This window comes from Armigeres subalbatus, chromosome 3, assembly GCF_024139115.2.
Source record: "Armigeres subalbatus isolate Guangzhou_Male chromosome 3, GZ_Asu_2, whole genome shotgun sequence".
Lineage (NCBI taxonomy): Eukaryota > Metazoa > Arthropoda > Insecta > Diptera > Culicidae > Armigeres > Armigeres subalbatus.
In genome coordinates, this window is record NC_085141.1 from 191,449,147 (window position 1) to 191,510,094 (window position 60,948).

Here is a 60,948-nt window from a genome sequence, read left to right on the forward strand (position 1 = left end):
TCAGATAAGTTAAAATACTAAGTTATTACGATATCTGAATGTCCCCATCAGTGTTTTCAGGCGTAAATGGGCCTCTTAGGGGAAACGTTATGTAGGGATTTTGAAAACTGTTCAACAGCATATAAGCATAACAGCATATGGAGACGCATGGTACATTTGTGCGTTGATTCATCTTGTGACTAAACTTCTTAGGCAAATTTCGTCTTATCCGTTTTATTAAATGAATGAACAAGTGCACAAGCATTCGCATGGAACTTGTGTTATGGAAAACCTGAACTTAATTGCATGTTGGTAAGCACATAACTTGGTTAACTGGCGAATACTGTTATCAAGGAATCTTTAAAATAATGATTACAAACAGCAGGTTTCCGGGCGTCTTCTAAGCGATTCTCACGATTCTTTCACGGTTGTCTTAACCAACTCATCTAGTTTCCTGTAGTTTGCTAGTTTGTTATGTTTCTAGGGATCACCATTTTTTTTTTTGCTAGATCGGCTGGAGTACGGATGCTGTCATTTAAAATGTAGAAAATTTCGATTTACCAAATTTCATGGTTAAAATTTACAGATTTAGAAGAGCTTCAAAACGGAAATCAATCCAGCTTATCTTTGAGAGCCCCTAAAGCTATTGCGTATTTTGTGCAGTCCAAATTAGTACGATGCAGATGTTCTAGGTTCTCCAAACTGTTCTGGATTTCGAATCAATTGGACTAGTAGGTCAACTACGCCTGGTGTTCAACCAAGCATAACCACACATGCTCCAAGATTCTTTGCATATAATGTGAAGTCCAAGTTCGTTTGATACAGATGTTTTAGGTTCTCCACGTTGTTCCGGAGCTCAGATAATTTGGCCTAGCAGATTAAGTACGCATGGTATCCAATCGGAATCAACCCAGCATATCCATACAAATCTTTGGAACTTTTGAGTATTTACGCCTGGTGTCCAGTCGGAAGCAACCCAGCATAACTGCACAAATCCCAAAAGCCCATGCGTATTATGTGCACTCCACATTAGTTTGGTGCAGATGTTCGACGCTCCCCAAGTTGTTCTGGAATTCAGATCAATTGTTCCAGCTGGTCAACTTCGCCTGATTTCCAATCGAAATCAATCCAGCATATCCATACGAGTCCCTAGCTTAAGTCTTTGCGTATTATGTGCAGTCCAAATTAGCTTGATGCAAATGTTATAGCTTCTCCAAATTGTTCTGGAGTTCCAATCATTTGGTCTAGCAGGACAGCTACGCCTGGCTTCAAACTGAAATCAATCCAGCATGTCCATACAAGACCCTAGAGCCCTTGCGTGTGCATCCACAAGAAATAACATTTGAATAATTTGTTTGAGAAACTGCAAACTGCCAGTACTCCATAATTGCTCTTCATAGTGCGTGCATATATGAAGTTTCTCAAGCAAACGAAAAAAAAAACATAATTTTCTGAATAGTTTTTCCTAGTTTTTCCAGAATACGTATTTTTGAACGAGGATTCAGAATAGGGAAACAGTTCTGATAGTCGTGGGTGTTCCTATAGTTGCGGTAGTACGGTTTGCAGGGAATTTAAAAATTAAACGCAGTAACCCACATCACCGATCAATAAGTCGACCTGTCATAACACGATGGAAGCAAAAATAACATTCAAATTTCATTCAAACTGGTAAAGTATCCTTAAAATACCTTTTTTTTTCTTTACCTAGCACCAATAGTTGTGGTAGTGTTCCAATAGTTGCGAATCCCCTATAAAACCCATGGGATTCGCAACTATAGGAACATGAATAACAAAATACCGCAACTATTGGAACACTGTACCAATAATTGAAGGTTTGATTTCAGGTAACAATAAAGGATTTTGATGAAATTATGGCACGCTTCGGATAAAGTAGAGAGAATGAGCTTTCGGTTGCACTTTCAAGGTAAGAGAAATGAAGTTTGGATTATGTGTTATAGAGAAATTAGTGTTGGAACGTGCTTAGTTCGTCCACTATTGGATCTTTTGCCCTATATAAAAATCTCATTTTGGCCATAAATGTCACATATGCAGTTTCTCAAACAAACGGTTCATTTACCTTATTCACCTGTTTATTAATCATGTTACAATTACTCTTTACATGTCGACGTTCTATATCTTAAAGGTTCGGCGTTAATCTACGTAAAATTTTGCTTTTTACATCTCGATAACCTCCCTATCTCGATATTTTTCTATACGAAGGTTTTTTGATCCATTTTTCAGCATTCAGCATCTTCTCATAGCCTATTCAGATTACAGGCTTAATTACATGATAAAGAGTTTCTTTATGTCATAGTTCACTCATCTTATTTCTATTTCATATTATATCATGTCAAATACCTCGTGAATGCTCGTAATCTGAATAGACTATTAAGTCAATGCACATAGTGACTGGTAATTGGTGTTATATTCGGAAGGAGGCAGAACGATAAAAGTATAGTAAACTTTATTTGTGATCGAAAATTGGAATAGGTAAAGGAAAAATCATTTTGTTTTGACCCAACATGTTTTTTTGCTCAAGTACTCAAAAGTAATGAAAAAATGTTCTACGCCCATAGACAACAATGCCACCAATCTATGCAAAACAAAGTTTGACATTAACTGCGAGCACGTGATTACCTCCACCAAGTACTAGAAGAACTGAAATGAGGTGCAACACTGTTGCTGCATGTGTGTTGAAATGTGTTACATTAATTCGCTTCAAAAGTCCTAACAACCTTGTCATTTTAACCAAAGTATATTATATAGAGTTGCACAAAGAGTATAGAGGGGCCCTTCTTAGCCTAGCGGAAAGACGCGCGGCTATAAAACAAGACCATGCTGAGAGTGGATTCCCGGTGCCGGTCTAGGCAATTTTTGGATTGGAAATTGTCTCGATCTCCCTGGACATAAAAGTATCAAACTTTACATGGGGATTGGCTCTTAGATCTCAAGATGAGAAAAATTGACTGCAGTAGAATCAATGATAGTATTGAATATTATTAATAATATTTCATACTATAATATTATTATAGTATGAAATATTATTATTTTGTTACCAATTTATTTTATTTGTTGATAACTAACTCTATTATTTCCGAAATGAATTAAAATGAATTAAATCTCCGAAATAAATTTTAACAAACGATAGTTCGGAAAAGATTTTAAAATATTGTAGGGTATTATGTTTTATTTTACATGCGAAAAAATATGGGTGTGGTTTTCTGGAAGATTCTTTTTTTATTCATGTACATAAAAATGAATTTCTGTCTGTCTGACCCTTATAGACTCGAAACTACTGAGCTGCTCGGCGTGAAAATTTATATGCTGCGAGTTTTGGGACCATGGAAGGTTCTTAAGATGGTCTGAAACCTCTCCCGCTCCAGAAGGGGGGTCTCCCGTACAAAGGAAACAATAATTTCTGTAAAACTCGAAAGGTTTTGGAAGGAGTGGAGGTTTTTGCAGACAAGAAATGTTTCTATAATGGTTTGAGATCCCTCCGCACTCTATGAATGAGGGCTCCCATACAAATGAAACACAGATTTTTGCATAACTCGGGAACTAATCAAGCAAGTGGAACCAATGTGAAATGAATGCATGGCAAGTGAAATCGAATCGCAGAGCAAACATTAAAACTTAAATTCTGAATACAAAATAAATGTCTGACTGATTCATTTTGGACGAGACGAAGTTCGACGGGTCAGCTAGTAAAAAATAGATTTTGTTTAACATGTTGTTCACAACCCTGCTATTGTATTGTACCTATTTCGGTTGGTTCCGGTTGTTTATTGAGAAAAAAAATGTCAATAATATTGAGCTTTGACGCCCATCAAGTCTTTGAAAGCAAAATTTTACATTCTGTGAAAATGGGTGGCGTACAGTGATAAACTAACCTAATTGTTGTAGGATTTTTCGACGGTAATTAACTACAGAAGATTCTTTACTTTCAAGTTGAAAACCGTGGGGCTCATGGAAAATTTGTTTTACATTATTCTAGAATCATATTTTAACACGTTGGTTAATTTTTTCGCCACGAGATGAGCCGGCCTAGGGCCGAAAATCTCGTTAATGAAGACAAATAATAACGTTGGTTAATGACATGAATATTTTACATTTGGTCAACGCTATTCGTTGTAGGTAGGGGAGGAAGAGCTTTTATCAGTAGGTATGAGCCATATCTATGGCATTGTGGTACTCTTCTAATTATGTTCTTCAATGTCACATGCTACTAGAAGCGGAAAGCCGCTATTTTTCTCATCTCAGTAATTTTTTTAGAGGACGCAATTTAATTCATTTATTTATGTATCTATGGTATATGTTAAATGACCACGAACAGTATGCTAATTAAATGACATTAAATGCATAATATGAGATTTCGGCAAAAAAGCACAAAACACGATTAATGCATTTAATCAAACGATTTTTCTAACCAGACGGTTTGAAGCCTTGAGTGTTTTAGATACAAAGTGCACAGTCTGGGTAGATCTAAAATTGCATCGCATAAATTTCGGTAACAGCACTCAATCAGTCCAGAAGGCGTCGCCGTTGTCCAGTCAGTATAGCAGTTTGTTAGTTTTTTTTTGTGCCCGTATCATTAATCATGAGACACGGAATATGTCGATTAGTTCGAGTTTTAAATCATTTACAGTCGAGTGCTATTCGTGGACAGATTAGCCGAGAATCTTGTTTTCGACGAGCGCTGATGCGGCTGCTGCGGTCCAATCCAGTCTTATTGGTGCAGAGCAGACGGTTAATGAGCGACGATTACACGAAAATAAAAGTGTTAAGTTAATAGTCTTTTTATAACTTTATTTCATTTTATATTTTATCTTTAATGATGTAGGAACAAGTGTGCTGACGAAACCAAAATTGCTGTTCGCAGCAGATTAGGTGATATGAATGCCACAGACAGAACCTGGCCAAGGGAATTTCGTCTGTGGGAATGAATGCAATATTAGTGACCTACTGCAGGTGGTTTTTTGATACATGAACAAAGACAAGTATTCTGGAGAACATTTTGATGACCTTTATTGTTTATTCTGTTATGGAGGAAAAATGCGCCGGTTGGGTAAAAGATAAATCAAATATTTCCTTCTTATTAATATCAGTCTATGAAACTGACTGATGTATAAAAACAGTACTTACACTTATCTTGTGCAGAAAACTGTGACAATTCTTCTTGACTTCTTATTTTTCTGGCATCCTAACGAGTTTTTGCAAGACTTTCACTAAGGTAATAGTCTAAATTTCGACGTAAAACACAGAAAAAATTCTTGGGGAAATCCAAGAATGTTGAGCAGTAAAACTTTTCTGAATTTTCTAAAAGTTCTTTATGAAATTTTGTTCCGTATTTCCACTTGAATCTTTGGAGATTCATTCGGAAAACCTTTGGAACATCCTCAGGTATTTTTGACATGCTGTGTTTTGTCAAATTAATGCAACTTACAGGTTTAGTTTTAGTCCTCAGTTCGATCAAAATTTCAAAAGAAGCAAAATCGGCAGCCTAGAGACCTTCCCTAGCCGTGCGGTAAAATGTGCGGCTTCAAAGCAAGACCATGCTGATGGTGGCTGGGCTGGAATTTTCGAGTTGGAAATTTTCTCGACTTCCCTGGGCATAAAAGTACCATCATGTACCAAAGTACATCGAATGCAAAAATGGTAAATTGGGTTTGAAACCTCGCAGTTAATAACTGTGAAAGTTTTTAATGAACACTAAGCTGCGAGGGCGGCAATGTCCCAGTGGGGATATAATGTCAATAAGAAGAAGAAGAATCGGCAGCACAGCGACGATTTCTGAAACTTTAGTCGTAATTATTCCGTCGGTAGTGGTTCCACCGACGATATCAGTGGCGTTTATCGGCGGTGGATGCTCTTATTGATGCTTGACGCTTGCGGCCCTTATTGATCGAAAGACGCAAATCCAATTGATTTCATTTCTGTCGAATTCGATTCCTCCTAAAGGTGTGCGCCACCGCCACCGATACTTTTGCTTTCGCTGCTTAAAATCTGTCACGCATCTGATCTATAATTCGCCATGCCGGTTCAAATATGAAGAAAATAGAAGAATTTTCAGAATTTCGAAAAATTTCGAGTTGAAATTCCAAGAATGTCAAGTCTACATTCCAATAAGTTTTTCGTGGAAATTTCGTAGAATCTCAAAGAACTCCTCGTGATAATTCCGATGCTTTTCTTGAAAATTGAAAAAACTTTCCGCTGAAATATCAATATCCGTTGCAATTCCAAGCATTTTCCTCTTAATTCCAAAAGTTTTCCCGTTTTTTTCGACAAATTTTCTGTGAAAATTTGGGATAATTTCCCTAGGTAATTTTAGATTTAAGCGGACATTCCGAAATATTTCCTGTGGACTTTTATAATGGTTTCCTACGATATTTTTAAATTTCTCTAGCAAATTCGAAACAATTTCCTGAGAATTTAAAAAAAAAAATTATGGGCATTCCCAAAGAACTTTCCGAATAATTTTCACTGGAAATTATGAAAAATTTCTCGTAAAAAGTTCGAATAAATTTTCATAAAAATTACAAAGGCTTTGATTGGAAATTCAATTCGGAAGATTTTCCATCGATTATTCTAAAAAATTAGCATTAGAACTCTCGAAGAAACTGCTGTGAAATTTACGAAGAATTTCACATGGACATTTCGAAGAGTTTTGCTTATATGTACAAAGAATTCCTCGCGAAAATTCCACAGGACTTCCCTAAAAATCTCCAGTGGAAATTCTGAAGGATTTCTGGCGGAATATTTGAAAAATTCCCCTTACAAGTTTTAAAGAATTTTTTTTGGAAAATCCAAAGACTTTTTTTTGATATTCCAAAATGCTTCCTTTGTAAATTCCAAAGAATTTCTTGTGAAAATTCTAAAGAATCACTTGTAGTTTCCAAAGAAGTTCCTGCCGAACATCAAAAGATATTCTAATAGAATCTAAAATAAAATCTAAGTGGAAATTAAGAGGTGATGGTCTTTCGTTTCTGCTATTCAACATCGCTTTGGAGGGAGTAATACGAAGGGCAGGGATTGACACGAATGGTACGATTTTTACGAAGTCCGTCCAGTTATTTGGTTTCGACGACGACATTGATATTATGGCACGTACATATTACGTACGTACATAAGCCAAGCGGATCGGACTAGTCATCAACACGCCGAAGACGAAGTACATGGTAGGAAGAGGTTCAAGAGAAGACAATGTGAGCCACCCACCGCGAGTTTGCATCGGTGGTGACGAAATCGAGGTGGCAGAAGAATTTGTGTACTTGGGCTTACTGGTGACATCCGATAACGATACCAGCAGAGAAATTCGGAGACGCATCGTACGTATATCGTACGTACTTTGGCCTCCGCTAAACTCTCCGATCGAATAGACCCTAGCAGCACACATGTTCTCCATAGGTTACTGCAACTCACATGTGACCAGATTCAGTCACAATCAAGTTGCTGTAACCATTTATGACTGACTTGTGTTGCTCGGGGAGTTCGTCGCCGTACCAAACTGACTATCTACAAAACGTTTATTACATCGGTAGGTCTCTACGGATACGAGACCTGGACGATGCTCATGGAGGACCAACACGCACTGGGAGTTTTCAAAAGGAAAGTGCTACGTACTATCTATGGTGGGATGCAGATGGCGGACGGTACGTGGAGGAGGCGAATGAATTGCATCAGCTGTTGGGAGAACCATTCATCGTTCACAAGGCGAAAATCGGAAGACTACTGTGGGCTGGGCACGTAGCCAGCATGTCGGACAGTAATCCGGTGAAAATGGTTCTCAACAACGATCCGACGGGAACAAGAAGGCGCAGACTGCGTGGTTGGAGATGTGCTGCCATGGATTGTGCTGAATGTAGATGACTTTTGTGTATTGCTCAGGTCACTCCGGCCTTAGTCTGATAATAAAAAATATGCGACCGTATTCCTTTCCACGCCAGATCTCATAATCGTGTCTCGAGTGCAATGTATAATTATAATTTCAATGTATAATAACAATAAATTCGAAAGCAGAGGTGCATTTTGGACACGAGAACGCGTGTTTCCGTACCAACTGAACAGTGTTCAGAATTCAAAACTAAGAATACCAAGGGACGCTCTTGGCTCATGTTCTGTTCAGAATGAATCTTCGAATTCTTCGGAAGTTCATCGCCTGCTTCAACCCATCTAAGGTTACAAACGTATACATCATCAATAGTATTAGAATTCAGTCATCTACGGCCATTAAACGGTAATAATTTGGAGATCATTCTAAATGTCGCTATTCAGCAAGTATTGCTATAGAAAGCTGTTCCCGTTCTCTGCAGTTTTGGAATTGAAAATTTAACAAAAGTTATTGCAAATATTTGAAGAGTATTGCAAAAAAAACAGATTTGTGACAAAGATCGTGTGAAGAAAGTAAATGCAGAAGACATGTAAATGCAGATTTTGTGCCGAATTCCGTTTAACAGGAATGATTGTAATGAATCAGAGAGGTGAGAAATTAAGTTCCACTGCTTTTAGAGAGGGAGCAATGATATTTTTTAATTTACCTTATTATGTATTTTTTTAAATTATGTATAAATTCATCACTTTTGAGCTTAATCTAAAAGATGGATAGGATTGAAAAAACTTCCTTCGCGACCAACCATGGGGTCGCGCCAACGTAATAATGATACAACAGGAGCTATGATAGTTAGGTGTATAAAAAATGATGATGCAATCTAATTTTTAGGATACACAAGGAATTTCAATTGTTTGATCCACAAAGCCGATATGTCATATTCGATCAAGCTTTTTTCTATGGTACGGTACAACAATTTCAACAAAATCTTACACTTTGTCACTGTTTTTTCAACATGTTGCCTAAGAATAAGCCTAATATCCAACATGTGATGTGTCATTTAGGGAAATTTTACAATACTCAACCGGAAAAAGCATGGAAGATTATATGTGAGAATAAGAGATTCGAACCCAGCCTTCTTCAGCATGTTCTACTTCAAAGTTGCACAGCTGAGCAACGGAAGGCACCGTATATATCGAAAGCGCTCCGGCCTAATGACATTATTCCGCTGAAGGCGATGTTATATGAAAAATAAATTAATGAAGCGTGAACTCTATTTTCATAAACTGAAAGGAGGTGGTTTACTTTAATTAGCGGTGCATGCTAAACTCTCAATTACACTATCCAACAAAATTGAACTTTTTTTCGCTCCCTTCAACCATTTTTAATGTACTCAATAGATTTTTTTACGCTGAATTCAGGTACGTATTCAGATTTTCTGTAACACGTCCAGTTTTTAGATAAACGCATTTTAATTCACGAAAGTACGTATTTTCATAGAAATTTGGTTTCTCTCCTCTGCAAAGCTGAATTTCGGCTCCTCACTTTTAGAATAAAGTTTGAATTTTGTAGAATGGGCCTTGTAGAATGCATGTGAGTTGTTGGATTTCATTTGGCACGTTCATTTGTTGTGAAAAACGGAATTTCATTCACAAAAGTACGTCTTTTCATAGAAATTTGGTTTCTCTCCTCTGCAAAGCTGAATTTCGGCTCCTAACTTTTAGAATAAAGTTTGAATTTTGTAGAATGGGCCTTGTAGAATGCATGTGAGTTGTTGGATTTCATTTGGCACGTTCATTTGTTGTGAAAAACGGAATTTCATTCACAAAAGTACGTCTTTTCATAGAAATTTGGTTTCTCTCCCCTGCAAAGCTGAATTTCGGCTCCTCACTTTTAGAATAAAGTTTGAATTTTGTAGAATGGGCCTTGTAGAATGGATGTGGGTTGTTGGATTTCATTTGGCACGTTCATTTGTTGTGAAAAACGGAATTTCATTCACAAAACTACGTCTTTTCATAGAAATTTGGTTTCTCTTCCCTGCAAAGCTGAATTTCGGCTCCTAACTTTTAGAATAAAGTTTGAATTTTGTAGAATGGGCCTTGTAGAATGCATGTGAGCTGTTGGATTTCATTTGGCACGTTCATTTGTTGTGAAAAACGGAATTTCATTCACAAAAGTTCGTCTTTTCATAGAAATTTGGTTTCTCTCCCCTGCAAAGCTGAATTTCGACTCCTCACTTTTAGAATAAAGTTTGAATTTTGTAGAATGGGCCTTGTAGAATGGATGTGGGTTGTTGGATTTCATTTGGCACGTTCATTTGTTGTGAAAAACGGAATTTCATTCACAAAAGTACGTCTTTTCATAGAAATTTGGTTTCTCTCCCCTGCAAAGCTGAATTTCAGCTCCTCACTTTTTAGAATAAAGTTTGAATTTTGTAGAATGGGCCTTGTAGAATGGATGTGGGTTGTTGGATTTCATTTGGCACGTTCATTTGTTGTGAAAACGGAATTTCATTCACAAAAGTACGTATTTTAATATAAATTTGGTTTCTTTTTTCTGCAAAGCTGAATTTCGACTCCTCACTTTTAGAATAAAGTTTGAATTTTGTAGAATGGGCCTTGTAGAATGGATGTGGGTTGTTGGATTTCATTTGGCACGTTCATTTGTTGTGAAAAACGGAATTTCATTCACAAAAGTACGTCTTTTCATAGAAATTTGGTTTCTCTCCCCTGCAAAGCTGAATTTCGGCTCCTCACTTTTAGAATAAAGTTTGAATTTTGTAGAATGGGCCTTGTAGAATGGATGTGGGTTGTTGGATTTCATTTGGCACGTTCATTTGTTGTGAAAAACGGAATTTCATTCACAAAAGTACGTCTTTTCATAGAAATTTGGTTTCTCTCCCCTGCAAAGCTGAATTTCGGCTCCTCACTTTTAGAATAAAGTTTGAATTTTGTAGAATGGGCCTTGTAGAATGCATGTGGGTTGTTGGATTTCATTTGGCACGTTCAATTGTTGTGAAAACGGAATTTCATTCACAAAAGTACTTCTTCTTATAGTCATTTGGTTTCTCTCCTGCAAAGCTGAATTTCGGCTCCTCACTTTTAGAATAAAGTTTGAATTTTGTAGAATGGGCCTTGTAGAATGCATGTGGGTTGTTGGATTTCATTTGGCACGTACATTTGTTGTGAAAACGGAATTTCATTCACAGAAGTACGTCTTTTCATAGACATTTGGTTTCTCTCCTCTGCAAAGCTGAATTTCTTCTCATCACTTTTAGAATAAAGTTTGAATTTGGTGGAATGGGCCTTGTAGAATGCATGTGACTTGTTGGATTTCATTTGGCACGTTCATTTGTTGTGAAAAACGGAATTTCATTCACAAAAGTACGTCTTTTCATAGAAATTCGGTTTCTCTCCTCTGCAAAGCTGAATTTTGGCTCCTCACTTTCAGAATAAAGTTTGACTTTTGTAGAATGGGCCTTGTAGAATGCATGTGGGTTGTTGGATTTCATTTGGCACGTTCATTTGTTGTGAAAAACGGAATTTCATTCACAAAAGTACGTCTTTTCATAGAAATTTGGTTTCTCTCCTCTACAAAGCTGAATTTCGGCTCCTCACTTTTAGAATAAAGTTTGAATTTTGTAGAATGGGCCTTGTAGAATGCATGTGGGTTGTTGGATTTCATTTGGCACGTTCATTTGTTGTGAAAACGGAATTTCATTCACAAAAGTACGTCTTTTCATAGAAATTTGGTTTCTCTCCCCTGCAAAGCTGAATTTCGGCTCCTCACTTTTAGAATAAAGTTTGAATTTTGTAGAATGGGCCTTGTAGAATGCATGTGGGTTGTTGGATTTCATTTGGCACGTTCATTTGTTGTGAAAAACGGAATTTCATTCACAAAAGTACGTCTTTTCATAGAAATTTGGTTTCTTTCCTCTGCAAAGCTGAATTTCGGCTCCTCACTTTTAGAATAAAGTTTGAATTTTGTAGAATGGGCCTTGTAGAATGCATGTGGGTTGTTGGATTTCATTTGGCACGTTCATTTGTTGTGAAAAACGGAATTTCATTCACAAAAGTACGTCTTTTCATAGAAATTTGGTTTCTCTCCTCTGCAAAGCTGAATTTCGGCTCCTCACTTTTAGAATAAAGTTTGAATTTTGTAGAATGGGCCTTGTAGAATGCATGTGGGTTGTTGGATTTCATTTGGCACGTTCATTTGTTGTGAAAACGGAATTTCATTCACAAAAGTACGTCTTTTCATAGAAATTTGGTTTCTCTCCTCTGCAAAGCTGAATTTCGACTCCTCACTTTTAGAATAAAGTTTTAATTAAGTGGAATAGGCCTTGTAGAATGGATGTGGGTTGTTGGATTTCATTTGGCACGTTCATTTGTTGTGAAAACGGAATTTCATTCACAAAAGTACGTCTTTTCATAGAAATTTGGTTTCTCTCCCCTGCAAAGCTGAATTTCGACTCCTCACTTTTAGAATAAAGTTTGAATTTTGTAGAATGGGCCTTGTAGAATGGATGTGGGTTGTTGGATTTCATTTGGCACGTTCATTTGTTGTGAAAAACGGAATTTCATTCACAAAAGTACGTCTTTTCATAGAAATTTGGTTTCTCTCCCCTGCAAAGCTGAATTTCGACTCCTCACTTTTAGAATAAAGTTTGAATTTTGTAGAATGGGCCTTGTAGAATGGATGTGGGTTGTTGGATTTCATTTGGCACGTTCATTTGTTGTGAAAAACGGAATTTCATTCACAAAAGTACTTCTTTTCATAGAAATTTGGTTTCTCTCCCTGCAAAGCTGAATTTCGACTCCTCACTTTTTAGAATAAAGTTTGAATTTTGTAGAATGGGCCTTGTAGAATGGATGTGGGTTGTTGGATTTCATTTGGCACGTTCATTTGTTGTGAAAAACGGAATTTCATTCACAAAAGTACGTCTTTTCATAGAAATTTGGTTTCTCTCCTGCAAAGCTGAATTTCGACTCTCACTTTTAGAATAAAGTTTGAATTTTGTAGAATGGGCCTTGTAGAATGGATGTGGGTTGTTGGATTTCATTTGGCACGTTCATTTGTTGTGAAAAACGGAATTTCATTCACAAAAGTACGTCTTTTCATAGAAATTTGGTTTCTCTCCTGCAAAGCTGAATTTCGACTCCTCACTTTTTAGAATAAAGTTTGAATTTTGTAGAATGGGCCTTGTAGAATGGATGTGGGTTGTTGGATATTATATAGCACGTTCATTTGCTGCGAAAAACGGAATTTCATTCACAAAAGTACGTCTTTTCATGGAAATTTGGTTTCTCTCCCTGCAAAGCTGAATTTCGACTCTCACTTTTAGAATAAAGTTTGAATTTTGTAGAATGGGCCTTGTAGAATGGATGTGGGTTGTTGGATTTCATTTGGCACGTTCATTTGTTGTGAAAAACGGAATTTCATTCACAAAAGTACGTCTTTTCATAGAAATTTGGTTTCTCTTCCTGCAAAGCTGAATTTCGACTCCTAACTTTTAGAATAAAGTTTGAATTTTGTAGAATGGGCCTTGTAGAATGCATGGGTTGTTGGATTTCATTTGGCACGTTCATTTGTTGTGAAAACGGTATTTCATTCACAAAGTACGTCTTTTCATAGAAATTTGGTTTCTCTCCTGCAAAGCTGAATTTCGACTCCTCACTTTTAGAATAAAGTTTGAATTTTGTAGAATGGGTCTTGTAGAATGGATGTGGGTTGTTGGATTTCATTTGGCACGTTCATTTGTTGTTGTGAAAACGGAATTTCATTCACAAAAGTACGTCTTTTCATAGAAATTTGGTTTCTCTCCCCTGCAAAGCTGAATTTCGACTCCTCACTTTTAGAATAAAGTTTGAATTTTGTAGAATGGGCCGAATTTCTATGAAAATACGTACTTTTGTTAATTAAATTCCGTTTTTCACAACAAATGTACGTGCCAAATGAAATCCAGCAACCGACATGCATTCTACAAGGCCCATTCTACAAAATTAAAACTTTATTCTAAAAGTGAGGAGCCGAAATTCAACATTGCATAGGAGAGATATCACATTTCTATGAAGAGACGTACTTTTATGAATTTAATTCCGTTTTTCACAACAAATGAACGTGCTAAATGAAATCCAACAACCCACATGTATTCTGCAAGGCCCATTCTACAAAATTCAAACTTTATTCTAAAAGTGAGGAGCCGATATTCAGCTTTGCAGAGGAGAAAAACAAATTTCTATGAAACTACGTACTTTTGTGAATTCAATTCCGTTTTTCACAACAATTGAACGTGCTAAATGAAATCCAACAAGCCACATGCATTCTACAAGGCCCATTCTACAAAATTCAAACTTTATTCTGAAAGTGAGGAGCCGAAATTCAGTTTTGCAGAGGAGAGAAACCAAATTCCTATGAAAATACGTACTTTTGTGAATTAAATTTCGGTTTTCACAACAAATGAACGTGCCAAATAAGATTCAACAACTTACTTAGATCTTGTACGATTTCTTTCATATAATTTAAACCTCTTTCTCAAAGTTAAAAACCGAAAACCAGCCTTACAGAACAGAGAAACCAAATTCCCATAAGAATACGTAGTTTTGTGAATTTAAACCCGTTTTTCTAAAAAAAAAACTGGACGTGTTACAAAAAATCTGAATACATGACTGAATTCAGCGAAGAAAAATCTTTCAAGTACACTGAGAATGGTTGAAAGAATAAAACACTGTTGACTAGTGTTATTCATGGCGATGTTCATACTCCCAACCGATTTATTCTGCTATAATGAGGACACTTATTTATATCCTTATATTACATTGAAGCGTGTCCAATTGTTTCCAAATCGGAAGGTAAGGTACATCGGTGCAAATCGAAATGGGTGAATCCACTGAAATTATGTTTAGATTTTCTGAAGGATGTTTGTGCGCTACATATTTCTGTCTAAATTTTAGGATAACAATTAAAAATCAATCATTCAGTGAAGGGAACATTTCGGAACGTTGTTATTTCATTTCATCTGAGCGTTTCAACTTGCTCTGATATACTTTATTATTTTGCTGTTAGAGGCTAGCTTAGATTTGATACCGGATCCTTATTAGGAGACATGTTCACGTCCAAGTATATGGATGGAGTAATGGAAAGTTTATCCATCTCGATTACCACGATGCAGTATCTAAGTAAGAGCATCAGAGGCGCAACGATTACATGCTTGAAATCACATCGCTAGCCGGTATACGCCTATTGCCCATGGTTTATTGAGTCATCAAAAATAGCACATAATAATCACACTTTCAGAGCTCCTGCCAGCAAGCCCCCATGAAATTCAATCACTTATTCATGCTTGCTCAAAATATATGATGCCATAATATAGCTTTTATTTCTATTGTCCTGATTGATGCTATTTTGCCTTTAACAAATTGCCATTACGATTACGACCAGTGAGGTTTGTTCTGCGATTACTGATTGTTTGAAATGCGATGTGAAACGAAGGATCTTATTCTGCCGATGCCTTGGGCATGCCTGCGGCAGCCTATCATAAAGATGCCTTGTCTCGTGCTACGTGAGAATTGGCGAGATATCGCCTTGTGGCATGGAAAGTCGACCCACGAACCTTTTGTGAAGCGCCAGTGTCACTACACCTTTAATTAAAATTGTCAAAATTAGCATTTTCTGATCCGATCGACCCGAAGTGGAGGGGCAGCGCAAATCATGTTTCACGCTATCTCTAGGGCAGACGTATATCAAAAATCCAAACGAACGGCGCAGGGAGTAGATGTAGCGAAATCAACAAATCAAACTATGAATAGATGCACTAAAACAAACTATGCCTCCAATGATACAGAACTATAATATTGAGGGAGCATATTTTTTTAGTTACCAGTGCGAGTGCAAAAATGAATGAGTCGAAATTCTCAATCTTATATTAATTGGAAATCAATTGGAATCAATTAACACATTTAATCTTTTAAATTACTATTTTGTACCTGATACAGTCTTTATTCAGTAGAGGGCATTAATAAATATGTGATTAAAATTATCAAATGAAATTTCGTTCGACGTTTCATGTACGACTTCTTGTGGGATGCAGAGAAGAAAGAGGCACTTAGACCCATTCGATTTTGGCTACAAAACAATTCGATTAGGTGACACAGAAAATATAAAATTCTATTTATTTTTATTTTTTTGTGTGCTGAAATAAATTCATCAGTTTGATCGAAAAACTTTCTAAGAATGAAACAGAAGTTATATTATTTTATTTCATATGAATGACTGAAACGAATCATGCATCGTTGTTTCGAAGAAATTCTCGCAGTTTCCTGTCGATGCCACTTGTCAGTAGGCGCACACCTTCTCCAGTCATGATTTTGGCTAGCTAATTCCACAAATGCTTCATACGGCCAATGTCAGTGGTAACTGCTCCCTTCATCTTCAGTTTCTGGTTAATAATCACCCAAAATTATTCTGTTGTATGGAATTTTGGACAATTTAATGGATTCAGATTTTTGGGATGAACTGGACTCCACTATTGTAGTATCATTGAAGCACTCCCTTGCTATAATTACAGCTGGCTAAATCTAACCAAAACGTAAATGGGCCATCGTGGGACTGAATGAAGGGTTAAATCTGGCTTTTGACGAAGATTTTGCAGGACTGTGCAGAATTATTTATCGTTTCTCTTCCTGCATGGTGAATTATTTGAAACCACGTTAGTTTCAAACTGTGAAACAAAATGGACCCAAAAGAATGGTTTACTAATTATGAAACGCTGTGAAAAACTTGCATATCCGACCACTGCTGTTGTAAACAAGAGCTGCAACAATTTGAGCCTACTCACGCAATCCAACGCCACTGGCGGAAGCTGCGAAGCCTCTCCTTTTATTCAACGGCGCTGGATTACGTGGTTGAGCACACATTAGCCCATCAGCGACTTGAGAAGCTCTTGTTTACAAAAACAGAAACTGCCCTTTTGAAATGTTGGTGCCGATATATGAGAAGAGGTATCAATCATAGCTATCGTCCTCACAAGTTTCTATACTCAGACTTCTCTTGGTATGCCGATGACATACGACCGTCAGTAAAGCGGGCTCTGTTAAACTTCTGCAAAAAGCATGTATTCGCAAACAGGTCCCACCAAATCGACCGTGTGCCGCTCAAAACGCATTAGCCCAATCCCAACTCATCGAGCACCTGTTTACCAACGAGGTACGGCTCACAACAGCCTCTGTTCCCCATAAGGACGCATTCCACGCGCAGCTCGAACGTGAGTACGACAGCTGCCCAAGTTTTTTGTATCGGTCCACCTAGAGATTACCATTGCAGACAGAATCACAAATTGGTCACGTTCTGGTTGATGGACAATACTTATCCGACATTATCGAAGTCAGGACCTATTGTGGTGCTAACATCGACGTTTCGGTGTGGCCTAGAGTGACTGAAACAACCTAATGTCACAACTGCATACGCGCATCATCTTGAAACAGCGATACCGGAAGAGGGTGAGCTCGATGGGACTGATCTTGACGATTACTGCAGTATAGTCAAAGCAACCATTAACGACCCAGCGCGTCTGGTATGTGGAACGAAGTCGACGGAACGATTGGTTCGACGAAGAGTGTAGACAGATTGTGGAGGAGAAGGCAAACATGGAACACTATATAGACGGAAGCGGAAAAAGCAGACTAGCTTCTTTCAGGAGAAGGAACGCTGCTTGAAAGAAGAGGAGTGCGATGAGATGGAACAGCTGTTCCTTGTTCAAGAAACAAGCAGTTCTATCAAAAGCTCGACGTATCTCGCAAAGGCTTCATGCCGAGAGCCCAGATGTGCATGAATAAGGATGGGAGAATCTTGACGAACAAGCGTGTGGTGATCGAAAGGTGGAAGCAGCACTTCAAAGAACACTTAAATGGCCCCGAGGTATAGGCAGTGATGGTCAAGGTAGCGAAAGAGTGAAGTTAAGGATGCCATCCAACAGCTTAAAAAAAATTTTTTTTGGGCAAGGATAAACGGAAATCTGCAAATATACACATGAGGAGGATATCTCCAATGAGCTAGACTTTACTTAGCTTACTTAGGAGCTACTAAGTCTAGCTCCTTGGGTTAACTCAAGTAGTGTGGGGATGGGCTCACCCGACTCACTAAACCAAAATCCTTTCGCCAGTCCGTATCCCCCGGCCCGCAATTAAGCAATACATCAGGAGGGACTATTGAGAACGCTCACGCCTATGCTAACGCACTCGACGTTATTACACATCGACTTCAACCACCTCACCACCCGTCTACCGCAAGCTATGATAGTAACCTTTCGGTCTGAATCATAAACTCACGTAGGTAGGAGACAGGAACTCCGACAACAACCACCGCACATGAACCGAAATGACCTCTATATCTACATACGGAGGGCTCCGCAGCTCACCCGCGACGTTTTGTTCTCGGGTTAGCATGGTGGTCACTGTATCGCAGGAGTTTCTGCTGGTTTTATTCAAGACGCCACCAGCGCTGTAGCTTCGACATAATCTGTTGAGAGTTGTCCAGGGTTGCAGCTGGTAAAGATGATATCAGAGCTGAGCTCATTAATATGGACCCGGAAAAGCTGACCACTTGCCTGCATAGACTGATAGTCACAATCTGGGAAACAGAACAGCTACCGGAGGAGTAGTGGAAAAAGGGCCATATGCCTCATCTACAAAAAGGGATAAGTTGGAGAGTGCTAACTTTTTAGCGATCACCATCCTAAATGCCGCCTACAAAGTGATATTCCAGATCACCAATAGTGAACGAGCGAACGAGTGGGAACGTGTCAAACCGGTTCCGTTGATGGCCGCTCGACAATGAACTAGATCTTTACTGTACGGTAAACCCTTCAACAATGCCACGCACCAGGTACCAAGGATACCATGATAAACAGGTATCAACGCACCATCTGTTTATCGACTCCATACGACAGAACATATAGACCGCGTAGAGCCTTGGAATATCATGAACAAGAATAATTTTCCCTGGAAGCTTACAAAACTGATAAATGCAACAAAGAATGGTATGCAAAATTGTGTTAAAATTTCGGGCGAACACCTCTATTTTAGCTTCGCACGTAGTCGAGTGGCCACAGTCGTTCTCGATCTCTTCATCAGCAGCGGCATCTCGTTTTGTGCAGAAGTCCGACAAACATTCGTCACACATCCGCAATATGTTTTTGGAGAAAAGCGCACACATTGTTGTTTCCGAAAGTCCCACACAAGCAGCGTGATACCGTTTGGCGCATTTGCCTTCACACACTGTTATTACACTGAATTACCATTGTTCAATATGATCGTAGTCGGAATATTTTTAACGATTTAAGCAGCTCACTGCCCGTTCCGAGTACAACAAATTATAACAGAGTGAGACGTACCGAAAATATTAACTATTAGAGCTATTCAGAACAAATTTTTGGGGTCTTGAAACAATGTTTTTTGACGGAATTATCAGAACGAAAAACAACAAACGGGCCGAAGCAAAAAAACACATATCGCACGACCTTCCTTCTGTCAAACTCTTCCATATACCATCACAAATATTGCTTCGCTCGCTTTCAAATCGACTTCTATAAAAACATTATTCATGCCTGCCGTATCTCAACGGAACTATCAATTCTATACTTTCGCCTCTAATTCTATCATGAACATGTACGTCTAAGTTTGGAAGATGATATTAGCATTTCCATATCATTGTAAATAGTTTAACTTCATGTAGAAGTAATACACACAAATCATTAATTAGTGTACAACATCCATGTTTTTCAGTTTTCTGTTAAAGTATTCGATGAGTAGTACTCGTTAACACCATCTTTGGAAAATGGCCGTCTGAGATATGAAGCAAAGTTTTATTGGTGGTGAATTCGTCAAAGACACATGACATGCTAGTGGGTGGAACTAAGCACGAAGGGCCCGCCTGGGAAGCATTGTTACAATAGACGATCCGGGCTAACCGACGTAACCGAGGAGGGAGAGATGTGGCCTCGAACCGTGTTGTGTGGCGTCATATGGTGATTCAGTGTTATCTGTTTAGATATAAGTTAAAATTATGAAGTGAATGAAAACTAAAATTTGGTTTCTAAGACTAGTGTTTAATTAAATTTGCTTATATTGATGTTGTTACAACCACATCGCTCTAAATTGTGTTGTGTTGATCATCTTCGAGCTATTCTTAGGTCACGTTCAACTGTGTACGACTCTAACTCTGAACAAAATCTTAGAATTTATCTACTGATCCATGTTCTGATCATTACGGATGAGACCAAGCTAAAAAACACACGGACCATCTGGAGGTCATTTCGGACATACACTCTTGGGAGTCGCCGATGTTCTCGACTTTTGCGTGTTCCGATACTACCATGAAGACAAATGGCAGAGAGGACCTTGAAAATCATACTATTCGCAATAATTACTAATCTTAGTACGACCATTTAATCCTTTATTTTTGTAAATATTTATATCTCCCTCTGTAGCGATGTCGAACAACAGGCGCAAATAGACCATATCATTTTGTCGTATCCCGTTGCATGATTTGCAGGTCGACAGTGATTTTATCACCACTAATTGTCGCATGCATGACACATTTTTTAAAAGATGTAAGCAAACAAAAATTACTTGACTTTAAATGTTGAATGTATTAGTTAGGATACGTTTTGTGATCGATGCCTACAACTGTTCACTATAAATTTTGTTCATGATCAGTTTCAACATGCACATTACATGGTAAAAACAGTGTTCCAAACCAATAAGATCTATGTCTTGGCTGATTAAGATAATGACAGCATCATTACCAGGTGCAAAAATTTTGGTTATTTTAAAACCAAAATCAGAAGGGTTATGTACAAGACACTACTGCATGACGTAAGCTACGTAAACATTTCGGTGCATTCAAATTTAAAATGGGGTCCACTATTGGGCATATTACCCTATATCATGCCATATCAAATTTCCATGTTTCTACTTTTTCTTGAGTTTTTTCCTAGGGGCAGTACTGATGAATGAGCGGCATGCGTAATTCAATAATAGATAGGTACACTCCTCACACTAGTCAGCTAAGGATCTTTTTATCAAATCAAATAGCAATCTTCGTTCCAATTTCATTTTCTTCTTCTTCTTTTTCTTCCATGGCTCTACATTCCAACTTGAACTTGGCCTGCATTTCAACTTAGTGCTCTATTAGCATTTCCTGAGTTATTTAACCGTTCAGCACGCGCGCGGTCCTGGAACGCTCATGCAGGTTCGCTTGTGTTGTGTACCGTGGGCGATGTTTTTTGTTCGATAGTGTTGTACAAAATACAACAGCACGCATGCTCGAGTGTTAATTGAAAGCTTTCTATACCCGCTAATGCATGAGTAATAGACCTCTTCACGTTTTCAAAAAGTATAGAAAATTCAACCAGTCAACCCAGAATCACAATTCTTATGCTAAAATAAGCCTCCGGTCAATTTTCCAGCTAATTAGGAAAAAATTTTGTGGTGGCTCAAGTCGATTTAGTGTTTTTGGACAATTTACAATTTAAAAAAAAATCTCATAAGAGATATAAACGCCAAAAATCATCCCAACAACCTCTAAACGGAAGTTTTTGGTGTGCTCTATACGAGTCTTGTGAACATTGCGATTCGTTCCGTTCACGTTTTGATCATGTTAAAGTGATTTTCGAGCTTTTGAGTGCATAAAAACACTGTTTCCCCTGAAAGCAAAGTTCTTGAAATTATTACAAATCATTGCTTATTTATTATATTATTATTGGTCTTTTTCCCCGAGTCATTTTAGTAATATAATTGGCAATATGCGACTTATCGTTAAATTCTTAAAAATCAGAAGCCGAACCTTTGTTTCAGACTTTTGATTTCTTCAAACAAGTTGTTCGAGCAAAGAAGCTTTGATTTCACTTGTTACTACTATGCACTCAGTGGTAAAAACGTACAGACATATGGTGCAATGAACCAAATTTGGAAGTCGTTTCGTTCGGTATTTATTGTTCTGCATCTAATGCAGAATGTGTTGCAGCTATTGGTCTCCATTTACTAAGCCACCACAAGCTCCACATGGTAGCTACAGGGGTTAGACAAAAAGGTTGAGATAGGTAAAATTATGTCGAAATTCAAATCAGCATAACTTTGCGTAGAATAATCTGATTTTGATAAAATCAGGACCATCAGAAGCGGACACTCTTCTAGTATACTGTCCCTCTGCAAAACCTGAGATTGGTCTTTGGCCACCGGAGATGTTCTGGGTTTCCCGAGTGCATGTTTAATATGCATTTTTTCCACTGCTTGTCTTTTTATGTGACGTTTACTTTCATCATGTTTTATGCTTTCTCCAAAAACTAGAACTAATGTGCCGACCAATGGTGGCTGTAGATCGAGAATCCATCAAAATTACGCAGAGATATGGCCATTTCCGTAAAAACGGTTCCGGGAACATGATGAAATGATAACAGATCGGAATAATGCAAATATGAGTATCTAACTTCATGGCTTTGCGAGACGATGATTACAGAATCATTTCCAGAATGATAGTGTCCGCTGCTACTCTTATAGCAGGTTCCAAGGGCCTTCCAGGAGGGGCCGGTTTTGGCACCATCTGGAACCATACATATATGGGTGTCAAAATTCATGTTTTACCAAGACGATGAATATTGGATCTTTATTAAAGGTACATTTTGAGCACTGTAAGACTCTCTGGCCAATTTGTAACAGGTTCTGGGTGTTCTGCGGAAGTGACATTTGTTCAGGGCGTATGGCCAACCCCCTACCGTTTTCACGAAAATGGCCATATCTCTGCGTATACCCAACGAATTTTTGATCTGAAGCCAGCATTAGTCAGCATATTAGATCTAGTTTCTGGGGAAAATAGAAAACATGATGGCAGCTAACGTCAAATGAAATGACAAGCAGAAGAAAAAAGGAATTTTTAACATACCCTCAGAAAACCCGGAACATCTTCGGTGACCAAAGGCCAATCTGAGGTTTTACATGGGAACAACATACTAGAAGAGTTTCCGCGTCCGATGGTCCCGGTTTTATCAAAATCGGGTTATTCTACGCAAAGTTATGCTTACTTGAACTTCGACAAAATTTTGTCTCTCTCAACCTTTTTGTCTAACCCCTGTATATGAAGCACCATCAAATTGTGTACCTTCCAACTTTCATCAAAATTGTTTAAACTGTTTTTATGATCAATCTTATGTCAAAGTGGAAAAAAGAAGAATGGAAAAAGTTGGATAAAATTTTATTTATTTGTTCTTCACGAATAATTCAAAATCTATCTGCGATCCCCCGAGCGTAGGATATCGTGGGGGAGAGTTGTTTTCTTTGGAGTGGTTTAACACCCTATAATGCATATTTTTAATAATTAAATTTTTAACAATTATTTTCCGATGAATCAATGCAAAAACTACAGCTATCAAATAACCAAATATAAAACCTGTTGTAGGGCTCGTAAAAGCATAACTATCCTACGGTTTCTTTAATTGCTTCTCATATAGTAATATGTATATGTTACTTATGAACAACCTATTGCACTCATTGTTTCAAGTTCTTAGAATTAAAGTTTACGAAACGTCCCATCTGTTGGTTCTCTATGGAGTTCTGCTAGCTCTGGCCATGGAGTAGCAACTACGAATAATGAGCAGAGATGCATCTGAACACGAGAACGCGTGTTCGCGTTCAAAACGTTCTGAACACTGCACACTGTTCAAGAGCACTGACCTAACTTAGCAACTTGTATCCTAGGCAGTGGCGTCGCGTAACCTCACTTTTTACCTGTGCACTGACCCGAAAAATGAAAATTTTGATATTTTGACAGCCCAAAGGAAACATAAAATTATCAGAGTCGTTTAAACTAATCAAAATCTAGTTATTCTATGCATTTCCGCACACTAATTCCTTAACGCCACTGGTTAGGTTAGGGAAACGCCACTGATCCTAGGAAAACAAATTCAAGCGACGGCATGCTACACATTGTTCGGCTAGTAACGGAACACGTGGGCGGACATCTAACGGATAGAATTCAAGCATGCTCGAATGTTTTTGCGTAGTTCCAAATCCAAGGAATCTTAGTTACCATGACCGTTTTGCTTGCGTTCCAACCCAGTGCACACTGAACTGTGTCCAGAGTTCAAAACTAAGAACACCAAGGCGCGCTCTTGGCTCATGTTCTGTTCAGGATGCATCTCTGATAGTGAGACAGTGTTATACTTATGCTCTTAATAAATACTTTTAATATCAATTAAAACATTCATTCAGAAATGTTGCCGTAGACTAATAGTTTCTCGGTAATATCCTTCGCAATATTATCCTGAGTTTTCAGATTTTCTCTTCTCAGCTATGACAACAATTTTCCCAATAGATTTTGAGATAAATCACCAATTCAACTCCTATATAATCATTGAATAGACTAAGTTGAATATCCTCGAAGATCGTGCGGATTAGTTTTTCCGATTTCTGTAAATACTGCACATAAACTGTATTTCAGCTGAAGTTTACATTAAATCATTAATAAACAGAGAATTTTCATTATTTGAACATAGTAAAACATGTCGTACTCATTATTTGAAACAAGCAATAAGATGCACTTGATAGAGTGCCAAATTTGTAACCATTTATAGCTCAAACGTTGCAAGTATATTTCAGTAATGTTTTCCTAATTATACAGGTCGGTAAAAAGTCACGTTGCAATGCATCTTTGCTAATGACCTGAGATTGGCGTTTTAGTACAAATTCAAATGAATAATCACTCACTTTGAGCGATTAATTGTTTATTCTCGCGATGGATAAACAATTGAACACCTATTCTAAGACATCAGATAAGAAATGCAAATACTATATTCCATATAAAAATATCCGTATTAATTAGTAAACTAGAAGTTACATAGGTCACATCACTTTCCATGGTGAATCCCGATCTATGTTTCTGATTACCCCACCCAACTAACACAACTTCCTTCCCGTGGTTATTGTGGAGATGCAGAAGTATTCTCGGTCTCTAGTAGCAACAATAATCACACACTAACCTTCCCTCCCTTTCCCAACTGACTGTAAGGACTTGGCCGGCGCCGTTATTGATCAATATTTGGGAGCTGCTGGAACGTGCACTTTGAGAATAGATGGTCAATCCTATTTCACTTGGATCGAAGTGCAATTCGCACCAGCTCTGATCAATCACGGAGTAGCAACCATTGATATGTATAGTCAGTCTAAGCTAAGCTAAGCTAAGCTGTATCCGAGCCTTCCCCTAAGACATGGTTTAAGTCAAAATTGTATGTGGAAAATTGGAACGTCGTGAAGCAAATCTAATCTCAGATTTGAAATCTGCTAACACGACCGTTTACACCAGGGACGTTAGAATTTTTATCTAAAGCTTTTAAACAAATAAGCGATATGTCTGCGGTATGAAGTTCCATTGAAATGGGTTGCAACTCAGTAAAATATCATTCCTTGTGATGCAGGTATTTGAGTATGCAAAGAATGCATATATTGCTTAGAGCGTGCTAAAATCGAATGATGTTGTAGGGTGAACATCCCCTCCCACTCTTCAAAATACGAGGATGTGGAAACAGACTTAATGAAAACGTGAATAAAACCACTAATTCGAACGAAAAAACTAAATGTTGTGAGCAAAGTGTTCGTCTGAAATTTAAGCTCATACGAATGTCTCGACAGTTGTTGATTATCTTAATTCTGTTTCGTCATTCTTCTTCGTATTTTTCTGTTTACACTCGTTTCATTTAGAGGTCACCTCTTTCAACTCATGATCCTTTCGGACCGTTACAGTTGTCATTTGTTCATTTCAATAAAACGCATTTATCATATATTTTGTTGTCAAAAAATCTGTCAACCATCTGCAAGCTTCGGGTGCAATCTAATCAGTTTTATTTCGACAGTTTACATATTGCAGGACCACCCACTTTTGAGAACAATACCCAAACGCAGGGATGAAGCATGGGTTGCCTGCCCCTAAGGCACTGAAGGAGAAATGATGAAGCTTGTTAGGCATTTTCACTATTAAATCATTAAACTAGTCTAGCACTGGTAATCACACTGACGACGACGAGGTACAACTAATTTTGTACCTGCTCAAGTTTGATTGCTTCACTGTGCAATGCTCAGTAGTAAAAATTGAAACTCCCATTATTTGCCACTTTCTTTTAGTGCGGTATTTCGCCTGGTTTAGGTAAATGAGTGTCTGGAGGTGCAATAAGCAAACAATACCGAAGCGGTAATTATATTTTGACCCTATTAATAATACAACGCCAGGCAGACGAAAAGAGACGGCGGAAAAATAGTTTGCTTTATGAAGTGCAATAAATAATCCTCTAAACTCAAATCAGCACATAATCTGCAAGTCTCGTTCGGCTATTCGGTGTTATTACTCTTCCATTTCGGTAATCATCATTAAATCTCCGAACAAGAACCATAATACGTAAAATATGTTGGCATGCGTTTCCGGATCATGTACTTAAAAGACAATCATGTTTTTTCTCCTTTTCGGCGGGGAGGTCATTTGCAGCGCCAATTATTCATGTGTCCAATATGCGAAAGGTGGTTTTTGTAATCGCTGAGGTGAAATGCTGAAATCCAATCACAGTTTTACAAATTAACATATGCTTTGAAATGCAACGACGACTGAGTGGAAAACAACTGATTCAGAAGTGATGGTAGGGTTGGTATCGTTCAATTGTCTATTTTTTCCAATAATCAAATTTATGTTCAACATAGGCAAGATTTATTATACACCGAATGTATGTGTAATTGGAAGTCAGCTCAACCTGAATAAGAAACCAATCAACATTTTGCCCGACTTGTGGTTAACGGCTGTAGATGATGCCCCAGTTTTATTTTCTTATTAATTGCCGTACTTACTTCGAATATATAGATCGTCTGTCAAATCAGTGGACAGAAGTATATGCACCCAACCGGCGGTTGTTAGATTTTTTTAACAATTCTGTATAAGAATCTACCAAAACCTGTAAGGTACACTGGGGGAAGTGGAAAAGGAAAACCGATAGTGCATGTTTGAATTAGTGTAAAACCAGTTTAAATGATCTAAATCCATTCAATCAAAATGAGCTATCAAAAACAGTCAATTTTGCACCAACTGTGCGGTAATTCATACCATTTTGGTTGTTTGAAATTTATGGAAAAAGATTTAAAAATAAGGAGTTGTTTTTTCACTTAACCCAGTGGGATGGGGTAAGTGGAAAACCCATATTACCTTGACCTTCAATTGTGATGAGTAGTTACATAAAACGGTAATTGCTCTAAGTATCTTTCGTCGAATAATTTCATTGGTTTAACGGAATAGGTCCCCAAGAAATTCTCGTGATAGCTAGTGAAGGGCTGGTTTTGCCTTCTCGAACATTAAGTGTACGTAAAATTTATAGGTTCGCCCCAAAAATGAACTTTTTATGGAAAAAATGGGGCTTACAGGGTTATAAACTAATCAACTTAGTTTAACGAATTGAGAAGATGTCTGTGTGTGCGTGTTTGTATGTATGTGTGTGCGAAAGACACGTACAAAATTATCTCCTATTTTTAAGCACTTGTCCTTAAACAATTTGTTCGCACAAAAAAATTGCAATCAACTTGCTATAAATATAAATGAATGTGAATTATGGAATATATTCACCTACCGGTGCTATTTTTTCTTTCTCATACATTTTTTTCATATGTAAAACATGTGAAAGGCATTAATACCGATAGGTGGATTAATCAGGCTTTTTCTTATGTACATTAATACAATCACCACTGAAATCACAATGATAAGAAAGAAGGAACATATTAAAATTCACAGCCATCAAAATAAACCCTGGAGGGAAGGAAATATTTGCGTGATTAGAACATTTTCCACTTTCCCCGCAGTGTTTGATACCAGGGGTAAGTGTAAAATCTTTAAATTATTTGCATTCATGGTACAAACCACTACAAATTGAATGTGATTACTTTAATTGTATTAACATGGTCACCTGTGACATAAATTCACTGGAAAAAGGGACAATGTGTGCAAATAAGAATTGATTTTATGAATGCAAAAAATAACTTTTCTCGAAACCTCAAATGACAGCTCAAGCGTAACCTGTGTTAGTGTATGCATTCTACAAATTTTAATATAGTACTAGTGTACGTATCAAAGCATATGCTTGCACAATGTTATGGTGTGGTAAAAAATGTAAAGTATGTACAATTACAATTTTTTGAGTCGATTTTTACACTTACCCCCTTTTTCCACTTCCCCCAGTATACCTTATAAGAATTGGGCATATGCGAAATTGTTAGATTCTTATACAAAAAATGTAAGAAAACCTTTCAAAATTGTTAGATTCTTATACAATATTTGTAGAAGAATCTAACAATTTCGCATATGCCCAATTCTTATACAGGTTTTGGTAGATTCTTATACAGAATTGTTTGAAAATATGGGTGTGGATATTTGAATAGCTTGTGATCAAAGATCAACATATTAGATACTAATTGCAAATGTTTGTAACGCCCGATTAGAAAAGGAATCCATGGAAGCCGTGGGGAATTGAATGCCTAAAAAATCCGTACCAGATAATTAAGAAAAGGAAAACTTGGACAGTCTAGAGGGTCTACTGAATTTCGCAGAATGATGGTTTGAATTATTTTTTAAATCTATACAATTTCCACAAGGATAAATGAATATAGGCTTTAAAAGTTAATATAGTTAATATGTCAGATTCTGATGAATAAAACAGAAATCTTAGAAATCTGATGCATTTGTATCACTTAGAGAGCCTAGAGAATGTGAGAATATTAAAGAATTGTATAATCTACGGAATCAAAAATATTTGAAGATATTCTGAAAAATTTGGTTCATGACAATGGTCGCAGAATCTGAAGCAGCTCCAGAATCACTAAAAGAAATGTGATAAGAAACCCCGGGGGCAAGTAAAAAAACGGGGTAAGCGAGTACTATGGCTGCCGATGAATCGATGATATAGCATTAGCATTAGCATTTAGCAGTTCGCACAAATTCGTAGGTGGTACAAGCCAAGATTATTGTATGAGAGTAGCATCACGTTCATCCGTTACCACAGATATTGATTTGGGACTAATCACTAACTCTTAGATGCAAGCAATACACTCTCCAATAGTCGAGATCTGTCCTGGCCACGTCCTTGCAAATGCTGAGGAAGGGGAAGGATGGTTTGTTGGACATCTACTTAAGAAAGATGCAGAGAACTCTACGACCTCTCATAGGTGCCACGGGAGGTTTTTGGGATTGCGTGGAAGGTTATAACAGTAGGAATCGTTTTGGTATAACGTAAAACACAGAAAGAACTAATATAGAAATACAAAGTAGGAAAGGGACGAGCCTGGAATTGAACCCACGACCTCCTGCTTATAAGGCAGAAGCAGTAGCCACTAGACCACCGAGCTCGTCGGCTGCCGATGAATCGATGAATGGTAACAATATTTTAGAAAGATGAAGCAGAACTATCAACTAATTCACGCGACATAAAAATATTTGGAACCAAAACCATTTGAGGCACCATGCTAAAACTATTGCTTGATCATGACTTTGAACTACCGGCAAAAGTTATTACTTTTATTTTTATTCAACGAATTTCCAACCAAACAATCGTTTCTAAATTTATCATTGATGTTCATTTCATTTATTTAGTTTGCATCTAAACAGATAATACTGAATCAACAATTTGACGCCACGATACACGGTTCGATGCCGTATCTCTCCATCCTCGAGTGCGCCCCGCGCTAGCCAAGTCGTATTGTACTTGGTCTGTCACGTCTGGAGAACAGACAACTTCCCACGAACTCATTCACCAATGGTGACAGACGACGGAAGATCTGAGATATTACTTTGTAGGTGGCATTGAGGATGGTGATCGCTTGAAAGTTCTCACACCCCAGGCGACAATTCGTGTAGAGGGGGGATATAAACCCTTTCTTCCACGCCTCCGGTAGCTGTTCAGTGTCCCAGAATTTTTACTATCAGTTTGCGCAGACAAGTGGCCAGCTTTTCCAGGCCCATCTTAAGGTCACTCCTGACGGAATCCAATTTTCAAAGTACTCGCGTTTTCAAGGGCACACCATTCGATACGGAAGCAACGCACAACTGTCATGAAAAAATAAAAATGACAGTTGTGCGTTGTTTCCGTATCGAGTGGTGTGCCCCCGAAAACGCGAGTACTTTGAAAATTGGAATCCGTCAGGAGTGACCTTAATGAGCTCAGCTCCGATACCATCATTATGGTATTTAGCTGTTGGATGGCATCCTTAACTTCCCTCAAGGTGGGGGCTGGTTGGCTTCCATCGTCCGCCGGACTGACGTAGTCATCTCCTCCGCTACCTTGACTTTCACTGCCTGTACTCTCAGCGCCATTCAAATGTTTCTCGTAGTGCTGCTTCCACCATACGTTCGTCCGTTAAGATGATCCGATCCTTATCCCTGCACATTTCGGCTCGCGGCACGAAGCCTTTGCGGGATGCGTTGAGCTTCTGATAGAACTTGCGTGTTTCTTGAGAACAGCACAGCTGTTCCATCTCGTCGCAATCCGCTTCTTCCAGGCGGCGTTTCTTCTCCTGAAAAATGCAGGTTCCACGTTATGCCGGTTACTTTGTTGTAACAAGACCGGCCGCACTGCGTTCTTCTCTTCCAGAATCTGTCTGCACTCTTCGTCGAACCAATCGTTGCGTCCACTTCATCCCGCATACCCGCCTTCCGTCGTTAATGGTTGCTTTAACTAATTCCAGTAGTCCTCAAGAGGGGCCCATTGAGCTCACCCTCTTCCGGCAACGCTGCGTATGCAGTGGCGACATCAGGTTCCTTCACTCGCTTGAGGTTGTACCGCGACGGTCGTCGGTACCGAACATCAGAACGTGGTCGATTTGTGATTCTGTCTGCAGTGGTGATCTCCAGGTGTACTGATACGGAAGACTGTGTTGGAAGTAGGTGCTGCCAATGACCATATTCTTGGAGGCGGCGAAATCAATTAGTCGTAGGTCGTTTTCGTTCGTCAGCCGGTGAGCGCTGAACCTTCCAATAGTTGGTCGAAACTCCTCCTCTTGGCCAACCTGAGCGTTCAAATCCTCTATGATGATTTTGACGTCGTGGCTTGGGTAGATGTTTCAGACGTTCCAGCTGCGCGAAGAATGCGCCCTTATCATCATCAGTGCTTCCGGAGTGTGGGCTATGGACGTAGATTATGCTGAAGTTGAAGAACCGGGCTTTGATCCTCAACCTGCATATTCTTTCATTGATCGCTCAGGGCCTGCCACCAAACCCCCTAAATTTCCGGAGGAACATTCCTCCTTATTTCCGGTGGACAATGATGCACAGGTTCACTTCGAGTCCCTCGCTGGCACTCCCTCGCCCCTAACATGGAGAACAGACGCTGTTGTGAGCCGCTCCTAACATGGAGAACAGACACTCAGTAAGTTTTGCACCTCCGGAGAGGAGCAAACCAACTCTTCCCTGTCAGCATACGACCATAGTTCCCACCAGGGTTGGTTACCCGATCTTCCCTAAGGTTGCTCGTATCCCGGCCAGTGCCACGGGGAGGTAGGGATAGGAGTTGCTGCGTTAGAGGCTAAGGACCGCGAGATGGGGTCTATTTTATTCCTTCAGGTACGAGAAGCACCAATGGTACACTTTACCCATGCATTTGCCGTGCCATCATTCATTGATGTGGAAAGTGAATATTTTGAGTAAATAAATAATTGTGTGACATCACAAACGATTTAAAAGTTGAATTAAAGCCAAAATCTGCAAGTTTGACTTGCCCTTGAGTTTTAACATACATGGATGTTAGTGGGACATATTTGAATAACATTTTCGATAGAGCCATTTTAACTGTTATTAGATTGTTTTCATATGGATCTGAATGAGATGCAATTTGATATAGTTGTTTTCGTTGTTAAAAAGTATTGTACAGTTAATTACCAAATGTGTATTTTAAATTCTGAAAATTATCTCACGCATGAAAAAGAGTAATGGTTATAACCATGCGATATTTTTCCGTTATCGGTGCATATAACCCTAGCAACACAATTCACCTTGATTTGGTTGCAGTAACTCATATATAACCTAATTTGGTCTTATATAAGTATCAGAAACAACATGATTTACAACATGTGTGCTGCTCGGGAATCTATTTATATTGCTAAGAATCACAATATTTGCTAAGAATAATAAAGTTACTGCTTAGAGTTACTTAGAGATTCTGTTTAACCAACATTCTTGATTTTTGTCTAACCAACTTAAACTGGCATTCTACGTATTACCAGGGAAAGTGCTATTTTACGTAATGGAGTAAGAGAGGAGATAATGCCTTCTTCTTAACAACGCGTTTGCCCGGTATAAGGCAAAAAGAGAAGATAATGTCTTCTTCAAATGAATGCATTTGCCAGGTCTATGGCGAAAATAGGAGATAATGCTTTCATCTTCAATTGAACACATTTGCCTAGTATAAGGAAGACAGAGGAAATAATGCCATCTACAAAAGCACACTTATGCGTAGTATTAGGCGAACGGAGGATATAATGCCTGCTTCAAATAAATGCATTTCCGCTTTACAAGACAAAAAGAGGAGATAATGCCTTCTTTGAATGAACGCGTTTACCCGATACAAGATCATCGAAGGGGATAATGCCTTTCTTAAATAAATGCGTTCGTCCGGTATAAGACGAACATAGGAGATAGCCCAACAAACATTGAAGGCGAGTGAAGCGCTTATTTAGCTTAGCTTAGCTTGGACTGACTGTACATATCAATGGTTGCTACTCCGTGATTGATCAGAACTGGTGCAAATTGCACTACGATCCAAGTGAACAGTGGTTGGGATTTACCATCTATTCTCAAAGTGCACGTTTCAGCAGCTCGCAAATGTTGATCAATAACGGCGCCGGCCAAGTCCTTACAGTCAGTTGGGAAAGGGAGGGAATGTTAGTATGTGGTTATTGTTGCTACTAGAGACCGAGAATACCTCTGCATCTCCACAATTACCACGGGAAGGAATTAGTGTTAGTTGGGTGGGGTTATCAGTAACATAGATCGAAGTTCACCATGGAAAGTGATGTGATCTATGCAACTTCTACACAACAGTATAAGCATTTCCTAAATTTGTTCAATCATTAATTCTTCGCGAGAATAAACAACCAATCGCTCAAAGTGAGCGATTGTTCATTGAAATTCCGAATTAGGCGCCCGCGTCATCATTTCTTTATCGTAAGGAAAGTAAAAAAACGGGATTTAAATTGAAAATAAAGTAATATTCACGGCTGTTCAACCACATTGATAGTAATCGGAAAGCCAATGTCATCCAGCATTGAAGGCGAGTGAAGCGCTTATTAAGCTAGAAAAAATCTTCTTTAGCAGAAAAACTTGCTTATTCAGCTGAAATTGTTTATTGGGAATGTTTTCTTCAAATGAATGCATTTGCCCGGTATAAAGCAAACAGAGGAAATAATTCTTCTAAATGGAAGCGTTTGCCCGGTATAAGGCAAATACCAGAGAAGGGGAAACTTAAGTTGCAACGTCAATACGGAAGGAACAGGTTCATCGGATTATCCTTTAATTCTTCCTTAGTATTCTTGCCGTCGTTCACCACCGGCTTTTTATAAACTGCTAAAACTATATTCCTACGCACATTCTCGACTCTCTGGACATAGTGTAGGGTATATAGCTCAAACCTTAGCTTTTTATGCTGTGGTTGAGCAAATTTATCGATTTAAATATTCATATATTGAAGATCTAAACAAAATTATGCCATCAAACGGCTTTCTTACTTTTGGTTATTACGCTAAGTAGTCAAAAACAGCAATAATTGTTCACAATCTATTATTCAATCCATCAAAAGTTTCGTGCGAAATGGACTCTTATGTTCGGCCAATTTTCCTAATCCCGACTCTGGTGTTGGATGCTTTTTCAGCCCATGAAATGTTGGTGCATTATTCACTGTAAATAGGGCCCTCCTTAGTCGTGCGGTATAATGCGCGGCTACAAAGCAAGACCATGCTGAGGGTGGCTGGGTTCGATTCCCGGTGCCAGTCTAGACAATTTTCGGGATTGGAAATTGTCTCGACTTCCCTGGGCATAAAAGTATCATCGTGTTAGCCTCATGATATAAGAATGCAAAAATGGTAACTTGGCTTAGAAACCTCGCAGTTAATAACTGTGGAAGTGCTTAATGAACACTAAGCTGTGAGGCGGCTCTGTCCCAGTATGGGGATGTAAAGCCAAAAAGAAGAAGAAGAAGAAGAAGAAGAAGATTCACTGTAAATCGTTTGTATAAGCCGTAAGGTAGGCAATGTGCTGTTTCAAGTGAAAATCGTCAGCCGTATTTTGGCAACGAATGTTCTAATGTTGTTCAAAATTTTTTTGGTTAATTGTGTCACTAAACTAATGAAAATAGTGAGTTTAATATGAATACTAAAATAGTGTGATTGTTATCCGTTCATCTAATGTGCGAAAATAGGTAAGTCCATTCTAAAAACTACTTTATTGGGCAAATGCACTGCCTGCCTACTTAAATGGGTGCCTAAAAATCGAGTCAAAGCAATTTTTCACGCAGGTTTATTGCGTTTATCAGTTGAAGAAGTGCATGAATCTTGCGTAATATAAATAAAATCGGCTTGATACACTTTTTCAAAGAATTCAAAGAAGCATTGGCATTTCATACATTGATAAATATTTCTCTACAAAACGTTGTATTATTGTTTAATTTGCGTGATGAGCCAACGTTGCATCCAGGCCTAACATTACCTCCCGTTACCCTATCTATTGTATTAGACCAGATACAGTTGCAATCATGTTGCTTCTCGTTCCAGTTGGAATATGAAGCCATTGAAAAAGAAGAAAAAGAGAGGTCCAAGCACTATCAGCTTGGAAAATGAGTGTGGATATTCGATCAAGATTCCCATAAAAGTTGGGTAGATTAATCGACTGACTATCGATTAATTCGTGGAACATTTGTTAATCATTCATATGAATTCTAAATAAACTTTCATTGAGTAACAATGTCTACATTGAAATGAAGAATAAACTTGAAATAATGACTGATTCGGGGTACTGGCTCATTCGGAGTAGTGTCCCATTCAGAATAGTCACTCATTTAGGGTAATGGCGTTCAGGGTACTGGTCTTCGGAATAATGTATTCTAGGTAATGGAATTATAGGTAGTGTCGTAGTCGAAAGTCTTCAAAATAAAACATTAGGAACAGTATATTTGAAGACATACTGGTGACCGTATAAAGTCGTTGTATTCTACATTCCGTTTAGCAATAATTCAGGCTAATTGAAATAACCTATCTTCAAATGCCAATATGTTTCATAATCATCTCGATCGAATAAAAACTGTTCGCTACCTATCAGTAGTCAGGAGCGAAAGCGATTGCGAAAACAGTCGTGCGTGAGTTAACGAACTAATGACTCAATTCCATTCCAGCATCCGCTCATGGTGAGCTCCCTCAGTTTGTCGATTGTGGCTATTATCTGGTGTGCTCCAAGTTTCATTCAGATTTCAAAAGCATCTGAAACAAAATCCAGCAGATTTCCGTTTACGATTAACATAGAAACGCAGCTCGATATTTGAATAAATATCACATTAACACACATAGTACGTTATTTCCGGTGAAGCAGTTTTGATTAATAATTACGCTCAATCAATTTTGATAGCAGTCATCTTCCCATACATGTTTGAATCGAACAGAAAAAAAACATCTAACTCATCGCGGCAGTCAGTAGTGGAAGACTTTAGATTTGATCTTTTAACATTAGCTACTCTCATCCGTAGATATATTAATTATAAACGGTACCATGCAAGGGCCTTTGCTCGGTGTGTATATTTTCAACATGACACGAACGGTGCAATATCGGGCCAGCCCCTTTAAAGAAATCTTCTCCCAGTTCCGATTTCGGATGATGATAGTCGAATTTGTACCAGGTGGTAGCCGATATGATGCTGTTTTCTCTTTCTTCTTGTTTTCCCCACAATCGACGTGACCTCTTTCGATGCTCCGTGATGTTCTCCCTAAGGCCGACCAAACGGCTGCCTCAGAGCTTCTGGCTGCCTATATCATATAAGTGATTATTATCAAGCGCACGAAAAATAAGGAAGAGAAATTTAGTGCGAACCCTTTTTCCTATTACCAGACAAACACAAATAATTCCTCCTTTCACACTTCTTGGTCCTGTGTCGTCTGATGCTATTGGGATTTTCGTTGCGGCAAGACGGTGAAGGGCAGGACTTTGGTCTCCTTCAGAGGAATCTTTAAACCGTGCAGCAAAACACCGTTCGAGATTTGAACTGGTTATTGGGGGAGAAACAGCACCTCGTGGTAACAGCTTTTCTGTCTGCCCGATCGGGCATATATGTTCAATGTTTTCCAACGGATGTAGTTCACGATTCATTTAAGAAAGTTTACTATCGAGAAAACAAGGAATTTTCACGAGTTCAAAGCACAACATGTTTCTCAAGTATTTGTTTAAGCAATACGTACTCTTTGAAATATTTATCAACATAACCTGTATAGTACAGTATATTATAGTATATTAAATTACCCAAAGAAATTTCAAATTTTGAATTAAAATATATTGAAACACTTTTTGTGAGATTACAAAGAATTCACCATTAAGGGCTGTTACCCTGACCCTGAACTAGGATAATTTTGCCACCATAGTTTTGCAATACAATTCCAGTTCCCTCAGTGAATTTCAGGATTGTGGTAATTTACATTACATAGCAGTCAGGCAGGAGATTACTTTATTTACGTTATAATTTGGCTTTTGCAATGCCCCCAAAAATGATCATATTTTAGCTCTCTCAAAAATAGCACAAGGTTGTTCAAGATTATAAATGTGACTAAACTGGGATTTAATGCTTACGACAAACTGTAATAACGTTGCCAATATAATGCAGCCAGTTTCTGGTGTAAAACAGAGATCGGCATGTTTTTCACAATTTTCAGGAAATATGACTTGCAGAAACGTCTCTCTAATGACCTTGTGAGACTACAGTATAATATAGGTATACCTTACCGTAGAATCCTTTATTTATCTACTTTGTAATTATTTCGTCAAGCGCTCGTAAATGCATATTTAAGCTTTGATTACACGGTCTGTATGAATTTTTCCATAGTTTGTTTTATAATAATTGTTTGCAAACCTGTTCTAATAAGTTGGCCAATATTCTTAAACCACGATATACATTTTTATGATTCTAGATGACTACTAAAGAAAGATTATTTTCTATCATATAATCCACATGGGGAAGCATGGCAGGCAAAACATGATAATGAAGCGAGTGGAATTTCTTGCAATCAATGAACATTAATCCATATGATAATAGATCCCCAAACTATCTTAGACTACTCGACATTAAATTGTTATTTGCGAAAAAATAAGCGTTCAGCCACAGGACCGTATTCCATTAGTGTGTTCATGTTCGTTGCTTTCCAAAACGGAACAAATCTTTCTCTCTGTATTCCATACCCTGCAGTCTGATGGAATGCTTCGCGCACTCCGTGAATCTGTGGGAAAATAAAGTTTGTTTTTCTCCTTTTCCTCTTTGGGAAGCATTGTTCACATACTTATGTAGGGGGGTATAAAAAATGCTCACTTCATTCTACCGCAGAGTGTCTTTTCCCTCTTGTTCTCCCTAGCAATAATACGTGTCGTGTTGAGCAGGAGGAATGGCAAATAAGTTTGTCTCTCGTGGATGATATATTTAATAAAGAGCATAAGTAGTGCCGTTTGGAGCTAGGATTATAATCATGCAGCATGGACTGATAGCACTTCAGGGTATGGCTGTATCGATCTTCTTGACCAATTAAGCTTCGGCCGGGCACGCAATCCAATGTGTGTACTTTACGCCTCAGGAGCCAAAACTGAGACTCGTTTGGCTGGTTAACTTGTGATGTTTGGATTGTTTCCTTCTTTAGGTTGCCCAAACGACGCAGCTGGGTTGGTTAAATTTATGAATCTTCTGGTAAGACCTTGAAGCACTTCATCAATATATGAATAATATTACATCAATAATAATGCTGTGTGGTCCTAAGCAAATAATTAGGAAATTGAGTATTGAAGTAGCAAACAAATATGGATCCCAGGAAAACATTGAATGACGTGTGCTTTATTGAGGAAGAAGATCTGTACAGATAGACGATATATTTTTCTCATTTTCTTCGCACTAATTTCGATCAATCTGAAGATGTTCGTATTCTAAACTCAAAATATAAGAGGACGAAGTCTTCAGTGTTTAAACTGAAATATTCTTTTGCATAAAATCTTAAGAATTCGCTGTACAAAAATGTAACAATTTAATGTATGCCAAGATTTTATATACGATTTGTATGGTTGTTATACAGAGTTGTAAGAAGATCTGTCATCCATTGTTTGGGAATACAAACTTTGATTTTTATCATTTGCTTCAAGAATGTAATCGAAAAAAGACGTGTAGAGAAAGGTTAGCCATTTCAATCTGGGATCCTACTCTCGTCATAACCTTGAAAACCGCTGAAAACAGCATATTTTTGCTACATCTCGACCGAAATATAATATACTCTCGAACCATACTTCTGATGCGATAGGGATTTAGCAAAATTATGTTGCTTTCATTAGATTTTAAACCTATGACGGCAACTGAATCTTAGTCAAAAAGCCTTCTGAGTCATTTGCAGAACTTTACAAAACTACCATTTGCAGTGCTACCCGAGCAAAGGCAGATAACTGAAATGATATCAAACTGATAACAGGATTAGTTATCCTTATTATCATCTTGATATTTAGTTATCAATCATGTGATTAACTGATAACTGAATAATAACAAAATGTGTTATCAATACAAATTTGGTATTTTCTTCTAAATTTCGCGTCGTTCAGATATCGGGCTAAGCATTCTATTCTTTCAAACATATTGTACAGTGCATAAAAAAATCTACTCATCCGCTTATTTTTCGACGCAACCAAAAATAAGGGCCAGATAGGCGCCTAAGAAAAACATACCTGTAACAAAAAAGCTACTTTGATAATTTTGAAAATTTGACCGCCACGCGTTTTGTGACAAGAGCTGTTTCCAAACACTGAACTGAAATTTTCGTCTAAGCAGACTGTGATTTTCCTCGTTACTAACGATATCTACTGATTGGTTTATTTCTCTGTCAACATAGGAATTTCCACAAAAGTTGAAATTTTCCTATCTGTTTTATATTATGCTTATTAACTTTACTTTCATTTCAGGTGTTGTTTAATAATGAAATATGTATCTGAGAACCAAGCGTTGTAGTTTGATAAGTACTTAAAATGGCCTTGCGGCTCCCGGAACATATGATCCAAGGGCATGTGCTCATTCAGGAACGGTGAATAGTCTTGACTAACCGCAATATAATTCATCTTGGGATCCACAGTGTTTATGTATATGGGGAAGCGGAAAATTTAACTGGAAGTGTAGGATAATCAAGAAATTTCAACGTTCTGGTGTGTTGTGGAGAAAACATTTATGCTCGCACTTTAGTCGATTTATTAATGTGCTTCACCAAAGAGTAATTGCTCAAATACTGACAGTTTAAACCTAACGAGCAAGATCATCTGCAGTCAAACCTCCAATAGTCGATGTAGAAAGGACGGTTGACTCATGGGAATATCGAGATGTGAAATAGAAAATCCTTTGGAAGGTGTTTGAATGGACCATCACAGTAGCCCAAAATATATGTTTAATTAGTCGACCCGGCAGACACTGTAAGCGAGAATGCGCGTTGTGGACTAGGTAGCCATACGAAATGGCCATGGACCCGGGCTCCCACATAACCTTATGTACCAAAATCAACCTTTTTCGTACATTTCGGGCCCCCCGAAAACTGTCCGGTCCTGGATCCACCGAATAGCAACATTTTTTCACGGAATAATTCTTCCTGGGATCAGCAGTGTTTTAGTTTATATATGCATATGAAAACATGAAACATTTCACTGTGAAATGCAAGGCTGTGGTTTAGTTTGAATAAAACCTATAACCGAAATCGATTTACAGCATGGTGCTGCTAGCAACCTAATGATTGATAATATAAGAGAGAAAAACTAACCTAAGCCTATTATTTAATTGGTCACAACTGAAAACAAAATGTATTCAATAAAAGGACGATTAACCGTATTTATCCTAATTGATTGCCGATTCGCTATTTTGAATTAAATTCATTTCGGTTATCATTTTTGCTATGTTGACTTGTAATTCAACCAGATTGATAACAATTCTAGTTATCAACATAACTGGATAATTAAGTTTGTTATTAATAAGTTATTCTGCTTTGCACTCTGCCCGAGCAAAGGCAGATAACTGAAATGATATCAAACTGATAACACGATTAGTTATCCTTATTATCATTTTGATATTTAGTTATCAATCATGTGATTAACTGATAACTGAATAATAACAAATTTTATTATCAATACAAATTTTCTTCTAAATTTCGCGTCGTTCAGAAATGGGGCTAAGCATTCTACCCTTGCCAACATACTACTTCTGTTAAATGTAGCCGGCCTATGCTATGAATATTGTGACAAGAACTGTTTCCAAACACTGAACTGAAATTTTCGTCTAAGCAGAGAGTGATTTTCCCCGTTACCCTCGATATCTATTGATTTGGGTTGAAATTTTCTTATTTGTTTTATGCTATGCTTATTAACTTTACTTTCATTTCAGGTGTCGTTGAATAATGAAATATGTATCTGAGAACCAATTAAGCGTTGAAGTTTATTAAGTACTTAAAATGGCCTTGCAGCTCCCGGAACATATGATCCAAGGGCATGTGCTCATTCAGGAACGGTGAATAATCTTGACTAACCGCCAAGCTAACCGCAACATAATTCATCTTGGGATCCACAGTGCTTATATATATATGGAGAACCGGAAATTTTAACTGGGAATGTCAGATAATCAAGAAATTGCAACGATCTGGTGTGTTGTGGAGGAAACAATCATGCTCGCAATTTAGTCGAGCAATGTACACAACTATTGACAGTTTGAACCTAGGTTTGAACGCAAAATACAAACCCGGGCAAGATCATCTGCAGTCAAACCTCCAATAGTTGATGTTGAAAGGACGGGGAATATTGAGATGTGAAATAGAAAATCCTTTGGAAGGTGTTTTGTCACAGTAACCCAAAAAATATGTTTTAACTAGTCGACCCGTGCAAACCAGGCAGACATTGTAGGTTAAAATGCACGTTGTGGACTCGGTACCCATATGAATCCTAATTTTAGTTTTCCACAATTTACTCAACCTTACTCGTGATTTTCGCATGAGCAAATATCATATAAACCCGCCGGAAACGATAAAAACATATCTGCAGAAGGAATTAAGTCATAGAACATTGACTGAACTGATAGATTTGACTTTATATAAATAAAAACTACTTGAGGTTGATTTGACTAGCGAGAGGATTCACTCATGGCCGGATTGAGGAAGAGAGGGGGGGGGGCTTTGAGTCATGACCCCGGGCTCTCACATAACCGTATGTACCAAAACCAAAATCAACCTTTTTCGTACATTTAGGAGCTCCCGAAAACTGTCGACCCCGACCCTGGATTCGCCAAATGGCAACATTTTTCACGGATTAATTCTTGCTGGGATCAGCAGTGTTGCTGTTTATATATGCATATGAATACATGAAACGTTTCACTGCGAATTACAAGGTTGCGGTTTAGTTAGAATAAAACTAGAACCGAAATCGATCTACAGCATGGCGCTGCTAGTAACCTAATGATTGACAATTAGAGAGAGAAACTAACCTAAGCCTATTATTTGGCCTATTATTTATAAACCTATTATACTGGAAAAAATCAATAAAAGTACGATAAACCGTATTTATTCTAATTGATTGCTGGTTCGCTATTTTGAATTAAATTCGGTTATCATTTTTGTTATGTTGACTGGTAATTCAACCAAAATGATAACAATTCTAGTTATCAATATAACTGGATAATAAAGTTTGTTATTAATAAGTTATTCTGCTCTCAACTCTGTACAGCTGACTGTTATTTACATAAAATGGTCATATGGCATCATGATTTGATTATAAATAGTTTTCAGTAAATGCAAGATTGTAGAAAGCGTATTGCTCTTCTCTTCTGCTCCTCAAGAAAGCGTAATTGGGTGAGTGCCTAGAGACGACGCCGTGCAATCACTCGATTCGAGTTCGAATCCCAGTGAAGGGCATGTATAACAAAATGTGTTATCAATTTGGTATCAGTGATAACTTAATTTGTTTTCATGTAGTTATTTCACGAATAAAATTCTGGTATCATTTTTGTTATGTTGGCTGTTAAGTCAGCCAAAATGATAACAAGTTCAGTTATTAAATTGTCCGATAACCGGATAACAGAATTTGTTATCAATTAGTTATTTATTTGTGCTCGGGTGTCCAGTCGACTGTTATTTACATAGGTGGTTATGGTATCATGATTTGATTATAAATAGTCTTCAGTAAATGCAAGATCGTAGAAAGCGTAGTGCTCTTCTCTCCTGCTCCTCAAGAAAGCGTAATTGGGTGAGTGCCTAGAGACGACGCCGTACAATCATTCGATTCGAGTTCGAATCCCAGTGAATGCCAACATTTTTTTCAATGCGTAACGAAGTCGGCAAAGAAGATTTAACTATTTTGGTCGATAAAACAGTGATGGCTGATAACTAAATAATAACTAAATTAGTTATTTGAGTGAATAACATGTATAACAAAATGTGTTATCAATTTGGTATCAGTGATAACCTAATTTGTTTTCAGGCAGTTATTTCAGGAACAAAATTCTGGTATCATTTTTGTTATGTTGGCTGTTAATTCAGCCAAAGTGATAACAAGTTCAGTTATCAATATGTTCGATAACCGGATAATAGAATTTGTTATCAATTAGTTATTCATTTTTGCTCGGGTAATATGTCAGGACAGAAATTCAACCATTAGTTAGTTACATAACCATAAACCACACGTCATCACAGCACGAAAATAATGAAATTGTCTTCAAACATAGGGGAACTGATCCGTTTTCTATCTCACTGATCACTTATTCATCTCATCGTAAAACAAAGAAATACTGCACCAATTTCGTCACTTCTTTTTGCTAACATACATGCGCACTGCTGAAAAAATCACAAAAACAAGAAACAAATCAAACTCCTTGCATTGATTTGTTTTTGATGGGATGAACTTGAGAGCTATGAGATGAAGTGCCGTACAGTTCTCCTATTTATTGTGGTAACGCGAGTAACAAACACGTCACCCAAGTAACATTTTGAATTCTATTTGGATTTATTCAAGTTTTATTGCAGTTTTATCAAGGATTCGCATAAACTGTAGAGTTTTATCATAGTTTTCATCTAGTCCAAGTTACCTCAAAGCTAAATTCTCTTATGATAGTTTTATGATATGCTCCAGGTCCATCTTAAGCAGTTTTTATTGATAAATTATGCAGCAAGAGCACTATATCCCAATTGAAACCAAATAGTTTTGAGAAAGTTTTATGGTACTCTTCATTAAGAAAGAACGATCTTGAAAATGCCATTATAAAACTTCCTTAAAACTATGTGGTTTTGATTGGGAGAAAGTGCTCTTGTTGAAGAATACATCAAAACAAACAAAACATAATGTCAAATTGGACGCAAACAAGTGTTTAAATTAAAAACAAGTGGATCAAAGGCAAAAATAATGTAAATTTATCCCACATATGGAAACTCAATTTGCGCAAGCATCTGTTTTTTTCTATCGAAGTTTTCTTTCTATCGGATCATCAGCTGCAGTTTTCTTTCTATCGGATCAAATTTACCACCAGCTGCATCAGCTATCTTGATCTTCCAATACCAGGCAGATTTCATATCCTCCCATTTATCATATGATCGATCAATTTTCTTTAACATACATTTTCTCGATATTTTGGGCGTTCGTAATCATAACCAACTGGGTACAATACACCGGCGAATTTCTCCAGTTTTCAACGAACGGTTGAGCTACGCAACAAATACTGGCAAGTTAAGTATTTACAAGATAGATTTTTGAAATCTTTAACATATTGTTGCAAAATCGCGACCAAAAATCATTATCGAACTATCAACTCTACTCGTATTTCGAAGCTGGTTTATTTTTAATAAAGAAGTATTAACCATTTACTTTTTGATTAAAAATAACCCTATAGATGTTTAACTGACAGGTAGACAAATAAGTTATATGCATTTCTTTTTCAGTTGAATTGCATGTTATTATATGACAATATTCGCAAAACGGATGATTTCGGCTCAATCTGGGTCGTTTTTTTATTGAAATCATGCGTCATATTTAGTTTTGTAAATATTTAACGGCGAACTCTTTCCAAATGAACGACTTGCTTTCGTTGGAATTGTAAACAACATGTTATAATGAAAGCACCAAACTTATAACGCTCTTCAATAAAACTTCTTAGTTTTGACCAGTACTAGTTAGTTTTATTCAAGACAAACTAAGCTTCGTCAAGATTGCGATAAATCTAGTTCAATTTATCATGCTCCTACATAAACCTAACAGGTTTTGTATGAGATAAAGTGGTTTTAATCCAATCTTATGATGGTTTTAGATAAAACTATTGAAATCATGGCGGATTATCGTCTGCGTCAAATTTCTTGATGGAAGCCATTTCTATATGAACGATGAAAACTATTTGTTTTAATTTTACATGCATGAGTCATTTCATAGATTGGGGCATAAAACAAATGTTGTTACATCTGCGAAATAAAAAGTAGAGCAAAATTTATTTTTTTGGTGTGTACATTTTTTTAAATAAAAATAGTTTTTCAAAATAATATTATATCTTGCAGTATAAATAAGGCGCATTCAATATTTGTTACATTTATTCGAAAAAGCATGGACAAAGTGGTTGTGGCATGTGGAATTACACGATCACAATGCAATTAAGTTTTAATTTATCAACGTATCCATAATAATTTTCTTCATTATGAGATACTGTTCGATTTGGTTCAGACAAAATTCAACAAACAAGTATAAACATCAGCGGATCTAGATAACGAAAACACATGCTGTCAAATTCCTTAGTAATCCTAAAAGGGTTTTATGCTGATCTTTCATGCCATCATAAGCTCACTTTGATGAAACTAACAAGTTTTAAGAGAACCTTGGAAAATGGTCTTGAACACCTTCTCAAGAGTGGGCCTCTTTCGTCTTATAGTGGTTTTATGGCTGTCTTGAAGCAAGCTTGTAGGACAATTGGCTTTAAATGTGGTTTAAGGCACAAGTCTAGAAGTGTGCTTCAAGTGCATAATAAAATTAATTTTGCTACTTGGGCATTGTAAAGTTTACGTAATTTATAAGCAATCAAAATAAGTATTTTTGAAGTTGCAACAAACAAACTCATCTAAATTGGGTGACATGGGAAAACTTGATTAGATGTGAGACATTCGGAAATTATGGTACAATGCATATGTTCCGTGACGATCTAGGTCCTGTAGCATAATTGATATTTAACTAATAACATTAGTTGAGCAACTTGTAACGCCAAGAATTTTTCCCACCCGGAAACACTCTGGACCGGACCGAAAATCGAACTCGACATCTCCGGATTGGCAATCCTACACCATAGGCCATATCAATTCCTGCAGGTCACTTTCGAACTTCTGATCGCAAAATTAGGACATATGATGTGTCGCAAGTCAAATTTGGCATTTCCGCAAAAGTGGATTCCAGAAGCCCTAGGATGAGGATGAGGCCAGATAAGGCCATATCAATTCTCGCAGGTCACATTCAATCTCCTGGTCTCAAAATAATGACATATCGTCATATTTGAGATTTTTACAAAAATGGTCCACCGGGACCGGATTTCGGATGCGCTAGGACCATGTCAATGTGGCCAGGTTAGGCCATATCAATTCCCGGAGGCAACTTTCGAACTCCTGATCTTAAGATAAAATTATGATGTGTCGCAAGCCACATTTGGAATTTTCTTTTCGTATTGGTCAATTTTTTTATTTACAACAAATTTTAAGACCAGCCATGTTGTATGCTGTGCCAATATAGACTAGTTGCTGCCATACCAGAAAGAAGACACTTCAGAGGATTCAAAATAAAATTTTGAAAATAATGAATCAATGATGAACTTCATAGAATTTATAATATTGAGACATTACAAAAAAATTTCCAATAAAATTATTTCCAATTTTAATGGAAGAAGATAATGATTTGAAAAATGTATTGGAGGTAACCACTTTCCCTTCGATGGGACTCGAACCCACGACCCTCAGTACGTTAGACTGGTTCTTTAACCAACTAAGCTACGAAGGACCTCCGTCGGCCTTCGCAACCTAGCGGCTACTGAATGAGCTCGAGATTCCCAATTTGGACGCATAGTCGAATCACTCGCAATCCATTTGTCAAGCCAACACTTCCACATGTGTATAGTACACGTTTACATTAGAGGAGCGTGAGTATTTAGAATGTCTGGCGGCTACACACATTCTTCATCAGCAACTGTACTGATCAAGTGAGGTTGTGTGAGCTATTTGCCAGTCCGGTCGTCAAGCTCATACCCGACCGCATTCCAATTTTAGACAAAAATCGTTGCAATCTTCTATTGCAACAATTAGCTCCTTGTATCCTTAGTACAAATTAGGTTAAGTTTAGTTTAAGTTGAAAACATTGTAATTCCTACATGGTTCAATTCAACCAGAGGAAGAATCCTATCTGCCAGAGGCAATAGAAATGTATTAACAATAACTAAACAATGCATCATAGCAAATAAGGGTCACATTGTTAAAAAAAAACACGGAACACTTAGTCTAAGAGATGAATGCATGTATTAGATAATTTGCAAATAAAATTAGTTAAAAAAAAGCATAATCGCGAAAACTCAAAACGTTCGCGTAAGTTAAAATAGTCTCATGCAATTCTGCCTTTTATGATTCTGCCATTTGTCTCCATTCTGCCTTCGTTCGTTCTGCTTTTCCTATTCGGCCCAATGTGCTTTCCGAGCAACAGACTAGTCATAGACGATTTACTATGACTCCAGATAAAATTGAGGCATATAGAAGTTACTGCAACCAAATTGGTCTGAATTGTACTGATAGGGTTTCGAATTTCGTGTCCTTGGTAGAATAAGTGATTTGGTTTATGTAATTAAAAAAAATAGGTTGTAGGGAAAATATTATTCATTAGAGTGATTCAAATGTTGACTTTTCCGTTCCCCTATGCTTGAACGATATTAGGGGCTTTAATAATGCTCCTAAATTTTTAGCTTATTTGCTAGTGATTTGACGTGCAGTTTGAAGTTCGTATGAAAATTACCAAAGGAAATTTTTGAAGGAAACAGATAATCTTTACTAATTAATGATTTGAGTGTATTACTTCTACGTGAAGTAATTTAAACGATTTACAATGATATGGAAATGCTAATATCATCTTCCAAACTTAGACGTACATGTTTATGATTGAATTGGAGGCGAAAGTATAGATTTGATAGTTCCCTAAGGATACAGCAGGCACGAAAAATGCTTTATAGAAGTGGATCGGAAAACGAGCGGAGGGCAATATTTGTGATGGTATATATCTCAATACAAAACTGCCGTATGAATATCAGAATATCAGTGTGGAAGCTGATATATCTCCACTGGCCAGTGGTAATTTTATACTAAACTAGCTGACCCGGCCCTTGTCAGGCCAAAAATTGATCAATTTTCTGATACAATTTTTTGCGTCCACAATTTATTTAGAAAACAAATCGGTTTGCAAAATAACCTCTAATTTGTTTCACAACTTTGTTTTATACAAAGATGGTCAAAATTTTAAAATTCCATTCAAACTGTACGAAAAATCATTTCATGAAAAACATCTTTAATTTTTTGTTTTATAACAAAAATATATGTACTTCATTTGTTATACCACATCGTGTGAGATTTCAATGATTCTACTTTTTCTCTCGATGACAGCTGACGGTTTTCTCCTCCCTATTGCAGTGTATTAAAATTGTGTTCAATTCCTGTAATGCTTTTCTAATCGGGAGCATATAGATTTTCCATTTCACCTTGGTGTACGAGAAAAATGATAATGCCCAAAGACACTATTAACAAATTTACTGTGATAGAGTCGACTGTAACGTTCAATCATAAATTATGAGTAACACGGCTACGCAGTCTCATTTAATTGAAACGAGTTTTATTTATCGTCCGACGTCCCTGAAGAAGACACTAATCCCGTGTCGAAACGTCGGACGATAAATAAAACTCGTTTCAATTAGATGAGACTGCGTAGCCGTGTTACTCATAATTTATGACTACTGACAAAGAAAGGAATGTCCTTACTGGAATTCCAAATTTACTGTCAGTTTTGTTCGAATCAAGCAAAAGGCCTGTCGTTACAAAAAAATCACGCGTAACATTCAAGCAGGGCTGAGTTCAAATTTGAAAATAAATATATTTGCATTATTTGCTATTTATTCAAACCAATCCCCGAGTTTATACAATGAAGCCACAAATCGGTCATCTTGGTAACCAATTATTTTTGCCGCAATTTTTCAAGAGCTCGAGTTGAGAGAACCACGCTTATGGGGTGAAACGAAGCCAAATCATTTATTCATTTATACTGAGCAATCGACTTAAATTTCAGAACTGTACAAACATTATTACGCTGGATTTGGGTTTTTAGAAATGGAAGTAAAAAAACATGTGATGAATTTGAAATTCACTACGGGATCAATTGTATAATCACTTTAATGCTATGTTTAGGCAGTTCAAGTGAATTGAGCAAGTCGCTTGAATTGAACGCGAAATGATCATCTAAACACCTTCATTCAACTCACTTGAACGAAAATAAAGTTGAACAAGTTCAACTTTTGGCAAGTCAATTGAATTCAAATGAGTAACTCACTTGTTCAACTTACTTGTCCTGTCAAAACGTGGCATAACTGACAATAACCTTTACCCGTTTATTGTAAATTTGCGTCATGATTTTCGTATAGATTGCATATTTTTGGATTTCAAAAATCATCAAAAAACCGATTTTGCTCCACAACGCTCATCTGTTTCTGATTCTGATCATGTTTTGAGTCTCTTGTCATAAGACGAGTTTGTACCATCCCATTTAACTCCACCACTTGATTGTACCTCGACAGATACGTATTTCGACCTCAACAGTAAGGTCGTCTTCAGTGTCTCGTACTTGACTCGACTACTTACGTACGATACACTGACAAAAACTAAGCAAAATCATTTTTTACAATTATGGTTTGTTTGATTTGGAAGAGATTAAAACTGTTATCGTGTCATATGGATATAGTTAACTGATCAGAAAACGTTTTGTGGTGATGTTATGTGCCACTTGGTGTATAAAGCACTAGTGCGACAACTGGTTTTATAGCCACGACTAGTACATCTATTTAAATGAAAATTTACAATTTAATTATAAAATATCGAATTATGGTCTACAATGGTTCTCTGCAATGTCTACAAAGAAGAAAGTGAACTGAAAGCGTATTAAAAGCCCGAAAGGATCCGCAATTGAGAATAAATGCTATGACGAACACTTTGTTTTCACTTCTGAGTATCAATTATAGTATTTTCTTTCAGTACCCTACCAAGATATATTGCTTTATGGGTTACATGCAGTTAGGGGCATCATACTAAGTACATAAGCTTAGGTACCTGGATGCGACTCGCGCCCTGTTAAAGGGCAAACTTTGAAAAATTGCGGTAGGGCAGTGTCGGGTAAATCATTCGCTTGTTTGTAATTCTGGAGGATAACATCGCGCACGAGCTTTTGTGCATAATCCCACTTAATGGGTGCCCACGCTTAAATTGCATCACTTTCTAAGATCGATAACATTTCACTTTTTGTCTTAGTTTTAACGAAATTTTAGGTAAGATGCCCTTAGCGTTTGTTTTCTACACTGCGTGAGTTTCTTTGTGAAATTTCCAGCAGTTTCGAAAATACAGTCGAAGGAACGGTACGTGTGCGTGAAAATTTTGCACATTCACCTCACTCACCTTATGAAAAGATGTTGGTACTCCAATTTCATGCCAATTACCCCAGAAAATACCAGAGTTGTGGCCGATCGAAAAATACCAAGTCAAAATGGAAACACAACTTAAAAAATTCATTATTACGGAAGACAAAAAGTGGAATTGATATCTTACGTTAGCTTGTTTATTATCGATTAACATTATCGATTATTTGCCTTATTTCAGGTCAAATGACCAAAGAACCCATGTGTTTGGTGCTTTTTTAATTAAATCCAGAATAATTCACATAGTGTTCGTGGTGCCTTTCTCGCGCATCATAAAAATGTGTAAAAAGATTTCACTATTTCTATCAATTTATATATATTTTTAGTCATTGGAATGCACTGCAGTAATTCCAGTACCTATTCTCAATGCACACGCTTTGGGAGCTCATATTTAAAGTCAATAACGGTGCCGGCCACGTCCTTATGGTGATATAACAAGGGAAGGATTGTTAGTCCGACTCTCGTTGCTACGAGAGACCGAGTATACCTCTGAATCTCCACGATTGTCTTGGGATAGGATAACGTTTTAGTTACTAAGTATAATTTATCTGGATTCCCTTCGGTAAGCGATGCGATCTATGGGATGGGATATAACTCTAATTGATTACCTTCGCTGTCTCGCGACGAGAAAAAATGTTAAACCATGTACGCCCGGTGACATACGCAAACTGTGGAGAACCATATTCGACGACCGAACCGACGCGCAGCACTTTATACTTGCTAGATAGCTACAGCTACTGGAAACTATGGACGATCGGACTTGTCCCGGCCGGAGCAAAGCGCAATACAAGCGCATGATCCTCCGAAACAAACAGATATTTTTTTCCTGCTCGCGACGAATAACACACGCACTATACTTACTTTTCCGATGGCTACTGACATAATGATGGTCGCGAATTCTATTTGTGGGTGAAAAATTTAAATATTTTCAATGAAATTGAGTTTCCTGAGTGGCTCTGTGCTGTAATGTTTTTAAATTTTCTACCGGTTGGATGTCAGCAATGAACAATTAGGGTTTAATTTAGAATGCATTCTCTCAATCGTTTTCTTTTCAATTTGGTAGGAGCATGCGTTGAACGGCAGTATACGAGAAAGGCAAATTAAATAAATCAAATATGTTTGAAATCTAAATATGTAGGTACTAATCGCTATATTTCGCAGAAGTTTGATTATTCAAATTTTGGAATAGCTAGAGCTGTCAAAAAATATTGGTGTTTTGGGAAAGTTGACCTTAATTAAGTCAAATAAAACGACGATAAACGATAAAACAAGATAAATTAGCCGAAAAGAAAGGTTGAAAGCAGAAAAATATTGGCTAATGCATTTAAGGACAAAAAGTTTAAGAATTTTGATGTTCAATCAAAGTTAATTGCCTATTTCCGGGGATTAAACCACCCGACTTGGACATTAATTTACAATGTTGTGAAAACTCATATGTGAATATGTACACTATGTGGAAGATATTGATTTGGAAAATATATTGGAGGCAACCACTTTCCTTTCGATGGGACTCGAACCCATTGTAGGGTCATGGGTTCGAATCCCATCGAAGGGAAAGTGGTTACCTCCAATATATTTTCCAAATCAATATCTTCCACATAGTGTATATATTCACATATGAGTTTTCACAACATTGTAAATCATTTGGATGTGTTAAACAACTATAATGAGCTATTTATGCCTAGATCAAGTTTACAGTTTCTGTCCCTGAAAATTTCGCGATAATCGGTTGAAAGGCTCATATTGTGGACACCTTTTATTCGTCGAAAAATCATTTCGCTCCAAAATGCTTCAAACATACCAATCGAGGCACAATATCAAGAATAACGAATGTTCATGAGAATAACGTTAATTCAGAACTTTTCACTGTGGAAACACAGAAAATTATTAGTGGACGAAGCACAAAAAAATCATGAGTTGGTCGTCTGATGAGTGACGGCTTTTGACTCGCGCATACTTTGAATCGTGCGTGATTTTTAAGAATTTTAGTCTTTCCCAACACTTTTAGTCTTTTAGTCTTTCCCAACACTGGGTGTCTTATGTTTTCCAATTCATTGTCTAATTCAAGCCATTATTTATCTCAGAAATGATCTATAAAAAAAATCCTGGCGGAAATGGTGCCTTTCCCGTGTATTATAAAATGTGTTTTAATTATAACTTTTGAGACCATAGACCATCCGATCAATTTGCAATACAAAACAACCCAAGTAACATTTTAAGTTTTATAACCCTCTTGAGGACCATAATTTACTCTTCAAGAGTGTTTTAAAACTAGCATAAAACCAAAAGGTTACTAGGGAATGGAATAAGATTCGCCGCTAAATACACTTTGTTGTGAGAAAACCGGTTAAAGATAAGTGCATAACGAATGATTACTTTTTATGCACATACCTACCGACATATATACACACACACATACATAACCCTAATTCGTCGAGATGAGTCAATTGGTATATAACACTAAGAGTCTCCGGGCCATCTATTCCAAATGTGTGTATGAGAAAAGCAAAAAAAAATGACAGTAGTATCCAAAATGCTCTTCAATTGAAATTATTGCACATAATAGAGGCATATTTGAATTAAATCGAGTATTTTTACCTTGATTAGGATGAGTGTCATAATCAAGGTAAAATTACTCGATTTATTTCACGAGAAAACTTTAAGGTGATTATAGAATGAAGACCGTGGTGAATTTCAAATTCACCAGACGTTTATCTACAAACATTTCTAAATGCCCGAATCTGGCGAAATAGTTTTCGTACAGTACCGAAACTCAAATTATGATTGTTCAGCATAACTAAGCAAACGATCTACCATTATTTCAGCCCCATACGCGTTATGATTCTTTCATCTCGTGCTCTTGAAAAAAAATGTTGGAAAAGCACATGGTTTAAAAAATGGCCGATTTTTGGCTTTATTATATAATCACCTTAAAAAATTCAGCCAGTGACATCTGAAAGGAGTTTCGGATAATATCAAAATAAAACATTAGTTATTACATTTTTATCCAGTTTTATTTCGATTTCCATATAATTTAAACTTTGTTTTCTCAATAAAATTCACATACGTCTTTTAAGTAATATCCAAATACTCTAATCTCATTCAATTTCTCTTATAATCGTTTGAAACTAAGGTTTTCTATTTGTACATGTGGAAAATCAAATACGCTCTCAAGCTGAGAGTTCTTTTCACTTCGGATTATATATAGATTCGTACTTATTGGCTAGTTTTGTGATGTTTGTTTGGAACATAAGAATGGCAACGTAATTCGCAGATGAGCCATCCCTGCTGGGTGACCCGCTTGTGGCGTTCACTTCTGTCGACAGAAGCGGTTGGTATTTTACAGACACAGCATTTTGGTAACATAGTTAACAGAACCGGAACATTTGTGAACGGTAATAAATCAAAATTGGTTTGAGCAAATGATTTCGTATCATGATGTTCATCGTTTTACATTTTGGAATACTCTTTATACACTGGTACTCTGATTCACACGTCTATGCGTCACGAGTAATTTTCTTTATTATTATTTATTGGTTTATACTTTTCTTTTTATCAAATACACATCGAATTGATACAACGATTTAGAAATGATATTCTGCTTCCAATTCGTCGTTTGATCAGTTTTATTATTTTGTTTTCTCAACTTAAGATGGATATGTTCTATTCATGGAAAATCAATTGATATTGGCTAGGTTTTGTTTCACAAAAGTGGATATGTTATTCTTAAATGCATTGATTAATTCTTTAATAAATTGCAAAATTATTGTTCATTTATGATATGAAGATCTGCTGGAACAGTCCAACCAAACTTGGAAGATTTTTTATTGTTGTCATTCAGCGGTAACATTGAACTATCATAAACTGGAAAAACCGTGAACTCTGGCGACATTTTGGCACAAATGATCCCGTCGGTATATACAATTATGGTAACAAATAAAAATAAGAAATCTTTCCCTCCGAGCATTTCACTACTTCTTGGCACATAACCAGAACAAAATATATATAAAAATACTGAACAACGGTAACTAAAATTTTACTTATTTACTGAACAAAACAAAAGTTCCAGTTGCTATAACATTTACAATGTAAATTCTAACGGACTTACAACCTGATTGGAAGATCATAAATTAAATGGCTCATAAAGAGAAGATGGCGATAATAATCATCTAATACAGTTCAGGATAAAATACTTGAACGAAAGAAGCACCAGTCGGTGGCAATACCGGAACAACTTGTCTACTGTTGCGCCAAGTAATGGAAGGGGGTCTTACCTACTCGCAAGATATTCGGGAACGAGGAACGAAAACGACGAAGCATAAATGGCGGGAATCCACTTCTAGACGTTCACGCGACCAATCAACAAAAGCAAACGTCCCGACCAACGTGACGGAAGTGTGAACTGAAGTTTGGTTTGTTGGATGGGGTAACCCGAGCAGAAAATTAAAATGAAATGAGGACATTGTGTTTGATTTAGTTTTGCAATAAATTAGGACAAAGCTTTACATTTGGAATGAACACTATTTCGAAAAAAAAGTATCGCAAGTCCTTGATGCTTATTGACAAGTATTGGGAATATTTTCTGATCGGGACTGGTGTGGGATGGGGCCGGGAGACGGCGGACTAATGAATACAGTTGAACCTGAACCTCAACCATGTGCGAGAGCCGGAATAAATCGTATTAGGTCGAGGGGAGTCTTGCCGGGTATGGTAGGTAGATATTGAGAATCAAACCAAACGCAGAAAGCTTGTAATCCTCAATAATAGGTAATTAATTAATCTAACACAACCATTTGATAATACAGTTTCGGTACATAGGATTGTTTGTTTCCGTTCCAGTTTAACATCTCACTATAACTATATGCGTTTCAGGGTGTTTTGTTTATGTTTTTGTGATTTTCGATTTCCGGTAGAGACACGAGTTGAACGTTTACGCTAATATTTTTTTGTTCTTTTGCTTTTTTTCAACAACAAGTATGATTCTTTCGTAAGTACTGTTTTCCACTTTTGGGTTTTTACATTCAGTTTGATTCCTATTTATAGTAGGTTTTATTTGTACATTTGTTCGGTTGCCATTATTGAAAGATTTTATCTCGGTATATTTTGCAATCGTGAATTGCTACACTTCATCTGCCCTTTTGCAAGTCATTGGTTAAAGCAATGTCATCCGGAAAATACATTAGGATTTGGTGGTTTGGATTTGGTGCAATGTAACAACAATTCCCAACGCGTGATCAAGTTTAAATTAACTTCAAATGAGATTTGTTGCGAGCAAATCGAACAAGTACCGAAACTCGCGCCTTACTTATTTTTGCATTAAGAAACTGACTAACTAAGCTCATAGAGCTGAGTAGTTTGATATATCAAGCTCGCCACTCTGGATGCCCTATCAAAAACCGTTTTTGGAGGAAAAATAAAGTTTTTACAAGGCAACGCGTTGCTGGTCATATTTGACGTGTATGAATTTCTTCAATGCGTTTCCCAGATCTACTTGACTTGACCAATGACCTGCAATTGGCTGTTTAATGAGCTTTGTCAATATTCTTTTCATTTGTAACACAGTGTTCCTTCTACCCTATTATAACATTTCCAGCCATAATGAGAATAATTCTCAGTTCCTGTGATGACGATAGTAGCTGTTTTAAGAAAGAGGTACTTGTTTTGCTCTTTGTAGCATAGACTTTGCAATTGTTCTGTGATTGTTTTCTCTATTAACGGTTAATATTGCTTTAAAATAATTCGCAAAATACGCTATTCTTGGAATTTCCTTCTAGAATCATCGCTTTCAGATTCTGATGATTCCATTCTCGGCTTGTGCTTCTATATAATGAATACACATTTTATATTTGCTTTAGTTTGCGTCATCAGTTTTGTGTTTCAGTTGTAAATATCATTTCATAGTAAAATGTATAACTTTGTTGAATTGCTTCACTTATTCTGCGACGGTGGGCCCAGCAGATCGGACTTTTGTCGCACAATAAGAATTGTAATAACTATTGAGGTAGGTTTCTGTGTTGACTTATGTTTACGATTTTTACTATTTCAATACTCAATTAAACTAGTGATTGGCTATTTGTCAGATTGTTACTTTTCCACTTCTTATTACATGTTACATTGAGGTAGTAGTGTACTGCACCTGGTTTTGGTAAAAGGATTCAAATAGGTAACTTTGTTTCGTGTGTTAGGAAAAGATCCAAATGAAATGATTGAGATTCATCAAATAAAGAAATATGAAGTTTTGTAAACTTTACCATTTCGGTGATGCATTCGGTCCATTGTTCACTTCAAGGCTCCGGAGTCAAACAACGGATGGAAACCCATCGTCATTCATCTCCCACCATGAGTGCCTTCGGGTGAATCTGGTTGATCAGCTTTCCACTCGGAGATTTCTTCATAACCGATACCGTTTTCTTTCTGTGTGTTTCGCAGTGCTTCAGCATGTGATCTTTTCGGATGAATCCCTTTCCGCACTGATCACAAGCATACGGCTTGGATCCACTGTGAAGACACATGTGCCGTCGGAGATCTGTCTTGTGGTTGAACTGCTTGGGACACAGCTCACACTTGAATGGCTTTTCCCCGCCATGCTTCGCCAGATGTTCCTCGTGCGATTGATCGCAGGGGAATCTTTTCCCGCACCGGTGACACTTGAACGGCTTATCACCAGAATGGAATGTTTTGTTGTGCTGCGTCAGATAGCAAGACTTGTTGAATACTTTGTCGCACTCCTCGCATCGGAAAACTTCAGTGAGACGAGCTTCCGACGGCAAAGTGGTTCCCGTCGAAGTGACTCTTGGCGAGCAGGGCCCAGGTGAAAGAGTAGGTGCCGTTGCCGCTAGTTGTGGAGTCGGTGTACGGAGTTCATTGTAGAGTGAATCGGTTGGCTGGTATTGTTCCGGAACGTTTGGTGAAAAGGGGGGCGCCGTATCACCTTGATACATCTCGGCGCCCCCCGAATACCGGGGAAACCCCAATCCTGTCGAATCCGTAGAAGCTGATTCATAGCCACTGATTGCGAAGTATTGATCGCTCGACACCATTTCGTGGATTTCAGCCGGAGTATTGTGATTACCAATAATATGGTGATAATTCGGTGCCTCCGGCAGGATGGTTTGGAATGATGGGATGCTGATGTTGATAATTGAAGGGTTGGTGGTGTGGAATGGCTCCGTTGTACTGATGGTGTGATGATTGTGCAGCGGCGATGGAATGCTGGTGGTGGTGATGGTGGTAGTAGTGGGTTGATCCGTTTGCTCCGACTGGTGCAACAGTTCCATGTTGCTGTTCGAGAAGATCTGCAGGCCCCTCGGTTGGGAGGCTTGGACGGAGGGACCTGCTACCCCGTTTGGGGGAACCGTTGAAGAAGTGTTTTGAAGATTGGCATTGTACTGGTGGAACCCCTGAACTCCTGATGTAAACCCCGGCGGACTATTGTATTGTGAACCGTAATCGGGGCTTCTAGGAGGGTCAGGTGGTGGAACCGGCTGTTGTATAGGTTGCTGTATTTGTGCGGTAGAGCCTCGCCTTCCCTTATTCCCGTAATTGGGATCGCGACCCGGGTGGTGATGAATACTGATGGGCAATGTAGCTGGATCTGGTTGCCCACTTGATTTGACCGCATTCTTGTGAAGTGTGGTGTTGTAGTGTCGCTTTAAATGACCGGAACTTGTAAACCACTTGTTACAGGCAGTGCAGTTGTATGTCTTCGGTCGTCTTGCTTCATTGGATTTCCATGCAGTTCCTTTTGAAGGTAACGCATTGTTTGGTAGCGACGACGTAGGAGGTTCGAAATTTCTATACTGTGAACTATTTTCCTGTGGTGTCGTTGTACTAGGGAAGTCCGACGGACTAGTTGCTAATTGATTGTTCTCGCTAATATCTTCAGTGAATTGCTTCACCGGTTGGTTCGATTGCGGAACAGCCGGTGGCAAAGTCGGTGGCATGTTATAGTCATTCTTTATTGGCGCAGGGGCTACAATAGCCGTATACTCTGGTTTTACATGCATTGCTGCATGCTGTGGATAATCACCCTTGATTGATGGTGTCGTAGAGTATTCCGATTTGATTTGCGGGTGGTAGTAGGGAGCTTTCAAATCATGAGTCGGATGCGGAGGAATGAAGTTATGCGGATCATGGGGCCACATCATTGGGTGCCGTTGCATGGATTGTAAAGGGTGTAGCGAGTTCATCGGTGGCAGCACAGGTTCCGGAGGATAGACCATTTTTTGAGAATCGAGATCCAAAATGTCTGATGCCGGTGGTTCTTCTTTTATAAAGGGTGGTGGATTGTTTCCGTAAGGATATCCACTTTGCATATCCGGTTCATCGCTTCGATTCATGTTGCTGCCCTCGGATGAAGATTGCTGCTGAGATTGTGACTGGTGTACCGACGCGTCATGCTCACTTAGAGCGTCGTCCGTATCACATACCAGTCCACACTTTTCACATTGAATCGGTGATGGAGATGGAGTTGGCGGGATATGGGAACCGCTATTTTGGGGTGACGTAGTGGTTGTTGACGAAGCTACAGTTGTTGCCGCTTGTGACGTTGGGTTTTGGCTATTGCTCGAAGAACTGACTACTTGCGGACTTAGTCCGGCGCTATTCAGAGGTGATGTGCCATTCGTGCCACTGTTACTTGAACTATGAGATGATTGATGGTGGTTTCCGTTGCTGAGATTGTTGTTGTTGTAGGGATGAAATCTGGCTGAAGGCACTGCTTTGTACTCTGGCTGTGATTGACTATGGAGATGCGAAGGAGGCAGTGGATTACCGTAATCAATGCCAGTCGGGTGATAATACGGATCGTACCCGTGGATGTAGGTTGGATAGTGCATTTCTGGTGGCACAATTATTGAAGCTGGCTGTTGATATGGCGAAGCACCGCCAGTAAAACTTTGAGGGGTACCTGGCTCCGGGAGTGTTGGTGGCTGAGGTGTCGACGGTTGATTATCACTTGAATCTGCTGCAGCTGCAATGGTTTGATGCGGCGACGATGACTTTGTATGCGATTTCAATGACGGTTGGTTGTTATTTTCAGTATCAGAAGTTGGTGTTGACGACGTAGTTGAACTGGGCAAGCTTCCCGTAGAAGTGGGACCCCAACGATTCATACTTTCATGATGATAGTGCATATGCACTTGAAGCGACGACGAACTATCGAAATACAACCCGCAGTGTGAGCAACTATGATGCCCACTTAGGCTCTGCTGCGTTTGGGGAACTCCATGTAGAGTCCCCCCATTACTGGCCATAACTCGAGCAACACACGCGACACACTTTCATTAATTCTTGCTGATCTTCCAGTTCTTCGACAAAATTTAATTCAACAATTATCACATTCCCACCACTAATACACAACGTTTTTCAGGGTTCCGTTTATCGTAACAGTTGAACTTTATTTTGAATTTGCTCCCATACGATTAACTTTCATCGGATGTTCGTTCTCACCAAAGTTCCACAAATCACATTAATTAACTCAATATTAACAGAGAAAAAACAAATCTTATTTATACAAAATAAAGACTTAAACTCAAAAGAAACTGAAACAACAGTTCATTTCCGTCGAAATTTACATAGAATAACAATAAATTTTAATTATCACTATCGACAACTCTTCACTATCACACGGCTGATTTCGCTGAATGCAGTGTCCAAACGATCTTCTCTCTTCTGTCTGTTGTCAGCACACCAGTTTGGAACTACTTGCCTGTAGTTTGGGTGCTTATGTCAGAGAAACGGAAAGGAAACTAATTCACGTTCGCTTTGGCCGAGGACGCGTCGTCAAATGAAACCTAAATATAGCTTCGAAACAAATAGAACCCAACGGCTCAACAACTGGACGTCGCCAAACAGTTTAAGCGAAAATATGTTTAATCTTCTCCATCTCTACACACACTCGCATCCACTTACTCTTTCTATCATGCACACACTCATTTTCCTCCCCCTCCGACGACCAACGACAGCGCATCGGATCGTCTTGACACGTTTAGTTGCTGCTGGTCTGCCTGGGGCCTGTACATAGAAGAGTGGCCAGTGCGTCTTATGTACAGGCACCAGTGGCGACACCAACGAAAGAGTAAGAGAAGGATACCGACCAGCACTCGATATGCACACCAACACACCTACCGCACTGTGCACAACGGACCGGCTGGCTGCTGCTTGGCTTGTTTTGTCGAAAGCCCAAACATCTATCACGGCCGATTCAGAAAGTCCAGCGCTGGCAGCAGCATCAGTTCAATTATGGTACTATATAGCATAAACTAGCGCTGACTTAGGACCATCGGAATGATGTGGTGTGCGTGAGAAAGCGAAAAGGATTTCCCCTCACCTTTCCTTTCCAAGGCGGCTGCCAGAAGATCCTCGGGTAGGAATAACGACAGATCGGTATAAGATTCGCACACTAGCGATGCTGAAGATCCTAATGCCATCAAATTTACTACCTCAGTATCTGCCACCAGGTAGGGCGGAGGTACCAATTTTGGTTTCCTCATTGAATTGTGAAACTTATCTATGGAATAAACAAATTAAAAACTTATATAATGATAAAAATGGATTAATTTTTGAAAAAAAAGTCGGCCGAAATATTAATAAAATACTTAACTTCAAGAGGACGCTGCCAAGTCCAACGTTTTGAAGTTCCCTAATTTTAAAACTCCTTGGTAAAGGTCTGTAGGTTAACTAAGAAATATATAACTAGAAGAATACTTTCATGCAGAGTCCTTCTTCTTCTCTTCTTCAATGGCTCTACATTTCTACTGGAATTTGGCCCGCTATTCAACTGTTCAGCTTTTCTATGCCAGCTAATGCAAGTATAATGAATACACCTCGAAACATTCTAGACCGGAGCGAGAATCGAACTCGCGATCTTCGGATTGGAAATCCTATTCCTTTGCTTGCAAGGCTAACTGGAGTCCTAAGATCAGAATTTCAAAACGTGTAGGGATGTAATGTTAATGTTTATATGTGTTTATATAGCTTATTGATAACTTGCATTGCATTCTTTTGTCGGAATTCGGTGCTTAAGCCACAACCGTTCTTTCCACCCTAAAAGCGATCGAAAAAGTCCCCGACACACCGGCCCCCTGTTTCCTTGTGTGAGTGTTACGAAGAGTAGCGACATCGAGAA

General features: G+C 38.0%; 1 protein-coding gene and 1 non-coding gene across 2 annotated transcripts; both read right to left on the reverse strand.

Moving 5' to 3' along the window:
- Nucleotides 1-46,033: 46,033 nt before the first annotated feature.
- Trnav-aac (transfer RNA valine (anticodon AAC)) lies at nucleotides 46,034-46,108 on the reverse strand. Its single transcript has one exon. It is a non-coding gene; the product is annotated as a tRNA-Val (tRNA).
- Nucleotides 46,109-52,812: 6,704 nt separating this feature from the next.
- Nucleotides 52,813-60,024, reverse strand: LOC134220518 (mucin-2). The gene has a single exon (XM_062699594.1). The coding sequence runs from the start codon at nucleotides 59,072-59,074 to the stop codon at nucleotides 56,144-56,146; it is 2,931 nt and encodes a 976-aa protein (XP_062555578.1). The 5' UTR covers nucleotides 59,075-60,024; the 3' UTR covers nucleotides 52,813-56,143.
- Nucleotides 60,025-60,948: the final 924 nt, after the last annotated feature.

Excerpts from the sequence above, each read along its gene's own strand:
- LOC134220518 (XM_062699594.1), bottom strand. The coding sequence starts at position 59,074 with ATGGCCAGTAATGGGGGGACTCTACATGGAGTTCCCCAAACGCAGCAG.